Source organism: Poecile atricapillus, chromosome 27 (assembly GCF_030490865.1).
Source record: "Poecile atricapillus isolate bPoeAtr1 chromosome 27, bPoeAtr1.hap1, whole genome shotgun sequence".
Lineage (NCBI taxonomy): Eukaryota > Metazoa > Chordata > Aves > Passeriformes > Paridae > Poecile > Poecile atricapillus.
The window spans coordinates 6,076,670-6,147,892 of record NC_081275.1 but is presented as its reverse complement, the minus strand read 5'-3'; the positions used below and the strand labels follow the sequence as shown (position 1 = coordinate 6,147,892).

Below are 71,223 nucleotides of genomic sequence, written 5' to 3'. Positions count from 1 at the left end.
CAGAATACCAGCTCACATGCAAGACTGAACTTGGCTCATCCATAGAAAAATGCCAAGAATATAGATTCACTTTCTTACCACCTTATAGTGTTTGTTATTCCTGTGCTTGTCTTGCAAGGAGCACAACCAGTGCCTCAGTAAATACATGGAAAAACCATCCTGTGTTGTCCTGAGTAGGAACTAACCTCCCTCCCTCCAAAGAAGCAAAGTGAGTTACCCCCACATGCCAACTCCATTTATAAACAAGAATTGATACAGTAATTTCCACATCCCTCCATGACTGGAAACAAGGGATCTGGGATTGGTGGGCATTTTGCATCTTCCCTTGGCTTGTTTTACCCTGTGAAGGGCTAAGAGTTGTTAATAAAGGCAGGAGCTGCCCTGAGGATTAACCCTGGTGGTGCCAGGCCATCCTCTGAGACCTGACAAGGGCTTTCAGTGCTCAGCAGAATCCAGCTCTCCCATAAGCTGCTCCATATTTGTGAGCAATGCAGAGGGAGAAGCAGCATAAAAGTAGGGGCAGGAATAGGGGGACCTCCTGGAGAGCAGAACGAACAGTGTGAAAGAGCAGGCTGGGGGTGAAGGGAAGCACAGCTACTCTGTATTTTGGATATTATAATATCTGGGAGATGGGTCTGGGTGGTCTGGGGGAGCAGGGTTGAGGGGTCAGCAGGCTCACCCTAAAGACACCTGGAGAGGCTCAGGGCAGGATTTGCAGGATGATGGTGCCTGTATGGCAGGTGACACAGGGACATAAAGGAGGGAGGAAAATAGTGGTGCCTTTTCCAAAGGGAGGTGAATAGCAGAAAAAGGACAGCAGAGGGTAGCAAATGCCTGGATTCCTCTCCTGGTCTCTTGTTAGCCACAGGCTTGGCAGCGTGTGCAGCCTGGTGCAGATGCACAGCACACATCTGGGAAGGTTTTTTTAAAGATAAAAAGGGGAACAAGGCATTTTGATGAGATAGATATGTTCTCACCACAAAGGCTTGTTCAGAAAGACATTTCCTTTAGAAATTTACTGCCAAGATATCCCCAGTGACCCCACTACTTCCAGGGAGAAGTGAGGCAGAATGAGGCTTTGATTAGAATCAGAGAAGTTTTGACCAAATGAAAAGAAACTTCTCTGTGTGGGGATTTAATTTCCCAACAACAGCAGCAACATTGGTTACTATTTGGGCAGCTTCTTCCTAACTTAGCTTCTTTTTAAGGCCTGAGCTTTGCCCAGTTCTGCTGGGGTGTTGTGCCTATGGATTGCAAAGATGGAGATTCTCACCCTTGGGTACCCTGCACATGCCACACTGCTCTCACTTTTTCAGAGGGGAAGCAGGTTTACCTTGCAAACATACCCAGGTAGAAACTAAAAGCCCAGCATGGCTTTGCACTCATATTTTCAGACCTGAAGTCATCCCTGGGCCTGAATCCCTCTCACAACCCTGTCCCTGCATGCCAGCCCACCTGGTCCTGATGAGGTTTCCACTCTGACACGTCCAAGTTTCCTGCTTCTCTTTGCATGCCACATGTTCCCTGCTTAATGCAGGGGCTGGGGGATGATTATAGATGTTTCAAGTGTCATTACTAGCCCAGGGTTGATCTTGGGCAGCCTCCTTCTCTCTCTCCCTGCAGATGTAGATTATTCATGTCAGGCTCAGCGCTTGCCTTTGCCCCTAAAGCAGCTGGGAGATGGCCTCAGCTGCTGGCTCATGTCATCACATCAAATAGGATTATTCATCTTCATGAGAGAGCTGGCTGAGCAGGGTTGTGTGTGCCGGGCCATTCCCTGCCCTCTGGTTGGGGGTGGATTAGGATTTTTAGGTGGTGAAGGGCACAGAGCCCTGTCACGGAACAATTGCAGTGGTCAGTCCTGGGCTGGTGGCACCTGGGGTATCCCAGGGCAGAGATAAGTCTGGTCCCTGCTCTTCATTGAAAATATTTTCAATCCTCACTGAGTTCTTTTTATGACTGTAGGTGCCTCTGCCAAGCATGAAGAAATGGACCCTTCTCATTGAGGCATATTAGGTTTGATGAAATCAGTTTTCAGGATCATGTCATCTGCCAAAGAGGCTCTTGCAGAGACACAAGAGCAGCATCTTCTGTGTTCATAGGTGGCACTTCAAGTGATCCCCCCTGCTCATTTCTGTGATGAGTCTTGAGTACAGTAAATGGGTTACACATGGGACAGGAGCATCTGGAAGGAAGCCTCTCACATTTATACAGGACTCTGCTTAAATTCACAGGGCCTGGCATGTTAGACACAGAGCAGGAGAGAAATTACAAACCAGAGTGCAAATGGGACATGCATTTTTGGGCTTGTAGGGTCAATATTCCCCATTTAGTCTTGAGTCTTACTATCCTGTCCTCCTGGCATGGAAATCCACAGCCAAACATAATTCCCTGGCCATGGGATACTGGAAAAGTGGCAGCTTGAAACATCCTCCTGAATCCTTGACATGGCTGAGAGCAAACTTCCTTTCCAGTTAGTTTCCCTTGTGCTGATGGCTGAAGAAGCCATGGTTCCTCTAATTTAATCTGTAATTAGGGGTAATTTAGCCTCTCTCTAAAAGTGAGAGCAAACAAAAATGCAATGCTTGGCAAGCAGGGTGGGATGTTGGGTCTGTGAAATGGGTTATTTGATAAAGGATGAAAAGTGGGATTTTCCATGTCTGCTCTGCTTGAGATGATTTGGATGAATACATCTGAATCACTTTGCTGCATCTCACTGCCTCCTTCTACAGGAGAAAAAGATTCTGTCTTCTGCCGAAGTATCATGATTTGACTCCGGCCAAACTTCTGACAACCACAAAAAACTATTAATTCATTTTCCTCTGCCAAAGCTGAACAGAGGAGGCAGGAAAAAAAACTAAACGGCTCGTGAATTGAGATAAGGATTAGGAGAAAACATTCTAAGGGCAAAATAGGCTTAAACTTAAAGGTATAAAGTAAATTTATTATTAACAGAGTTAGAGGAGGATAATGAGGAATAAAATAAGCCTTTAAAACACTTTTTCACCCCCCAGCCCCTCCCTCCTTCCCATCAAGAGCATAGAGAGACAGGGCTTGGAGGTTTTGGTCAATTCTTGACTCAAAATCTTTTTCTACTTTGCTTAGGGAGAGGAGTCTCTTCTGCAATGCCATGGGGTCCTTCCCATGGGAGACAGTTCTCTGTGAACTTCTCCAATGTAGTTCTAATTTTCATGAGTAGTAGTCCTACCCAACTAGCTGTAACATGAGTCCTCCTATGGGCAAAACAGTCTTCCCAAAACTGCATGGTATGTGCAATTTTAGTCCATTGCATATAGTCTTTTAAGAATAAGCTGCTCTGGTTTGGAAGCAAGGGCCCTCTTCCTTTATCTCTGGAAGCAAAGGCCCTCTCTCTCTATTTCTTTGTTTGAATCTCCCACTAGATGACAGCTTTTTAGCATCCACTCCAGCATGAGCACCTTTTCTCACGGGCTGTGAGTGGATTTCTGCATCCCCTCATGGACTTCATGAATTACAGGGAGATAGCTTATTGTATTATATTTCTCAGCACGGCCCACAGAGAGATCTCGACTTGGACACTTGGAGCGCCTCCTCCCCCCCTTCCTTTCACTGACTGTGGTGTCACTATGTTGTCCCCCACCTCATGTCCTCACTTTCTCCTCTTTCTCTAAAGAAGGAAAAAACCCCTGCTGCTAGTAAGCACCATTGCCAACCAACTCCACCAGTGCAGGATTTTGCAGCGCTGATAAGTTGATCTCATCCAGGCTCCATGTTGGGGAATTGCTTGCCATGCGCCTTGCTGCCAGTCACATGGCCTCAGCTGCCATGGCGCCAGCACCACTCAACGCCTCTTTTCATGCAGGGTGCTGAAAAGAAGGCGCTGCCGCCACCCCTGCCCTTCTGCCCACAGCATGGCTCGCTAGAGGCAGCCAGGCAGGTAAAGTCTGCTGCTGGCCATGCTGAGATGGCAGCAGCTGCATGGCTGTGGAAGAACTCAGAAGAACTACTGATTCAGAAGAACCCCTCAGAAGACCTATTTGATTTCCTTCTTAAATACATTGTTACAAAGGCATTACCAACTTTTCTAATTGGGCCATTGTCCATCTTCAGAGCCACTGGAGATTGGCTCTATTGGACACAGTGGAAATTTCTAGCAGCTTTCGCAGAAGCCACCTCTGTGGCTTCCCGACCCCCCCCCCCCCAAAAAAAAACAAACCAGGCTGTGTTAAGCCAACACACAAAGCCAAGTACCACATCCTAGCCTTGGTGCTGGTACTCCATGCTACAGTCCCTAGGGAGTGTGGAGGGAGGAAGACTTTGGCCCCAGCAGACCAGAGCAGTCTGGAGGGGCCACACTAGGAGCAGCTGAGGGCACCTGACCTGTTCATGTGGAGCAGGGGGGGCTGAGGGCAGAGCTCACTGGGGCTGCAGCTCCTCCCCAGGGACAGCTCTGATCTCTGCTCCCTGGGACAGGGACAGGACCCAGGGAATGGCTGGAGCTGGGCCAGGGGAATTGGGATGGAGATCATGGAAAGGCTCTTCCCCCAGAGGTGCTGGCACTGCCTAGGCTCCCTAGGGAATGGTCCCGGCTGCCAGAGCTCCAGGAGAGCTTGGACAGCATTCCAGGGATGCACAGGGTGGGGTTGTTGGGGTGTCTGTGCAGGGCCAAGAGTGTGACTTGTTGAGTCTTTGGGTCCTTCCAGTTCAGGATTTTCTATAATCCCATGATCTCCCACACTACACCCAGAAAGCAGCACCCAAAATCCTGTCTCCTCTCACAGCAGCAATGTGACACAGCTGTCTTAGATAAAAAAGAGCAGCTGGAAGGTACAGAGAACATGGTGCCCCTCAGGGCCATCAACTTAGAGGTGGGTGGGAGTCACACCGAAGAGGCAGCAGGATGACATAGCACTGATGATGAGAGTCCACACAAACATCAATCCCACCTGTTTTGAAATGTCTAAAGGTGCCAAGCTGATCCCTTCCCAGGGCCAAATATCTGACATCTGGGTGTTCCCACATACCCAACAACTGATAAGGCCAACAGCTTCTGCTTTTCACAAAAGAGTGGATCCAGGAGCAGTCTGACATCTGTCTATCTCAGCAGTGGCAGTGAAGCTTTCTTCTTTCTTTGGCTTTTTCATGAAAGAATCTGGCAGCCCAGCAAAGGGCAGCTTCCCCTCCGCTGCTCACTGCAGACCCATCAGTTAGGAGCTAAGGTTCTGCTTTACCTCCCTTTGAAGGCATTTCCTCTACAAAGATTTTTCACATCTGGCGATGTCCAACCTTTGCCAGACTCCCTGCTGCCCACTTGTGATAGATTGGCATTTAAGGGGGGGAAAAAAAAAAAAAAGGAAATACCTAAGGAAGTTAACGCAGCTGGAGGCTGATGGGAGTTTTCTCTCCTGGCCAATAACTGGCCATTTCTGAGAATTGACAGTAGGTTTGACCATTGAAGAGTGAGATCAACCTGTGAACACCACCCTTTAAAATCTAAGCCCGGGAATTTCTCTTTTGTTTCTGGCTTTGAAGAGGTAACAGGGCTCCAGGTCAGCCTCCTCCCCCACCAGCCAGACAAGGCCGCAGGGGGAGCGGGGCTGGCAGGAGTTCTGCGGTTCCTGGTGGGTGATGGAGACTGTGGAGTGACAGGAGCCCCTTCCCAGAGGGGCTGAAGGGCTCGCTGAGCCTTGTGCAGTGGGGCTGCCAAGGCCAGGCTGCTTCCTGGCTCGGCTGCAGTTCCTGATGCTGCTGCCTTTCACCAGAGACTGCCGAGGAAGGGGAGGGAAAGCTCTTGAGCTGCAGCGTGCTGAGACAGTGGCCACACTCCTCCACAGCAGCTACGGAAAATCTCCTATTGCAGACAGCTTCAGTTGCTGCCCTGGCAGAGATCACGGCATCATCCACAAGGCCTGGGCAAGAGTTTAGCCCTTTTACTACCCAGATGAAACTTGCAGATTAATCCTTTTTCCAGGGAGAGGGGAAGAGAGAGTGATCAGCATGTAAAGAGACAACATAAACTATCAAAGACAGTGAAGAAAAGAATTAAACTTCAGATGGGGAGAGAAATAAGGAGATGCATTAAGCTGAAATATTCTTTTGTTAAAGTTATGGAGATGGACAATAATGTTCTGAAAAAACTCCTTTAATTCATGAAAGACTATTTTTGGGGGGATGGAGTATTTCAAAATGTGGACCTAAGCAAAGGTAGATAGAATTCTATCAAAGTTCATTGATAGAGCTGAGGAAATGGTGAAGTAGTTTGTGATCCTGTGAGATGCTGGAACAGAAAAAGAGAAGTGAAAGTTGTTGAAGATTTATGACCCTTAAGAGGCAAAGAGAAAACTTCTGTTTTCAGAGATGATCACAGAGACAGATGAAGAGAACTTTTGCCTTTGAATACCTCATCCTTAAAATGACACCCCTTAAATCATGGTCCACGAACACACCTCAGAGTGGTGTGAAATGGGAGGAAAGGACTGATAGCAGAGTTTTCTGGGCAGCTGGTATCAGAGAAATAGGAAGCCATGAGAAAATGGTTTTCTTGTGAAAAACTCTCCATAGATTGACAAAAGAGAACTTCTTTTTCTCTACAAAGACTGATGAAAAGACTATAGCAAAGTTGGGACTGTTTTAACCACCAGTTTTTTTTCCCTCTATGTTGTCAATTAAACATGGGAATGGTTGGGTGGTGGGGGAAAAATGGTATCTGGAGGTTTTATTCTGGTTTCTTATTCTTGTAGTTTTGTTAATAAACTTTCTTTATTCCTTTTAAGTTTTAAGCCTGTTTTGCCCTTCTCCTAATCCATATCTCACAGCAAGAAATGAGTAAGTTTTCTAGTGATTTTTTAGCTAATGCTTTAAAACCACAACATTTATTTGGTGCATTGGTCGGGAAACAAAATTGGCAAATGTAAACTACTACACCACTGCAGAACATGCTTCAGTCCTTGAGCTGCTCAGGGCAAACCTTTGGGATTATTTCCTGGCTCCTTTGGGAACCTCTGGCTTTTCTTTTCCTGTCCCTTTATATCCATTCCTCAATAACATAGGGGTGCCAGGACAAATGGTGACAAACATCTTCCCTTGGACTCAGGCAGTCGGTGTTGGAGCTGGCCATGGCAGTGGCAGTGCTGTGAAGGCTGTGCCCCAGGGACACAGGATGAGAGTTCATAGGCTATGCATCCAATTTCTCTCCATATAGAGCTCACACATCCTCTGGGAAACAGCCCCCACCTGCCTGGCAGGGCCTCTTGGGAGGGAGTTGTAGAACTTGCAGTTTTGATTAAGAGAAGATATTGTGGGACTGCTGGGGACAGGGATCTAATAATTTCTTTGCTGACACCTGCATTTATATGAGAAAATGTAAGGAAAATCAGAGTGGGGGAGGCTGGAGAGCTTTGGATCAGCTGGGAATTTACTTAGATGTTATTTGGTGTAATTCCGAGCATCCCAAATGACAGAGTTTCTTCCACTCTTCCACTTTTACAGGCTGACACTTTTTCTGGATGCTCATCCTACCTTTGCTTTCACACAGGCAGCTCAGCCATGCTCTCTTTGAACTCTTTCCCACTATAAAATATTTCCTTCCCTTCCTTGGCAGTGACATCCCTCGATACTTGGAGATTGACATTATCTCCCTGAAGCTGAGTCATCACAACTCCAGTTAGATCTGCCTGCCTGGAGCCTCGACGTGACTCCAGCACAGGGATTTTCCCTCCTCTCATTTTTAAGCACTGTGTCAGTAACCAACACACTCTCACAGTCTTGTGGCAGCATTGCTGGCTGTCCCATCCATTGCCCCAGGAGGAGTTACACCACCTACACTCATTCCTCCTCCATGTAACAATAGAGTAAGACACTGTAGATGTAGTGTAACCTTTGTGCATTACAGTAATGGGATTATTCCAAGGGTGGATGGAAAATAGTCAGCCAGTTTGAACATTAAAAGTGTTTTAATGCTTCAAATGGGAAGGGAAAAATTTCTCAAATGGAGGGAAAAAATCAGGCCAAACTGTTCAGTGATTCATGATGTTGTGTTTGCCTTGGACCATTTGCATCTAAATATTTATTTTATTTTATCAACATTGGTAATTAGAGCTAAAATATGTTTTGAATCAGAAAACTGGTTTTTCACCTCAAAGCAGCCAAAATCAAAATCTAGGATAATTTTAAAGCTTTGCCAAATCTTTCCTTGAGGTGAGGAATACATGGAAGAGTCATCAGATGCTGAGGAAAGCTTCAATTTATAGGGAGAAACATCCCTCTTGGGAAGAACAGAAAAGAACAGACACTGGAGCCAGTGTTCTGGCATGGTTCACATCCATCCTGGCAGGAAGGGCTGTGGCCATGAGCTGCTGTGGCTGGGCCATTTGGAGAGGTTTTTGCTGCAGCTTTGAGATTACACCACAAACACCCTTTAGCATCACAGGAAGAATACTCCAGATCTGGGGATCCATCCCAGTGAATTCTGAACCCTGTGTGGGTGGCATGGCATTTTTCTGGGATTCACTAGCTCTGAGCTCCTGGCAGAAGTGCTGCTAATTTTCCTTGCTCTTTCATTATGGATCAAAGGAGTGTTTATTATGGATCCCCATGAAGACACAGTGTGCAAAACTGCTGTTTGGAAAAGCCAGATGGTATTGTTCAGTGAGTCAAAGCAGAAAAGAGAGGAAAAACAAGCCAATGTACACCTTCCCAGACAGTGCAAGTGTCCCTGCCCATGGCAGGGGATTGGAACAAGATGAGTTTACCAGATGTCCATCCACATATCCAGGGTTTCCCCATCCCAGGTGGAGAATCCAGCTGTTTTCCTTGCTGAACTTCACACAGTTGGTGATGGCCCATTTCTCTGATTTGTTGAGGTCTCTCTGCAGGCCTCTCTGCCCTTGACGGAGTCAACAGTGTAGTTTCATTGGTGAACTTGTTTAGTATCCCTTCCAGTCTTGCATCCCAGTCATTTATGAAGATGTTGAAGACCATAGGACTGAGGATGGAACCCTGCTGGACCCCACTAGTGACTAGTGGCAGTCTGATGTGACCCCAGCCACTGTCACCCTTTGGGCCTGACCCTTTGAGCCCATTGCTCACCCACCACTGATGTGCTTAAGAGCCCAGCACCAGCACCCCCCCACTGCAGGTGACGTTTTTCACTTGGCATCACCTTCACTGAGATTTAAAGCACTTTCCTGCCACTGTGCAGCAGTTTCACAGCACAGCACAATGAGACATGGGAAATCTCCCTCAGTTTTATTTGAGGAGCTTTTATTTCAACCGGTGCAGTTCGTGAGCACCTGTCAGCCCCATCACCAGGGGTGACAGGGAGCAGGTTAATTGTACACAGGGTATTTTTAGCTTGTAGACATCCAAAGAATGGCAAAACTTGCAGCTGAGATGCTTCCAGTGAGATGGAGAGGCAAACTCCCTGAGGGATATTTTCTCCCTGGAGAGCAGTGGGAGAAAAAAATCCCCTTCTTGGAGGATTTGTTTCCTAAAAAAAAAATTTAAATAACATTCAGTTCAGAGTTTGCACTGAAAATCATATCTGCAAGCTGCAGTTGCTCGCATCCATCAGCCCCCTTTGCTCCTCAAGCTGTGGCTCACATCCAACCAGGAGCTGAAAATTTAGAAGCTTGGGGGAAAAAACAGCTGAAAACTTTCAGTGAAGTTTGTGCTTATTTTTTTTCTGCAGAACCAATAAAGGCAGAGAAAGACAGCCCTGTTACAGAAGAAAGCCTCACCTAATCTGAAGTAATTTTCAGTACATTTTTGTAACCTTTTCCAGTAAAAAATTGAATCCTTTTCAGTTTGGGACATAGGTAAAGGTTATCTTCAGGCAATCTGCTTGTGCTGCTGAACATCTGGATACATCCAGGTGATACTGGCAGTGGTGGGGAGGGCAGAGGTACATTCACACCATCCTTGCAAAACGCACTGAATGTGAATGTTGTAACACTACAACAGGAGCTGAGTCTGCCTTGAAGTCCCTTTTGGGGGTGGGTGAAAGATGGGGAGATGGGCAATGACAAAGGATGGATGGCTGGAATCAGCACCAGCTCATTGCCAGCCTCTAAGCCACCTCCAATAGGAACATGTGGCCTTTGGCTGCCTCACTGTGGTCAATTTCTGTCTTTAAGTCCAAGCCGAGCCATGACGAACAGGGCATGAGTCCAGATTCAGCCCCATGTAGGCCAACAGCAACAGGAAGTTGTTGCCACCTGTTGATGCCTTCTAACCTGCACAAAATGGGTTTGTTTGAGATTAGTGCCCTTTTGAATGAGTTCCTGGTCAGCACACAAAGAGCCATGGTAGCATTTGGCCTTGGACAACACTGGGTGACAGCTAGTGGGGGCGATCTGGGGTACCAGGGTGTGCCCCATGTGTTGGGTGCTCTGTGCTCAGACTTGCTCCACAACAGCTGGAAATCCATAGGCAATATCCCAATCCCGCTCTTGGCTCCAGAGCTGAGCAGAGACCAGGTCTCAGGCTGCTGCTCTCAGCCTCCCAGCCACACACACACTTGGTCTGTGATTCATGAGCCCCTCCTGCTGTCCTCCTCCCTGCTGCTTTGTCATCACCACCAAACTATTTCTGTGCATATTTGATTGATGTCAAAGGCAGGCTCAGGATCTTTCTGTTCCTGCTTTTCACTGTTTCCAGCAAGAGAAAAAAGATTAATCCTGTCTGTCTGAGTTATTACCCTGATGCCTGAAGGACTGTTTATACTGGGAGGAAGATGCTGCCCTCAGCCCTGAGTGTCTACATTGCTGTCAGAAATGCTCCTGCATCACCTCCATCCAGCAAACACAGGCTGTAGACTCTTGCAGCAACACAGCTCCTGCTTGGCCCTGGGATGGAGCTGAGCCACAAGCTCAGGTCCCCATATTGCAGTTGTAGTCCTGCCCAGTATTGGAGCATCCTCATGGGTTACAGTGGAACTTCTCACACTGCACATCATCAGTGGCCAAAACCAAGTGCTGGGGTAAGAGCAGAAGCACCCTGAGGTGTGTTCCTCACCTCCAGCTATTTGTGGCTTTGGTAATTGGTGAGGCTGAGGTGGTTTCTCTGTGCACTGGCTCTCTGAATTGGTTATCTGGTCTCCCTCATACTCCCACAGAAGCAGCTGGATCTCCTTGAACAATCTCCTGGGGACACCAAGCAGCTTCCTGACCTCCCCAAGACCAACAGACTGCACGACACAGATTTTATTAGATAAGACTGAGCTCAGCCTCTGTGTCAGCCTGGGCTTTGGCCCCAGGGGCACCAGTTTCCTTTTTGGGAATACTCAGATTTTCCATCAGAAGCAACAAGCAAAACTCTGGTCCCTCCTGGCTTCTCTGCTCCCACCCCTTGGCAGCAGCCAACCTGTATCCCTTTGCTGAACAGACAGCAGCAGGCTTTGGTCAATTAGCCTGTAAGGCAATAATAGCAGGTAGGATCTGGGTTATGCAAGGATTTAGCCAAGATTAGCTCTGTTAACAAAATCTTTAATTCAGCCCTGCAGCAGATTCACTACAGGTGTGATGGCCAGAGGTGTCCAGCCCGGCATGGAGCAGGAGAGTGGCCAGTTGTGCCCCATGCTGTTTTTTGGGCCTGCCTGGCACTTTGAGAGGCTTTTGAGCTGTTCTGGGATGACTTTCTGATGTTGAATTGTATCCCCATTCATCTGTTTAGCCCAGAAATACGTTTTGTGCCTTTAAAACTAGATCCAAGCATGAAGTGGGGGAGAAGGAAAAGCAGTGGAATTTTTTTGCAGCTATATTCAAAAACAGCAATAAGAGCTTCAGCTCTCTCTCAGTGTGTGTTGTCTGCAGCACGGATAGGGAGTGGGAGAGAGCTCTCCTTTGCTTTTAGTTAGTTTTTTTTTAGATAGCTGAGGCAGAGAAGTTCCCTGGACTGTGGTGTTTTCTTTTCCTAGAACTGTTCCAACATGGTCTGGACTGAAAACCCAGAAAAACCACCAGGAGCTCAATGCCTGTGGCCCACTGGGGGCCAGGATGCTGCATTCCAGCACCAGAGGGACTGAGGCAGCCAGTGAGCCAAGAAACACCCCCAGAGGAACCTCTCTGAACTACAGAAGGACTTTCTGAATTTGGTGTCTTTTCAGAACGGCGAGATGTTTTACTGTTTAATATTATTCATTTTTTAATGCTTGTGAATACTTTTCTTGTTAAATAAACAGTTTTTTTCCACTTTTCTCAAAAGAGGTTTATCTCCTAAACAGGTGGGCATAATGGCCGCTGAATTTTGCCCTTTAGGGAATCACCCCTTTGGAAGTTCTGTTACAAATTTGTCCCAAACCAGGACATAAGCAAAGGCACCTCTCCCTCCAGTGCTGCTTCCCGCGGCTAAAGTTGTTTTGGGAAAAGGAGAGCTGAACCATGGATTAAACCTTAAGCACGGTGGACTAAGTGGTCTCATATGGGGGGGTGCAGGTAAGAGGGTAACTGCCAGGGCTGGGAGGTGATACAGCCTTCCCACCACAGCTTCTGTGTGGATTTTAAATAATTTTTTTCTGAAGTTACACCAGTCCCACTTAAGGGCACAGGTAGCATGACTGGAGCTATGTCTTAAAGCAGCAGCTTCCTGTGGAGAATCACCATGGAAGAATGGTGATTAAATTGGGACAGTCCTGGACAATTTAATCTGGGAAGCATCACAGCTTTTAGAGACTGTCAGCATGGATGTTACCCATGTGCTATGAACTACTGGGCATTTACTGCTGCAGGATTCTGTGACAGAGGAATTCCTCAAGGAAAAGGGAAAAGGGGAGTAAAAAAAGGAACAGGAAGAAAAGAGGAGGAAGACAGGGAGAAGTTGTTGGATTTGATGATCTTATGTTTTTTTTCCAACCTAAATAATTCTATGATTCTGTTATTACACTTGTGGAATCAATTTAATCCAATTTGTGAGCAGCTGATGGACTCTTAGTGAAAAATAGGTAATAGGACAATAATTAGGTAGGAGAAGTTATTGTAATTAAACACATATAGTATAGCCAGGGAAGCATTCTCCTGGTAGAGAAGAAGATAAAGGTAAATTAAATCTCTGCAACCTGCTGCTACTGTTCACCTCTTGAAAAAGGCACTGCATTAAACATGTTTGGCATTTGTAGCAGATGCAGATTTTTTTCCTGGCTCTATAGCTGTCAACAAAGAATCAAAGGATAAAAAAAAATTTCATGTGGGAGTGTGTGTCAAAAAATGTACATGCTTGGGTCTAAATCCCATCCCTGGAAGTGTCCAATCCAGGTTGGATGGGGCTTGGAGCAACCTGGGATAGTGGAAGGTGTCCTGGCCCATGGCAGGGGGCTGGATCTGCATGGGCTTCAAGATGTCTTCCAACCTAAAGCATTCTGTGAATTGCTAATTCTAAATCATTTCTATCCCAGGCAGGAGAGGGGCAGCAGCCTTGGGAAGAGCATTCCTCTGGTGACGATGGGATGGCCCAGTGTTCTTGCCTCTTCTCCTTCCTGCACTACGATATCCCTGAACAGGCTGGTTCAGCATGTTTTAGAGATAAACTTCATCTGCAAGGAATGGAGACTACGGAACTGGAAATGAGCAGGGGTAGTAAGTTAATAAATTCAGTGATTACTAGAGGAAGCTAAAGATAGCAGTAAAATGTCCTTAGGATCATGCTATGCATGCTGAGTCTGGCTTTCTGCTCCAGCTCCTATTTATCACCCAGCTAAGAGGTGTTTAAATGCTCTGTCACGCTCACCCATATCTCTCTGCAGGCCAAGAAATCCTCCACTCATAAGACATAAATTCCCAAATGGCTTGATTTGCAAGATTCCTTCAATTTGTTGTATTTAATTTGCTGTTGAAGACCCTGTAGCATCACTGGCCTTCTCCTGCCTCAAGGAAGGGAAAAGCCAACACAAACCAGCCTGACAATAAACACTGTCCTGTCCCTGTGCAGACAGTCTCCAGCTACAGCAGCAATTCCTCTCAGCTGTCAGCGAAGTCGTCTCACTTGAGAGGGGGTATTGTCATGCTCTGCCCTGGGCTGGAGCAGCATCACCTCAAATCTGGAGGCAGTTTTGGGCACTACAATATTAAGAAAAGATTAAAAGTTACTAGAGAGTATCCAAAAGAGGGCCATGAAGATGATAAAGGGTCTGGAGGGGCCACACCAGGAGTGGCCAAGGTTACTTGGTCTGTTCAGCTGGAGCAGAGGGGGCTGAGGGCAGAGCTCACTGGGGCTGCAGCTCCTCCCCAGGGACAGCTCTGATCTCTGCTCCCTGGGACAGGGACAGGACCCAGGGAATGGCTGGAGCTGGGCCAGGGGGTGTTTGGGATGGAGATCAGGAAAGGTTCTTCCCCCAGAGGTGCTGGCACTGCCCAGGCTCCCCAGGGAATGGTCCCGGCCCCAAGGCTGCCAGAGCTCCAGGAGAGCTTGGACAGCGCTCCAGGCTGGGATTGTTGGGTCTGTGCAGGACCAGGGGTTGAACTTGATGATTCTTGGGAGACCCTTCCAGCTTAGGGTATTCTGTGATTCTATTCTGTGGTTGCTGTGTTTTGAAGCTTTTACTGGCAGAACAACAAGGTAATGTCTCCCTCTCCATGCTCACAGCCTGCATCCCAAGACATGCCCAGCATTCTGGGAAGGCAGGGTGATAAGGAAGGCTCAGTGTTTTGCACAGCCATGTTCAGCAGCTGCCTTGTTTGAACAGAGGGTTGAACACAGCACCTGTGGCAGCTCTGAGATGGGGGCATCACAGGGCTCTTCCCACAGCTTGCAGGGTTGCTGAGGCAGCTTCAGCCTGCAAGTACCAAACCTGCAACTACCAAACCACCTGTCCAAGCCCTGCTTTTTTTTTCTGGTGGAGATGCTCTCAAATAACCTTGACTTTTTCAAGTGACACCATGCTATGTGGCTGGGGTGGCAATGCTCCAGCTGCACTGCCCTGCCTAACTCAAGGGACCAGGCTGGGCTTCCTCAGAAGCACCATCCTCAGGGAGCCACCAGTGAGAGCAAACCAAGCAGCCAGAAGTGATGCTGCTGATGTGGAGGCTCTTGCACTGCACAGGGCTGGATGTGTGCGTGAACATCTGATGCCCTCCCCAGCAGTCAAAGTGCTGAATTAATGTGACGGCTCTAATTTTACAGGTCTGCAGGCAGGGCTCTCCCGGGAGCTTCCTGCCAAGCAGGAGTGACTTCATGGAGATCATCTTTGAATCTTAATGAAGATAGAAAACCTGATTATTCCACACAGAGTTAATGGACTACCTGGGATGCAGCAGGAGCTGTGTGAAACTGCAGCTGGTTGCAATCCTATGGGGAAATCCCATCTGATCTCACTCCAGCTCTCCACAAGTCTCCTTGACTCCTTTTCAGGCCCTCTGAAATGTATGTCATCTCTGTTATGTCTCTCTGTTCCCCCTGGCTTTCATGCTGCCCCTGCTAAGTTTCCGTCCCATTCCAGGCCTCTCTCTCCTTTGCTCTATGAGTCACCAAGGCACTCCCAAACATAGCATTGTGAGGAAGGATGCTCCACACAGAGCACAGCTGGCTCAGACAGCAATAAATACTCCATTCACTTCCATCAATTCACTTTCATCCTGCCCGTGTGATGGAATTGCAGTGAAAGTCTCCAGGACTGGGATTCTCCTTTATTCTGTGTCGTTCTCTCCCCAAAACAGTGAGAGGAGTTGTCTGAGCTGCCTAAACTCACTGAGAGGTGTCAATGTATCCACTGCTTTGATAAATGAGCAGGTGGCCTGGCTCCTTTGGCAGGAGCCCAGCTGTTGGTGTTTGACTGCTGCAGGTCAGCAGCCAGCCTGGCCTCGTTTCTCATTTTGAGCCCAACACCAGTTTTGTGTCTCTCAGAGGCAGCCCTGGGGATGAAAGTGTCACAGTGGAGGTTTTTTCCTGCGTATCCATCTCCCTGGAGCTGTCACAGCCAGGCGACCCTCCTGGCTACATAGGTACTTCCACCCAAGATAACCAGCTTTGCACTGGGTAGGTATTTTCTCCTATTTATTCCTTTATCCTCAAGCCTGTACTGGTGCACATCATCCCTGTATTATTCTGGCTGCTGCTCTTTCAGTGGGAGCTTGGTCTTGTAGCTGTGTCAAGGGAAGTTTCAGCTATCAGGAAAAGGATTTTCCCCCTGAGGGTGCTGGGGCACTGAACAGGCTCCCCAGGGGATGGTCACAAGCCCAAGGTTGCCAGAGCTCCTGGAGCATTTGGACCCAGGGAAGCTCAGCGTGGGATTGTTAGGATGTCTGTGCAGTGCAGGGCCAGGGGTTAGACTCAATGATCCTTGTGGGTTCCTTTGAACTCAGGATATTTCATGATTCCATGACTTCTAGTGATGCTTCAGGATCATCAAGAAGCTGCAGATTCTCCCCTCACCCCTTGCTGCAGGAGCTGCTGCAGAGTGACACAGGACACAGCAGAGCTGCCACCTCTCTCTTGGGAATCCCTCTTTTCAACAAGAGGTGCATTGGTGTGGCATAAAAATGCCCCAGAGAAGAACATGGCATGACTTGGGTCTCTTTCCAGCTTTTCCTCCATGAATGAGAGGCTTCACCAGCAATTTTCCTTCAAGTGAAAGGAGCAGAAGGGATTTTTCCAGATGAATTAAACCCCCTAATTTTGTAATAAATTTAGTGGAGGTGAAATTAATTTAATAAAGAAAAAGGGAAGTAGTTCACACCTCCATGACTTTCCCAGCATTTGATATCTGATGAGAAATTCCTTTCATGGAAAGCCACACAGTGAGAAGCCCCTTGCACATCAATTTCCTCAAGGATCCATGTGAGCAAAACTCACCTTGACTCTCCTTTTTAGTTTTGAGTAAATGAGGAGAAAATCTCTCCAGCTCTGAGGCACTGAGGTTCAGTCATTAATTTTCTGTTTGAAGGCAATCAAGGTTCTCACAGCTGCCGTGGCCCACTTCTCCATGCTGCACTGTCCATGCTATGCATGCCAAGCTTGATGCCAACAATGGTTTCTATCTTTTGCTTTCTTTTTGCAGGGGAAGGATTGGACGGATGGGGAGGATCAAGGGATGAGGGTACTTAGATCAAGTAATTCTTCACAGGGAAAACAGCAACTCCGCAGGTTAAGTCCACTCTTGGGCAGTGAATGAGTGAAAAAAGAGAGAAAGAGGATCCAGATGTGGCCAGGAGCATCCTGGACTTCGAAACATCCTCAGGAGCCATCAGGGAAAGGCAGGTCCAGCTGAGCTGCAGACACAAGACACTCCAGTCTCTGAATTTCTCTTTCCACTAATTTTTTTTTAAATTTTAATTTTTTTAATTTTTTTTTTTTTCCTAATTTTTAAATTGTTTTTCACTGCTGCTGTGGAGAGATGCCAAGTTAGGAAGCTTCCTCCACTTGTGCATTGCTGCAACCCAAAACAGATGCCTTGCCAATATGTCCCATCTTGAGATCCCTGCTTGGGCTTACGGAATGTGAAACCAGCTCCGAGCTTCAAATTAACTCCTACGTCACTGTGCAGGAGGAATTGGATTGGGGAGGAATGTACCAGGGATCCTCAGCTCTCACCCTGACACAGGCATGAGAACACATGACCTGTAGACAGAGGTGATGAATGCACAGCCCCCTCCCAGACTACCTCTGCTCTAGGACTTTTTAAAAATAAATCTTAACTGAAAATATTAAATACTAAGAAGAGTTTTGAGGTTTTAAAATGCTCCTTGGAAATATTTTCATTATTTTGGTTCCAGGCCAAAACATGTCAGGTTTTCAACAACTGAAAGCTGAACACTTTGCCAACAAAATATCGCTTGGGCTTTTGATCTCCCAGTGAGAAAGAAAAACAAGAAATAAATACTTTATTAAGGAAGAAAACAGCAATCAATCCCAAAATGCAAAAAAAATGTATATTCGACTGAGAGTTTTTTATGAGCCCTGACTGATTTTTTCCTTTTATTGTAGGAAAAAGATGATGGAGAAAAAAGAACACCAGCAAGCTGGCCATGGCATCAAAGGATATGATTGTATAATCTTATACTGTACATTAATATTATTGACCTGCTGAAAAAACTCCACTACCTTGGGTAAAGTGGTGCAGATGGTTTTTAAAGTGCATCCCTTTGGAAACAGGATTGGCTATTGAGCTATTGGAGCAGGGAGAGCCTGAGGAGCAGGGGGTATTAGGAACAGACACGGAGAATATCAGTTCAAATCCAAAGTCCACATTAATAAAAGCTCGTCCATAACTACAGATGACAAGTATTGATTTTCCTTTGCAAGCTGAGTGCTTTCCCCTGGCTAATGAAATGCAGCCCCTTCCTTAGAGAGAGGTCACCGTGTGTTATAGCCAAGAAGGTTTAATGGGGTGGGAAAATAAATAATGTTCCTCTGAGGGAAAATGCAGGTGATCTGCCCAGGTTTTACCCACTGAAAAACATCTGTCCCAGCCTGGAAATAAGAATTCAGACAAAAGCGTTCTGTGCTATGAGGAGTGCTGGCACACACTGAAGTGTGTAGGGCTTCTGGTGGAATTTGCCAGTCTTCCCTAAAATCCAGAATTATTTCTTTTTTTGTCCTTCAAGCTTGAAATATTTTGCTGTGATATTTCAAAATTGCATGATGTGGATCCTCAGTCTCAGAAGTCTCAGAAGACTGATTTGTGTGGAAATTTACTTTTGAAAAATTGAGAGAGAAGTGTCTTTACAAATGAAATGTGAGCCTGCTGGTAGATAAACCCAGATACTGAAAGGTGAAAGAAGCAATGGTTGGAACCTTAAACTCCTTAGGAATTCCACTAATTGACACAGGCTGTTGCTCACCCAAGGCCATGCTAAATTCCTGGAGTTAGAGAAAAATAACAGAGATATAAAGAAAAAGATGGATGGGTACACATTAGAAGGGGGTCTGTATCAGGTGATTTGGGAATTCTGTACCCCTCAAGTACCTCAGCCAATAGGGCAAGAGAGAGGGAAATGTGACTGGGAAGTTAGGATAAAAAGGAGGTTGCATCCTCTAGCAATTTGAGAGACTCCATGGAAAATGCCTCATGGCCTCTTCCTTTATTCAAATAAAGTTACAGAGTTCCTCTGTCTCCTTTTTGAACTTAAATCTCTGATGTTTGTGGATTAATTTTCCTGACATTTTCAAAGCCTTTTTTTAGGTTGGGTTTGTTTTGCATTTTCTTGGACTCTCATCTGCTCTCATCCACTGAGGAATTCCTAAGCCAAGAACAGAGTCAGTGATGGGGAAGGGGATAAAGAAACACTTTTACCTGACTAAGAAATTTAGTCTATTGCAAGGCATCTTGGTTTGAAAGACAGGTGTCTTCCAAGGAAGGCGGGAACTTCCCTTGGAATGGAGAATATTACCCCCCCTCCCTCTGAATTATTAAAACTTTGAAAGTATGGGGCTTTCAGGCAAAGATATGGGAAAAGGACTAACAGTTCTTTACTAGTCTGTGTAACAACTCAAACAAACAACACCCGGGCAGCAGCACCAAACAGAACCAGACACCAGGGCCAGCCTTGTCTCGGCCGCAGGCGCTTTCCCCTTGGCTGCAGTTCCGGGCACGGCCGGCAGGGGCGCTGGTGGCTCCCGGCCGGGCAGGGCGGGTGTGGTGATTCCCCCACGCCTGCAGAGGGCGCTGTGGCACGGGCTCGGGGAACATGCGGTGATGGTGGCCAAGAAGGGAAGGGATGGAAAAAGGGCTTGCTTTACAAATGTCTCGGGTTTGTGACAATTGTAGGAGGAAAATACTCTGGAATTATCTTCTCCTCTACAGAAGGTAGGTTTTGGCACTTCCTTCCCCACTGATACTAAAGGAATTTCTTGGAAGAAAGTGAAAAAACCTGTTTATTTAACAAACAGTGCCTGCAGTGCATGGGGGAAAAAAAAAAAATAATGTTAAACCTTTTTACTGCAGAGGAAGCTGGTGGATTCAGAGTTTTTTCTTTAGCTGGCTTCCCCTGAGGTCTGGAGCTGGGATGTGGTGTCCTGCAGTGCCCTGCCAGTCTGCAGAGTCAGGCTCCCACCGATGGACTGGAGCTAAATTGAACAGTTCCAGAAGAAGTCACAGAAGTCACTGGAGGATTGCAGTATGCAGTCCCAGGAAAATGTCTTGCCTCAGCTAACAAAAAGAAGCTAGCTGTCGTGGTTTTGAACCAGTAATTAACAAAAAGGGGAAAAAAGAATTATTTATTTCTTGCTGTGAGATATGGATTAAACTAAGAGCAAACCAGGCATAAAACTTAAAAGGAATAAAGAAAAGTTTATTGACAAACTACAAGAATAAGAACACCAGAATAAACTTTTAGAAAAACCTTTTCATTTCTCACTGCTCACTATTCTTTCGTTCACATGACAACAGAGACAAAAACTTTATAATTTTGATGGTTTAAACAGTTCTAATTTTCTTATAGTCTTTTCCTCAGTTTCTGTAGAGAAACAGAAGTTCCTTTCTGTTAATTTATGGAGTTTCTCACAAGAAAGCTATTTTGTTATAGTTTTCTGTCTCTTTGATATCAGCTGTTCAGAGCTGCTGCGATCAAAGTTCACTCCTCCCATTTCACATCACTCTGAAATGTGTTATGGGTCATAAGTTTGGGGATAGCATTTTTTTAAAGATAGGTTAGTCAAAGGCAAACAGTATTTTTTTATCTGTTTCTATGCGCTTCACTAGAAAACAGTTTTCTCATTGCTTCTCAAGGCTTCAAATCTCCCAGCACTTCACTATACCACAATTACTCTGCTTTTTACTCAAATTCACACTTTGAACACTCTAGTCCTCCCCATACTCTATTATGAATTAAAGGAGTTATTTTCAAGACTTCATTGTTCATCTCCATAGTTTTAACAGAAAGATATTTCAGCTTAATTAAAGCATCTTCTTAATTCTCTACCTTTCTTGAAGTCTCTTTTCTTTCTTGCCACTAGTAGTTTATAAAGTCTCTTCTCATGTTGATCACTCTCCTTTTTTCTCTCTGGATAAAAAGATTAATCCGCAAGTCTCATCTGGATAAGAAGGAGTTAAAATCCTGCCCAAGCTTTTGTAGATGGTTCGGTGATTTCTGCTGAACAGGAGCTGGAGCTGTCTGCAATGAAAAGTCCCTCATAGCTGCGTGGTCGGTGTCTCTGCTTGCTGCAGGCCTAGAGCTCCTTTCCTTCTTCACTCAGCAGTTTTCTAGTGAATGTAGTTACAGCAAAACCTCCAGCTGAACCAGAGATCGGGCCGGGCCCGGCCCAGCCCGACCTAGCCCAGGGCAAGCCTCATCTCCTGGCCGGGAGACGAGAGACGCGGCGGGCCTGGCCCGGCCCCCGCCCGGCCGCATGGCTTGGGCAGAGAACCGGAGGCCAGCCGGAGCTCCGCCACCCTTCACAGTCAGGAAACAAAGAACAACTACAGACTTCTGGGTGTACACTTTAAGGTGGGGTTCACAAGTTGATTCTACTTTTCAATGGCTAAAACTGCTGTCAATTCTCAGCAATGACCGATAATTGGTCAGGAGAAAAGACTCCCAGGAGACCCCAGCAACTTTAACTTTCTTAAAGGTAAAGGAACCCCATGACACTAGCTAAAAGCAAAGAGTGTAATTCCCTCTCTGCTGTAAGGCCATGTTATAAATAGATCACCACAATCGGGCTGGTCAATCAATAAGGCATTTTATTAATTCGTTGATAAGGGATGAGCAAGCAGTGCTGGGAATGCGAGGAGTCTCTGCTCCACCAACATGTCCACATTATCTCTGGTTTCCTCCTCTTTTATAGGCAGTTCCTTGCTGGGCTGTGCTTTCTGTGCTGGGGTACAAGTCTGGGCAAGCCTGAACATGTTGGCTATCTCCCCAGCAGCAGTGGCTGCAAGCCCCTCACCAGGTCTGGACAAAGCTCCAACATGTGGCCAGGTTACACTCCTAGCAAGCAGGTAACAGCAGTAACAAGTTTTTACATGTTCGCACAAAGCCCGCTGTTTCTATATACATAAAGAGTGGGTACAATTCATAATTAAAGCAATTACATAGTGGCAAAAACACATAACAGCAAAAGCTAGCAATTCACAGCAAAGGGATTTAAACAAAAATAATGAAATCATTATGTTTTCCTTTGTCTCATGTCCATGTTTTACTTTAAGATCAGTGTTCCTGTTTATATTGATCCCATGGTGTTGAGAGGAATGACGGGTTTGTCTTTACAAACAAGCTGTGAGTCTGCTGATAAGATTAAACTATCACTGAGAGATAACAGAAACAATGGGATGGATTCCACTGAAAGATGAAAGAGGCACCGGGGAAACACCGTAAGATTCCACAAGAGTTAAGAATTAAGAAGGGATTATGCATTGGGGGGGGAGGAGGTATCCCAGGTATTAGGCGTTCCAGGAAGTCTCAAGTACCTCAGCCTATGGGGAAAGAGAGAAGGGACAAGCGGCCGAGAATTAGGATAAAAGGGAGTCTGCGCCCTCCAAAAATTTGAGAGACCCCAGAGGAATGTCCCATGGCCTCTCCCTTTATTTGAATAAAGTAAAAGGACTCCTTTGTCTCCTTTTTGGACATAAACCTCTGGTGTTTGTGGATTAATTTTCCTGACAATTTTGGGGGCTCGGCCGGGATAGTTCCACCGTCCAGGGCGGCGGGCAGCGAGCGGAGCTGAAGGCGCGCCTCACCCAGTTTCGGTTATCAGCTCCCCTTGGTGGCCGCCGGCACCGGGCGATCAATTGGGTTCCTGAGACTGTCCAGGAGACAGACGAGTGGCGGACCAGGGCGGTCTGTGAAGAGTCCACAGGGAAGGACCACTGAAAATCTCACCGGTGAGTAAAATGGGATCTTTGGGGAGAAAACCTGGGAGGGCACCCATGGAGGGTAAAATAAGGCACCCATGGAGGGTTGCAAGGGTACAGCCAGAAAGGGGCCCCTGCAAAAGGGATGACGATCCCAAAATACCTCAGAAGAATCCCTTGGAAGAATGTGGACCTAGTTTACACATTCTCCCAGAGGTAATTAAAGATACAAATGCCCAAAGGGAGCAATAAAGGAAAAGTGAGAAGGGGTCTTGACACTCCATGCCCAGGATGGGCAATAAGCGGAGTTGAGAAGGAGTCTTGAGAATCCACACCCGCCCAGGAGGGGCAATAAAGGGAGTCAAGAAGGACTCTTGACAACAGGGGATGGACGAATCGTGTTGGAACAGAATTGGTTAAAGGGGAGTGTGGAGAGATATGGTATGTTGCTTTGGGGGCTGAGGCAAGGACCAGGAGTGGAGGTGCGGGACCAGGTCCATGAGCTGGGGTCCTGTGGGGCTGCTAGGATTCAGCGCTGGGCAGTGCCTGACCCCACCAGCCCCAGGCAGTGGCTGCCGGCCCCATGAGGCTGCGGGACACCCTGGCCACCTGTGGTGCTGCTGGCTGTGCCTGCCAGGAGCACCAGAATGGGGAGGAGCTGTTTGGACAATGTGGCAGGACAGAGACTGGCTCTGTTAGAGTTCAGGAACACATAATCACAGAATGATTATATGAAGGTGCTTTATTAAGAGCTCTGGGTGTCAGGGTACACATACCCAAAACTGACCTGCCTTGGTTTTGAGCTGAACATGTTTTTATACTCTATTGTTATATAACTTACATATTCATCATTAAACTTACATTGTTCTATTGTATACATTAATTTTACCCAAGCATGGATTTCTTTTGATCCCCCGTCAAACCCCTAACATTGTTCCTCATGTTCTTTAAACAATAATTAAATCTAATCACATCTAAGAATTGTATCATTTATCATATACTGATTACACAGGTGCAGTTTCACATGATCTTAGCAAGCACAAGGCCTAACATTTCCCAGGGCCTACTTTTAACACTTTTCCCAGGGCTTGCCAAGCCTAACTTTCTTTCTAACTCCCCGAATTTTCTATGATTTTAAAATCTTTTACTATCAACTCTGGTTTAGGGTGTGTGGTAAATAGAGTGAGCACAAGGAGGAAAGGCAAAGGTGATGGCAGAATTTTTCTGGCCCAAGAGGGAAAAACTGCAGGGCCCAAGAGGTCCCCCGGGACAGAAGGGACAAAGTTGACCACAAGGAGGTGGCAGAGGCTTTTCTCCCCAGCAGGGGAGACCCAACCCAAACAGTGGTTGAGAAAAATCAGTGTGCTACCTGCAAGGCAGAGGGACAATGAAAATGGCAATGTCTGCAAAAACAGCTGGACTCTCAAGAAAGTCCAGAAGATAAGAGAAATAGATTGTTAGGGGTTCCAAAGGCTCTCATTGTACCAGGAACCTACCAACATGGAGCCTTTGTTAACTTTTAAAGTGGGTCTGGATCAAGAGGAGGTGTGTGTCTTAGTAAAAACAAGGACCTCTCAATCCACCTTCATTTTTATCCCTGAGGGAGAAAAATTGTCTAAAGAATTTTTTTGATTGTTCAAAGGAGTTGTGAAAATTGTGGTTTCTTCTGTGGGCTCAAAAGTTTGAACACATCTTTCTCTGAAAGAATTGTAGAAATTGTAGTAAATTAATTTGGAGATTTAATTAATTTGTCTACGTGAAGTTTTGTGCAGAGCTGAAAGGCTCCTGTTTGGAGGGGACTACACCCCTCTGCTTTTTGCATGTTTTGTTGTAAAAAGCCAGAATTGGCAAGTTTCAGTTATGAAACCAATTCTACAACTCCTACCTTGTGGGGAAACCCCCCACCAGTCTGTGGTTTGTTGTGGAGAGTTAGAATTGGCAATTTTAATCCTAAAGCAAATTCTGCAGCTGCAGCCTTGTGGGAATAGTGTCCTATAGAAAGCCTAGGTATTTATCATACACTTCCTCTGTAGAGGCTATAAGAAAACTTTTAAATGAAAGTATTTTACTATCTTTCCTTAATAAAAGTTATAAATGTTAAAGGTTATAAAATGTTATAAATATTAAGGTTTCCTTAATAAAGGTTAATTTGTTAGTCACCTCCCTATGCCTAAGATGGACTTGATGCAAAAAAATTGGGATAGGGAGCATTTAGTTACTAAAAATAAAAAATATGACGTGATTAGCTTAGGGCAGTGGCATTGCTTGCTGCTGAACTAGCTCATGTTTATACAGAGTCACCTGTTTTGTTTGGGCAAACTTTGCAGGAAATATTAGGAGAGTTTACTCCATCCTCAAGAATTAAGTTGTTGCGGTATGTAGATAGTAAACAAAGTAATGCTAAAGGAATTTTGGTGAAAGAGCATAGAACACCAAGTCTGTTGCCTATCTTTCTAAACTGGTAAACCTGACAGCCAGAGGCTGCCCCATTGTCTGCAGAACTTCGCAGCCACAGCTCTGATGGTGGCTGAAGCCCGAAAGCTGACAAAGGGGGGTTATCTGATTGTTAAAGTTTCACATCAGATTAAAGCTTTGTTAACTGAGAAAACCTCTAAGTGGATGACCAGTGCTCAGTTATTACAGTATGAGTCTTGTTTAATGGAACAGGAGGATTTAGAATTTAAAAGCCAGGAAGGGTTTAACCAGCCTCTTGTTTTAATGGCCCTGAAGAGGGGACCCAGGGTGAATTCCAAGACTGCATTCAAGCAGTAGATCTGCAGACTAGGACAAGGAAAGACTTAAAAGACAATCCATGGCCTGAAGGAGAAAATGTGTTTATTGATAGGTCTTCAAAAGTGATAGAAGGAAGGCAATTTACAGAATACTCTGTTGTGAATGGAAAGCAATTAAAGGAAGGGGGGAGGTTACCACCCACCTGGCCAGCTCAGATAGCTGAGCTGCATGCTCCTGTAAGAGCCTGTGAATTATATTGAGAGAAGACAGTAAATGTTTGTACTGATTCTAAATATGCATGTAGGGTAATACATGCATATGAGAAACTATGGGAAGAAACAGGTTTATTAACCTGCAGAGGAAAGACATTGGCCCATGAAAACTTAATCTCCCGCCTATTGGAGGTGGTGAATTTACCAAAAATAGTAGCAATAATACACATCAAGGGACACCAGGCAGGGTGCTCGGAAGAGGCAATAAGAAACAGACTGGCTGATAGAGAAACTCAGAAGCTGCATTATTGCCAGAAATCTCTAAGATACTCCCCTTGTTCCCAATAACTGCACCCTTGCCAGAGACATTGTCTTTTCCACCAGAAGAACTTGAGATAGTTAAAAAGAGTGAAGCAGAGGAAAGAGGGGGGGGGGGTAATTGGTTTACCAGGGATGGTAAGCAGTGGATACCAAAAGTCTTATAGTTGTTTTTTAACAACTTCATGAAGGAAGTCATCGGGGCTCCCGAGGGATAGCAGAAGCCTTCCTCAAAATGTATGCTGCTGTGGGTCTTTTTACTCTGGCAAAAAGAGTTACTGAAAGTTGTTTGATTTGTGCCAAAACAAATAACAGAGTTACAAAGAAACTTGCCAGGGGAGGGAAGTCTTGGGCTGTACGTCTGTTCCAGAGATGCCAGGTAGATTTTACTGAAATGCACGGAGTGGAAAGATTTAAATATCTTTTGGTAATAGTATGTCAGTAAACAGGGTGGCCAGAAGTGTTCCCAGCTGTTTCAGCAACTACAGGGTCAGTTATTAAAGTATTTTTGAAACAAATAATTCCAGGATATAGGATTGTAGAAGCAATAGACTCAGATAGGGGAACTCATTTTACAGGAAAAATTCTTAAAGGAGTAATGACTGCTTTAGAAATACAATGGAACCTCCACACTCCCTGGCATCCCCAAAGCTCAGGCCGGGTTGAAAGGATGAATGAGGAAATAAAAAAACATCTTCTGAAGCTGGTGATAGAAACTGAGATGCCATGGGTACGGCTCTTTACACTGGCTTTAGCAAGAATAAGGGCCAGACCCAGGGAAGATATTCAACTATCTCCTTTTGAATTGATGTTTAGAATTCCTTATCCTTGCAGTTCTCAGCCTGGGGCGGGGGTAGAGATAAGTGATGTATATCTAAAACAGTATGTGGCTCAGATACTGTCTCTTGTGAAATCTCTTCAACAGGAAGCTCAGCTGACACAGTCCCTGCCTTTGGACTTCACTGTTCACAAAAGTGAAAACCACAAGATTGAGTCTTAATTAAAGAGTGAAAAGAAGCACCACTAGTGGTTAAGTAGCATAGACATTTCCAAGTGTCACTGACACAGAAACAGCCATCAGGACAGCTGAACATGAGTGGACCCATCACACTCAGACCAAGGTCTCTGAGGCCCCAGAAGTTTGGACATCTCAGCTGGAGGAGAAAGATAGGAAGCTGCGACTGACGCTCCGCAGGAGTGGACTGGAGCAGTAGCTGTGCATCGACATCGGGGGAAGCCCTGAGTGCCTACCCACAGACTGACTGCTGAAATAGTCTGTATGGGCATCCCTACTCTCAAATCTCCAGTCACTGTGAGCCAATCCATGCTGTCATTGCTTTCTTGATCCTAAGTTGTTTCTGTGCCTTCACTTGCCACTGGTAGTCTAGAAGACAACGTGAAATTGAAAATTAGATTAAGAAATTAGATTATAACACTATTAGAATGTTTCTATTAATTATTTCACCTTTATATTTTCAGTTAAGTTGGGGCCAAAAGTGAGAAAATAATTTTTTAACCTTAGGAGAAGAAGTAGCAAAAACCTTTGACCTTAGCAATTGTTGGGTCTGCAGAAGGCCAGGGAGATCTGAAAACTGGTCATGGGTGGCCAGGCCAGTTAAACCTAAATGGTGAGTTAGCACCCTGAGCAAAGTCCATAATGGAACAGGATTTTGGCACAAAGAAGGAAGTCCATAGCAGCTTTGTTCTTCTGAAAGAGATATATATTGTCTAAATAGAACAGGAAGCATATATGCGAGAAAAATTGTTTGTGACTGGACTTTATCTTTGGGTTTAGATTGCTGGACCCCCAACTGCCCTCCTTATGATTGTTCCAGATATTGAGGCAGATGGAATCAAACGCATGTTAAGCTCACTAAGCTGAAGAAGGTGCTCCTTCCGGAATTACTAAAAGGATTTTGAAAGCTGTAAAGCAGTGGGGAATGATAAGTTTTTTGACCCCTTATTTTTAAGCTGCTCCTAAGATAATTCCACAAGTAAGACACATGGTGTCTGAGACTATCAGTGGAAATGGCAACACCAGAATGGAACTCAAACCCTTTTCAGTAAGTTCTGGTCCAGATCTAATAAAACAGATCTGAGATGTGATTGCAAGTGGAAGCCTCATGTAGGAGCTTGGAAATGTAAATATTGTGATTCTTATGGCAAAGCAACTATTGTTGGGGGACCACTAGGCCCTGGAAGCAAACTGTATTTTGACCCACCAGCTGATGATGAAAATTGGAAAGGTCCCTTCGCTAATGGGACCTGGGCTCTAAAGGGGCATTACTGGATTTGTGGCCAAAATGCTTACCTCAGGCTACCTCCAAACTGGTCAGAGATATGTTATGTGGGGTATATTAGACCATTGTTCTTTCTGCTACCACAAGTTCAGGGAAATCAGTTAGGAGTCAAAGTATATAACAATCTAATTTAAAAAAAGCAGTCAATTAATGCATCCCTAGCTGGAGGGAGCGCCCAAAAGTGAGGCAAAGATGAATGGCCACCTGAACGAATCACACAACACTATGGACCAGCTACCTGGAACCCAAATGAATTAATATCAGGTGCTAGAGAACCCATTTATAATTTAAATCAGATAATTAGGTTGCAAGTGATATGTGGATAGAAAAACTATAACTTGCAGAGTAGTTATAAGAGTAGTTACGAATTTATTCAGCACTGAGGTGCATGGAGGATATCTCCTCCGAAAGCATGCACACTTTTGAGCTTTGTCTTTCTCTTTTTATCCTTTACAAACTAGGGTTGCACAATACACCTAATACATATTCATTTCTTAACCTCACCTGTCCTCGCTTCATATTACAATTAGCTCAGCACCCCTTTGCAGCTGCGCACTGCTTGTTTCTGGTCAGTCCTGTGATTGTCTGTGGGGGTCTTTGGGATGAGGTCAGCAATTTTCTCCTTGGCTGAACTTTTCACCTTGTCTTCTCACACATGCTCCTTTTAGGCCTTTTACCACCTTTTGGACTTTGATACCATTCCTTCCGGCTTAGGGGCCCAAAGAATCCCCTTATCTTGTGGTGCCTTTGTCCTTGCATCCTGTTTGTGTATTGTAGCTCTTTATCTTATCCTGCAGTCTCACTCTTTTCTTGCTCTTGTGGGAGCAGCATAGGTTTTTGTCAGCTCCCCCCCCTCTTCTGGTCAAGAATTTCTTTATGCTTAATTCCTAATTGTTAATTTCTCTGTTTCACAAGCTGTCTTTGAAATAATAATTAACCAGACAGCTACAGCTCTTGACCTTCTTGCTGACCAGGCCACTCAGATGAAAAATGTGATATTTCAACATGAGATGGTATTATACTATTTATTAGCAGAAGAAGAGGGAGTGTGTGGCAAATTAAATGACTCAAACTGTTGTTTGTAAGTAGAAGACAATGGAAAGGTGGTAAAGCAAATAATAAAAGGAGTAAGAAAGTTAGCTCATATACCAGTCCAAACATAGAAAGGATGAGAATGAGACATGTTTTCATGGTTACCTGGTGGCCTATGGGTCAAACAAATGCTTTTTTTCCTCTTATGTGTCGTAGCAACTCTAATATTTTTACCATGCATGATCCCTTGCTTAGTACAATTCAATCAACATGTGATCAAAAGGATGCAGGTAGTAGCTGTGCCTACTGACCTGGAAATGGCTACAAAAGAGGAGAAAATGAGGCCACTGCAAATAATTACAAAGCCAAAAAAGACCCAAGAACAAGAAATTAAGTCAATGATAACTAAAGTTTGTAAAGACAATTATTAAAAATTAAAAGATGAAGGGATTGAGAGGGATGACCGGTTTGTCTTTACAAACAAGCCGTGGGTCTGCGATAAGATGAAACTGAGAGATAACAGAAACAATGGGATGGATTCCACTGAAAGATGAAAGAGACACTGGGGAAACACCATGAAATTCCACAAGAGTTAAGAATTAAGAAGAGGATTAGGCATTGTGGGGGGTACCCCAGGTATCAGGCGTTCCGGGAAGCCTGTACCTCTCAAGTACCTCAGCCTATGGGGAAAGAGAGAAGGGACAAGCGGCCGGGAATTAGGATAAAAAGGAGGCTGCGCCCTCCCAAAATTTGAAAGACCCCAGAGGAATGCCCCATGGCCTCTCCCTTTATTTGAATAAAGTAAAAGGACTCCTTTGTCTCCTTTTTGGACATAAACCTCTGGTGTTTGTGGATTAATTTTCCTGATAGTGTGTTTCCATAATGACAGGAATCACCATGTACTCACAGCCGAGTATGAGAGAGTTTGAGAGCTTGAACACAAACTGCCAAATAATTCCCTCAGCTTCCTCCCTCTCCTGGACCTAGCTCAAAGCTACAAAACCCATTTCTGGGCATAAATCAGACGATAGGGGAATACAGTAGTATCATTAAATCACCCCAAGACAACAAACCTCCCAGGGGCAGCCGATCCTGGTGCCCCAGCAGGACCCTCGGAAAGCAGCAAGATGGAATGGCAGGACGCAGCAAACATCCTGGGGTGTTAGATAAGATACATCTATCTGCAGCTGTAGCTGGAACCACGGGGGGAGTGCCCCAGGGAGTGCGGGGCCAGAGTTCAGCAAAAAACCCGGAGCAGTGGCAAAGAAACGGAGGGGCTGGGCTGGGCAGTGGCAGCTCAGCTCCTGAACACGGCAGGGAGAAGCTCCTGTGGAGGAGGAAGGGGCTCGGGGTTCCTGGCGTTTCCCCTGTGGCACCCCAGCAGATGGCGAAGGGTCCCCTGTTTGGTGAGGTGTTGCTCTAACGAGCAGAGCTCCATTCACGGTGGAAGAAAGGCAGCAGGAGACAGAACCCCGCAGTGGTAATGAATTCTCCCTGCAGCAGCCGCAGACTCTCTCCCCTCCGAATGCCTAGGAGCTGTGCCTAGCCGCTTTTTCCCCAGCCCAGTTCTCAAGGTAACTCTGCCCCTCCAAGAGAAACCCCTCAGCCCCCACAGTAGAGCCAGCTGCACTCCTCCCCCTTCCCTGTAGTTACTTTTGTCTCTCTTAAGCACTGATCGTTATTGTTTCTTAGCAACAAAAATGGGAGAAAATTCCCTAAGAAAACAAAAAGAAGAAATCCTAAAGCCTAACACAAGGTGTCCCTTCCCATGGCAGGGGTATGGAACTGGGTGGTCCCTTCCAACCCAGTACCATTCTGGTATTCTAGGATTCTATGACTTCCTCCACCACCATTTGAATCCCAGGTATGTTCTTGACTTGTGCAGCTGGGCAACTCTAGACTGTGGCTTCTGTTGCCAAATTTGCCATATCAGTGTGATACTGCACCGTCTTGCAGTAAAAACTGGGAAAGTGGTGTAGTGGTCTCTCGTTTTCAGAAGCCCACGCCACTTGCTCATGCCCTGAGCATTGCACTGAGGAGAGCTGCTAACACTGCACCCACTGTGCCTTGAGAGCGGTGCCCCCGCCCCTTCCTGCAGTTCCAGCCCTGTGCTGCCTGTCAGGGACTGCTGAGGTGATAAACTCTGCCGCAGCTTCCTCCTGTGCCATGAAGATTCCTCTCACGCCGAGCAATTGCCCTCTCTGAGTGAGGGGAGAGCCCACCCGGGCTTTTCTCCGCAGCTGCTTTGTAGCTCTGCCTGCAGTGGCGCAGAGCTGCTGGCTCAGGCTCTGCCAGGAGAAGGTTGCAAAGAACAATGTGTGCTTCATTTCCAATGGCACAGATGATTATCTGCCTATTGCTCATGGTTTGTTATACATCCCAACCTTTATTGTGCCACATGCCCTGGGAAGAGTTTTGTCCAGTCCCTCTCTCAATGCACCTTTGCCTCTGGAAGATCTTAGCCTACCTGCTAAACAGGCCTTCCAAATTATCTGGAAAATGTTACCTCTAAATCCAGTTTTTCCCTCCTTCCCAGACACATTTTACTTTCTCGAAGACTTTGGCCCAGAACAGCGTCAGGGTCAGAGTTAAGGGTATTTCAAGGGCTGATCTGCTTTGATGGGATGTAACAAAAGACAGCCCCTAAGTGACCCGCCCCTTGTTAGTTCAGTGCCGTGGTTAGGGAAACAGGTTTAAACACATCCCAAATCCTGTGTTTAAAAATGACTGCAATATTTGCTTTCACATTTATATATTAATCTCTGCATTGATCATAAGTATTTAGATATAGTATCATATGTACCTTTATTTAGCTGTTTGTTAGTATAATGTAATCTACCAGTTTAAGTATGTACTGCATAGCCTATAGAAATAGTACTGTGATGAATATATGGTATTATAGGCCTTAACTAAACACTGGGTGTTAAAATATCTCTATGTAAGCAAAACAAATGGTGTTAGGCAATCACTTTACCCCTCTTCTCTGCTGACTGAATTCTCCAAATGATAAGATAGATAACTGACACAAACCAGAGCACCGGAGGACAATTAGAAAATACCATGTTAAATTTAAAGAAGAAATACTAAATCCTTATCAGAGGATGTAAAAAACAGGATGGCGACACAAGGAGGAACAAAATACATTAACACACAGGATGCCATGCAGATAAGCAAGACTGTGAAGAAACCAAACAGAAGAATTCTCATAATATCAGTTCACAAGAATGTTTGAATAATGTATGCACTCTATGAATAAGCATGTACCTCAGTAATGTAACAGTATAAAGAGAACAGTGTTGGAGACTACTGGTGTGTTCTCTGGCTGTTTGCCAAGAGCACCCCAGAGCTGGACTTTTGTCTCTTATTTTATTCCCTATTAAACTTTTAAAAATTCTGAAGTGTTACTCCATTTTACACACCTGCAAGGGTGTCTGAGCCACTTGAGGCTGGATTTTGAAGCCAGGACACCCAGCTGCATCCTGCTCCTATTCTGCTGTCCTCACTGTGCCACTGCTGCTGTAGTTTGTTACACAAGTAATTCAGGAAGCATTAATAACCCTCCAGCAAAGGGCAGAAGGCCACAGAGCCTGCATGGAAGGTACCTGCATGTCCTTCCTGCTTAGCACCAGGCTGTGATACTCCTTGGGAAGAGGAGCTGTTGTTGAGGCTGTGAGAAATTCTGGCTCAGTTTCCATGTGCCAGAGGCAGGGAGCTGGGGGGGCCTGAGGGATGGGAGTTAGCAAGTGTCTGTGAAGCCAAGGGAGCATAGGGCTGGCCATGAGAAATGGGAACACGGTGCAAAAACAGTCCATGCAGCACCTGAGCAGCCCCTGTACAGGGTCAGTGCCTTCCCAGCTCCTGCTTGCTCCTTCCAGGTGGGAATAACCCATTTCCTATCCTCTTGCCAGGCATACTGGATGTCCATAGGGTGGATGCACAGTCTCTGGTCATAGCCAGAGTGGCCCAGAAGGACAAGACCCCTCTGATGGACACTGGCAGATCCCTTCCCCAAGGGTTATCCGGATATACAGTGAGACACCTCTACCACCTGAACACATCACCCCACTATAAAAGATAACTTGCCTTGGAAAGAATCAGATGAATCTTGAAGGGGCTATTCCTGCTGAGGGTTAGAAGCAGCTATGGCCGAATGCCACTCTGTCCACCACCGCTCACTAGGGCTGTGGCTCAGGCACCGGGAGAGCCCTGGGGCTGCCAACGGGACACTCCTGAGAGCAGCAGGATGCTTGCAGGAAAGGCTGCTCTTCATAGGGATGGACAGCTCTGCATGGAGGACGGTGTCACTGTAGAGCAATTAGCTTCCATTTATATCTGTTAGGTGAGTGATTAGTGTCCCATTAATGCAATTAGCACGGCGGCATTAGCAAAAAGTATGTTATTGGCACCGATGCAGCTGCAGCTCAGCTGCTGAGTACCACACGGTCTGTTTTGGGGTTTATCTGAGCTCAGTGAAAGGGAACAGCTGTTAGTCTCTTCCCCAAGCACTGGGCAGGCTGGTTTCTATGTGCATCCCTGGCTGTGCATCTGCTCCTTGCTTACTGATTCAGCTGCAATAGAAAGCAATTTCCCACCCTCTGTTCTTGCTTCAAACTCACAGCAGTGTTTCAGGGAGCTGACGAGAGGTGTCCCAGCTGCTTTCCAGAGCTGCAGGATTCATAGCTGGGGTTTATCCTTTTAGGAGTTCAGAGTAGTAAATCTGACCTGGCTGGACAGAGGTCCTTTTCTAAGCCTTTTATTCTCCTTGTGACTGTCTATGTGGGTGCTGCCAGGGGGATGAGGGAGGATAAGAGAAGGAATCACATGTCTGTCTACTCTCATCCATACCCTGGACCCATTCCACCTTGGCAAGACATCAGCCCATGTCACAGCTTAGCTTTTGGAGTCTGACAAACTCCTCCTTACAACACCAGCACCGTTGGCCTTTCAGGATGTCAGGGAAAGAGAAGGGCTGTGTGGGATGGGAACAGGCTGTGGAGGGTCCACTTCCATCCAGCTCCACCAGAGATGTCACCTTCCCAACCACCAGTGTGAAATCCCCAGCCCTTTTTTAGAAAGACCAACAAGCCACTGGCCTCCTCTGACCAGTGCATTCATGGGTGAAGGCTGAGCAGAGGAAGCTGTGAAACAGCAAAGTTGCCTGCCAGCCCTTGCTCCAGTCAGGATGTTTGGCTTTAGGAGAGCTTCTGACAATCCCGATTAACAGCCCCTTCATCTATTCATGCTGGTGATAAACCGTAGGAGCTCTGGGCCATTGCAGCCCTATAATCAAAATGGTTTGAAAGAAGCAATTTTCTCCTCCTGCAGGCGGGTTAATTCTCTTTCAATTGCTTGCCGTTTTGCATAGATTTCCCTTGTTTGCCATGGCACTGCCTCCACACTTTCTCCTCTCCATCAGTGCTTGACTTGTTCCTTGTTTTGCCAGGTTGGGATTTGGGATGATTTGGGTTATGCCAGGACCTTCAAAGCTCCTCACACAATTTAGGTGTACCATGCCTGAGTTGCAACTTCTATAGGAGAAAATCTCTGAGGACTGGGCTAGGCTTTGTTCCTTGCTATCTGTCCTGGTTTAGGGCAAATTTGGGAGAAAACCTCTGAATGGCGTCCCTCCAGAAAGCAAATTCAAGCAGCCCCTCCCCAACTGGTTCAGGAAAAGATTTCCGGAGAGAAAAGTGGAAAAAACCTGTTTATTTAACAGAAATTGAATGAAATTAAACAATAAAACCTCTGGCTGTTTGATGAGATGGCAAAGCCAGACCAAGTCCTTTCCATGGGGTGTAGCTCAGCTCTCTCAGTCTCTCCTCAGTCCCTCCGGTGCTGGAAAGTGCCGAGGCCCAGGCCCCGGTGGGCCACAGGCCTGAGCTTCCGGGGTTTGGCTGTGTTTTCAGGCCAGAGCAGGTTTGAACAGATCCAAGGAAAAAGGGAAACACTCTGGGGAACTTCCCTGCCTCAGCTAGCTAAAAACTACCTAAGAGCCAGGGAGAGCTGTGTCCCGCTGTCTGTCCGTGCTGCAGACAGCACCATCCAGGAGCAGGATGTGGGGGACTGAGGGCTCTTTCTCAACACAAACTGCGGCTCCTTCTTCCCCCCTTTGCTCTCTGAGCCAGTCTGAAAGTGCAGAACTTAATATGGAACATAAACCAGGTGACTGGGGGTACAGGCATCACAAAGTCACCCCATGACACAACTACATTATGTGGGGGGGCACTGCTTTTGGAAAAAGAAATGGAAAAACATGGGAATTACACACAGGTGGGAAATTTAGCAGCAGGAAATGTATTTTCTTTAGAAAAAAATAAAACCAACTGTTATAAATGCAAAGGCAAATTCAGGATAAAAATAAAAAGAGAAATTTATTAATAAACAACAAAGAATAAACAACGAGAAAAAACCACAATAAAACGGTCAGCGCAGCGCTGGGTGGACAGGGTCTACACCAGAGGTATAGGATTCCCATATCCACGTTCGAGGGTTCTCAGGCCTGGGGTTTTATAGAGATTTTATGTCCTCAGGCTAGAATTCCAAGCAGGCTCCATTCACCAAGTGTCCTTGATTGTCTGGTGAATGGATTTCCTGGCATGGAAAAATAGAGCTAACAAGTGTCCGGACAGGATCTCCTCATATGTAAAGAGATTCTGTATGTATTTCAATTTGTGTCATCAAGGCAGAGTGGTGTGATCCCGGCCGGTGCCGGTGCCGATGGATATCTCGGCAGTGCCTTTCCCTTTGTTTCTTTTGATTGCTTCTCCAACACCGGTTTGACAGGTGGGGTGTTCAGGTCTGGCGATGACTACCTTCTCGGGGCTTGTCTTTTTGTCGACCTGATTGTTTCCCAACAGAGATTTGCAGGGCGTTGTTCAGGTCTGGAGATGGATATCTCCTCCGAGCCAGTTCTTTTGTCCTCCTGATGGCCCTCGTCCTGTCTATTTTCTGAGCTGATGTTCGTTATCTGGGTGTTGGTTGCAATCTGTTGCCTCTCGGAGGGAAATCCCTGCCAGACCCGGAGAAGGATTTTTTTACATTTTGGATTTTATATCATTACAACACATACATATTTTATTTATACTTTTTACGAATTTTTATTTACAGATTAATTTATTACACAACTAAGCAGAATTAATTGTTTAAGACTAAAGTTTTACCCAGGGTCAAAAGAGATGAATGAAGCCGTTGTAAGCTGATCTGAATTAACATGTGTGGGGTTTATCCATTTTAAGGCTAGGTTTGTTGTGCAAGCGCTAATAACAAGGAGAAAAGGAGTTAGAACCCTCCTGACCAAAGAAATAAGTAAGCTGATGAAAGTTTTGATAAGGAGCTGTGGACCAGCATCCAATTGGACTCAGTTGTGTTGGAAGCACCTGACCCTGAGTGGAAGCAGAGAGACTGCTCAAGAAATGGGTGAAATACACTTTGATCCAGTTTGTGATTTATATGTCAAATCTCAGTTCTGGCAGTGGGAAGCCATTCCCCCTTTTCCTGGTACTCCAGAACCTTGTCCAATGTTCCTCTCTTGGAACCTCTTTGGGCACCTGAAGGAGCTCTAAGGTCTCCCAGGAGCCTTCTCCAGCTGAACAATCCCAGCTCTCCTTAGATGTATCCAGAGTAGAGGAGCATCTCTATGGCCTCCTCTGGAATCACTGCAGAAGGTTCCATGTCCTTCCTTTTTTGGCTCTCCAGAGCTGGACACAGGACACAGGACACAGGACTCCCTGCATGGAAAGAACTCCCTGCATGCAAATGGGGCAGGACATACCCAAGATGATTAAAAAAAAAAAAAAAAAAAAAAAAGTCTCTGTGATTATTTATTGTTATTCAATGTGCAGCCTCTAAACACAACCACATTAATGCATTAAAATATAGCTCCCTTTAGCCACCCAAATAATTTTAATCAGAAACAGGAGCATTTCCATTACTCTGGCTTGGGTTAGTGATGGAGTGTCACTCAAACTCTAGTCAGGATGCAATTATTCTTGCCTATAATCCAAGACTTTTCCTGAATATCTCATCCTATTTTCATTTTGAACTAGCTGGCACAGTCATACTGATATTTTCTGACTTGTACTAAGATCCTGCTTCTGTGCTTGTGTGTTTCATTCTCAGGCTGCCGTTTCCCCTGTTTGTGTTTCTCCAGGTCTCTGGCTCCTGCTATGCCAATACTTGTTCCTCTGATATTGAGATTGCTGGATGTGTTTAACCCAGGGCTTCCCTTTTTGCCCCACATTTCACATCCCCACAGGCCTCTTCAGAGCCACCAGCTCCTTGGGACTCTTCAGCCATCCCACTGCAGGAATAGCCTTATCCACCCTCCAAGACCTCACTTGGCATGCCCAGAGCTGCAAGCACAGGTCAGGAGACCTACTGGTTTCAACATGACTGGATCGTCTGCTCTTCCAAAGGCTGGTTTTCATCCCAAGCAAAGCTGACATCCTACTGGAAGGAGAGGGATGTTAATAGTCCCTGGCAGTCAGAGAAAATCCTTTGGGACTGAGCCAGGGGCTCTGACACCTCATGGTTGCAGGTCAGCCACACTCAGCACACAAACCCCGAAGACTTTTTGCTGTCTGGGCTTTGACAGCTGTGTCACCATCACCACGTGCTGAGAAGGGCAGGCAGGGACAGGTCCTTGGTGATTTGCCTCTATGAAAAATGGGGAGGCAGAAAATGAAGCAGCCAAGAACCAGGAGAGGACATGGACATCTGAATCTCAATGCAGAGAATGCAGAATCTCAAGCATCTGCATTGGGCCCACTCAGTACTGGCCCCATGGGCACAGTGCTGAGGGAAGTTGTCACCCTTCTCCTTCTGCACCCAAAAATAGGGTCTGGCAGGGCACCTGGATACATTAGCCAGCTGACTGGAAGTGGAAGCTGCTCAAAACAGTCAGCAGCCATGTTTGGTGGGGTTGGCTGAGTCAGGGTGGGTTGCTGGGGTAATTTCCTTGGGGCAGAAGGAGGCTCTGGGCTGCTGAGGAGGGTGCCAAGCTCCCTTCACACTGATGTCTCCTGAAACAGTTCTCAGACCTGGATGGAGGATGGTCTGGGGCTGGAAGATGCTCTGCAGCAGAGGTCAAGATGGTGCTCAGCCAGCAGAGTCCACTGTTTCCCAAAATCCATAGCAAATCTGTTTCCACCCTAGCAGGAGGCTCAGCAACAGATTTCAGCAGCCTAAAGGCAACTTTGTCATGGAAAATTTTGCCTGACAGGGAGGAGGGCAAGGCCAGGGACCTCAGCCATGGTGCTTGCAGAGGCTCTCCTGGGAGCTGGTGGTTGGGGACTGCAACTATTTCCAAATAAACCTGGAAAACCCGGAAAACCTGGACAGTCCTTGGTGCACATCCCTCTGGATGAGGGGGGCAGCTGGGAGGATGTACTCAGCTGTGGGTGAGCACATGAATTCCTCGTTGTGGGATTAACCCATCCCTGGTCTGTGCAGGTGCCAATTCCAGCAGGCTGTGTGATCACACACCTCTGCTGCCTTCAGTATAGCCCGGGGGCTCCTCAAGGATTCTTTTCTCCATGGCTGAGCAGATGAGCTCTCCCATGGAATCACTTGTGCCTATGATCTTTAGTTTTCCACCAAACTGGGAAAATATGTCCCTTTGTAATTTTCATGAGGGTGGCAGAGCTGCCTGTCTCCCACCACCATGTGTGTCTGAGAGCCATTTAGCTGTGACTGTGGTGACAAATGTCAGCACGAGGCTTGTGCTGTACAGAGCAGTGAAGGAGGGGGCATTGGAATTAAAGGATGAAATATTTATTTGGGAGTTTATTAGTGTTTGACGGACAACACATCACAGATGAGAGGCATCTTGGGGCTGACAGTGCTGAAAGCCGCAACTGAACCTACTGGGCTGTAAAACTGCCACAAGATTTCCTCTCCCTCCTGATGTCACATCCTTTCCAGAGTCCTTATCTGCCTGGGAAGGTACAGCAGGGTTCAACATCCAGGAATGGCCCAAAGCTGTGGACCACCAGACAGATATGTGTTGTCTGAGGAAGGGGAATGATAACCCCACTTTGCTTTTAGTACCAGCCACAAACCCTCCGACTGACGTGCCATAGAGCTGGGAGGTCCTGGCTCTGGCAGTGGGGATATTTGTACAGGGCAGCCTGCTTGGAAGGTAGAATGAAGGCACAGAACTGCCACAGCAAATCAGGATCAGGAGCTTCCCTCTGCCTCCATTCAGACTCTGGAGGACAGGTTTTCTCCATTGCTGGCCCTTGGTTTGCTGGGGATGTATCTCAGGGCACCCAAACTTTGATCCCAGGTGGTGCGGCTGAGGGTGGGAAGTGACTCCAGGGCTGGTAAAAACCTCCATAGTGGGTTTAATGTATCAACCAAATAAAGAACCTAAATAAAAATCCATCTCAGTGTGATTGAGAAGCTTCTGTGTGTCATTCCACTGGGATATCCCATAGCTTGTGTGAGGTGCCTCTGCCCAGGGAGGCAAAGATTTAGTTTCAGATAAGCATTGTTAAAGTGAGAGGTGTGGCTTTAAAGCCCAGGAAGAGTAAATTCCACTCCTCTGCCTCAGAGGATGGGCCCTGTGAGCCCGGGAAGAGTTGCCCCACCCCGGACCCCTCGTGGCAGCCCAGGGTGTTGTGATTGGGTTTGAGCCCCTGGGGTTTCTCCCTTGCTGAGTCCCTATTAGATCCTGACCTTAAACTCCACCTGCCCCATAAAACGCACCACCCTGCCTCTGTTCTGGGTTCTCTGTCTCTGATTTAAGTTGAATAAGTGGTTTCCTGAGCTTAACCAAGCAGAGACCCATCTTGTTGAATTCTCATGCCAATCACCAGTAACTGTAGCCTCCCTGGACATGATCCTGCAGCCCTGGAATGCAATAAGCTTGGGTATCCCATAGCATGGATATCCCACTGTGGATCCCTGTGGCAGCGGCCTCAGGGAGACAAAGAGTTACATTGTCCCACCCCAAACCCCTTGTGAAGGGCGGCCCAGGAGTTCTGATTGGGTTTGAGTCCCTGGGGGGTTCTCCCTTGCTGTGTTTCTAATGGTCCCTGACCCTGAACTCCACCCTCAAAGGTGTAAACCCTCGGTTCTGTCCCTCAAAACCCCCTGCCGTGCCTCTGTTCAGAGCTCTCTGTTCTGGACCTGACTTTGTTCCCATGCTGAATAAATGGTTTCATGAACTGGGAGCCCATCTCGTTGGTGTTTCATGCTGGTCCCCAGAATCCTGCTGCTTCCCTGGATGAGATCCTGAGGTTGCGCACTGCAACAGATCCCATCTTTGGAGTCCTGTTTTTCTTTTCCCAGCCCTGAAAGGTACCAGGATAACATAAAGGGTTAACACAGATCCTAAAAGGCTTCAGCCTTATCAGAAACACAGTCATCAATCTCAGAGTTACTTGATAACTTTAAATACAATCATGTAATCAGCAGGAACCTGTAATTATTATTTATGTGCATGGTGCTTACTAAATTACAGTGCTCTCCAAGGTTCTGATGAACAAATTAATTTTGCATCAGAAGAGCTTGACCAGAAATCTGTTTGTGTCTGAATTACATTTATAAACATTGATATATGAAATGAAAGTCGAGTTTAATTGACCCTCCCTCCTGCTGCGAAACACATTACATTTTTATTCTGTATTAGCTCACCTGGCAAGGGGGAAAACCTGGAGGACATTTTCCAGCTTTGATGATACTTGTCTGGAAAACCTGTGTGGGATTTGCTTGGATGAGATGGTGTGGATACCTTTGTGGGGAGCCACCTCCATGCTCTGGACACATGGATTTGGGGTAAAAGGAGACAAAAAAGCGTGGACCAGTGGGATGCTGAGCCCACGGCAATGTGAGGATGCTCCCATGGAAACTGGGGATGGGACACGCCAGGGTTGTCTTTTCCAAAAGATAAACATGCCCCAGAAATCTTTGTAAGAGTAATTGAAGTATTTTTAATCAAACAAGACTGAGAATACACACTCCAGCTATGGAAAGCAAAGTCACATCAGTTGGAGCAGACCACCAAGAGGAGAAGGGAAAAACAGAGATGTGAACACAGATGCTTCTGTTTGGGTTTCTTTCTTTGGTTTTTCAATTTACAGCTTCTTTCCACCAAAATACCCTACTTTAGAAAAATCCAAATTTATCATGTAGCACATCATTTTTTGGCAACATCACTTGCAGGGATGATAAAAAAAAGTATCTCTGGGCATTTTCCCTTCTCCATTGCGAGAAAATCTTTATTAGCTCCTGCCAAAGTACCCAACAGAGAAACCAAGACACAGAAGACACAAGTCTACTCCTTGTAGGGCACCAGGAGAAAGTGTCCATAGAGCTGGGAACTGCCACTTCTCCCACTGCATAACTCCAGGGGTCTTTTTCACACCCATATTTTGAAGAAGGGGCAGTTTTTGGGACCAGTGGCAGTGGCTGAACTTGAACAAAGACAGAAACGTGCCCCATGTGCAGGTTATGGTCCTTGTTGTGGTCACTGTGTCATACTGGGAACTGTTGCTGTTCCCAACAGGCTATTGGGGTCAATGGAATATTTCTAGTTTCGCTGCACTGTAGACATGCAGGTAGAAAATCAAAATGGGAGGGAAGTGGGAGGACTTTGCTCCAAACTACTGAATTTCGCAAATGTTTGAAGAAAGAACCCAGAGGTTTTTCCATATGCTTCCCTTTAAATAAAAAAAATAAATGCAAGATTTTATTCCTTTCTGGTGATGTATTCTGAGGAAATCACAGAATACTGCAATTTCAAAGATGCTTATATGTCCCCAGGGCAGGAAACCTTTATGCCTGTTCTTTGTAGAGGGAAAACTGAGGCACAGAAGTGTGAAGGGGCTCACACCAGATCCTGTATGGCCCCAGTGGCAAAATCCCTGTGATGCAGAGGGCAGACAGCCCATAAACGTGCTGTAATCTGTCCCCTGCCTGGGCATCCCCAGACCTTGTATGGGACAAGGAAAGGGTGGCTCCAAAGAGGTGAAGGCAAATCCCTCCACTTGCATGGACCTCTCTGCTCAGCTGCTTTTGGTAACTACATGGAAGAGGGCAATGGGAGAGGGGGAACTGGGGACAATCTGGAGTCCCCGGAATGGGGAGAGAGATAGGAAGGGAGGGAAGGAGGCTGCTGCTCCTCCAAGGCACTTAACCCCAGTGTGGGGATGGTTTGGTCCCATCCCCTGCACAAGAGCAAGAAGCAGCTTTGGCATTGGGCCCACCTACCCAGGTAAAAGCAGGGCAAGGAGGAGGGGGCACAGCTGTCTCTGTGGTAGCTGCCTTTGGGGACCTCAGTCACTGTTCCACTGCAGGGCTCCCTCACCTTTCCACCCTCTGAGCACAGACATGGAGTCACCCTGAGGTCCAGGTCTTTGCAGAGACCTGTGGATCCATCTGGGATGGACCAGAGGATTAAACTAATTCCTGTGTTTCCCTCTAGATCAAGCCCACTCTGCATGGCTGTTCAGAGCCCCTGGGACCCATCCCTGTGGGAGGGGAATTCCCTCCCCTCTCCCATCCCATTGCTTTATCCCACCTTAGGTGTCAAGATGAGAAATGACCTGGTCAGACCAAGCAGCAGTTACAGGACATCTGGAGACCCAGCAAGAGACAGGGGAAAGACTCAACCCCAGTGCTACAAAAATCCAGCCACATGAAGCAATTTCTACAATCACTCCAGGGCTCCCCATCCATCCCCTTCCAACACATAGGACTTCGGCTCCTCTAGAGAGTTCCCTCCCCACCAGCAGCATTCCATCATGTGCTCACTGGAAGGCTGACCCAGCTTCCCAGGGAACTAGCCCCATAATCTGTCCCAGCAATGTCCTGGTGTCCTGTCACCTGAAAGCAGACGAACCCGATAAAGGCAGTGACATGAGACATCGTGCCTAGGATGGAGCTGGCAGAAAGCTACTGCAACATCTCCAGATCCTTCTGGCTTTTCATGGCTCTTTCTGCCATGCCAGCAGGTCACACAGCTGCCGGGGAGATGACAAAGCAGCATCTCAGCTGTCCTGTCCTCCAGGCCTTCCCAGCATATAGGGCAGAAGCTGTGCAGGTGTCTCATGACCGAGTGAGTTCACGGTCTCCTTGCGGGGCTGGGACCACAGGCAGGTCCTATGCTGGTCCCCACAGTGGGGACATCGGCTCCCAGTGCAACCTCTTGCTCCCAGCTCAGACAGCCGTGGATTGCTTGATGCTGTGGAAGCTGACACGGGTTGGGGAGGTGGGGATGGACATGGCCCTCGCTACGCGGGCACGGATGGAGTGCTTGTCCTGCCACCGGTGCCACCGCTTCCGTACGGCTGATCGCACCTGGGCAAGATGAATGAGGGACATTTGATCATCACACAAAGATTTTTCAGAGGCACCAGCCATCCTTCTCCTCAGTCCTCCAGTCAAAAATGGATTAATGGTATGTGATTTGGTACCAAAAGAGGTTCATGTGGGGTAAACTTTCCTGAGTTAGCAAAGATATTGGGAGCATTTGGAGGAGGCAGAGGAAAGAGCTGCCCAAATATTTGGCCCCAGGATTCACTTCTACTCTCATCTCCTGTGCTTTCTGCTGTTTGTGTCTTGGGTCAGAGCCTGGGAGATGCCCTCATCCATACACAATCCACATGTGTATGGGCTCCACCTGGGGAAGGATTTCCCTGGGATGGGGAGGACCCTTGGCTCTGCTGCACACAGGTGCACCCTGAGACCATTTGTTCTTGGGGTTGAATTTTCCTTCTCCAGAGGAGACAGACAGCAGCCATTCCTGTCTGGGCAAAATCTGGGGCTGCAGATGTACCTGGGGCTGAAGGTGAAGCACTAACTCTGGTCACCAAAGACCTTCAGGAATTAGGGACCAGCACTCTTCAAGCCCTGTGCACCAGTAGAGCCTCATGCTGATCTTGTCTGCTTGCAAGGAAGGGTCCAGACCCCCACAAAAAACTCCAGCCCCTTGTGCTCACCTCGCTGTTCAGGAAGCAGTAGAAGACAGAGACGAAGAAGCCCTGGAAGGAGACAAGTACAACCAACTCCCAAGCCAAGAGCTTTGGAACAGCTCTGGGGTTTGGGGATGTCTGGTTTTGGGAGGGGGCAGAAGCAGGATGAGGCATCAGCCAGGATGGGCTTCTCCACATCCCTTGGTGAGGGGACTGGGATGGAAGCCAGTGTGGAGGACCATTACCTGGAAAGATTCCAGAAGGGAGTTGAAGTAGATGAAGACTATCCTGGAGATCTCATCCTCCCCTGGGTTGACAAAGAACAGCATGTAGGTGATCCCCAGCAAGGGCAGCAGCACCAGTGTGGCCTTGACTGCTTTCCTAGGGAGAAAACAGGGACCTGAACTGATACAGCACAGCCCTGGGCACAAGGACTCTGCCCATCCCACTCCCAGCACCAGCGTGGCTTGGACTGGTCTGCTGGGACTTGAAAACCAGTGACCGGGGAAGGATGGAGCCAAGTTGGGCTGTTTTCCAGTGCAACTCCCAAGAGACTGGGCTGGTTTGAGCCCTTCTCTGCTTCTCCGCCCAGAAGAGGGCAGCAGAGAGCAGAGGACTGACCTTGAGCTGGCATAGAACGATCGCTTGGCTGATCCACAGCTCAATTAAAGAGAAATTAAGGAGGGTATAATAATTCACACCCTTCAACATGAGTTTGTGAAAACCTTATCTCAGGTAATTAATTTGAAATCTTGATGAGATTACAAGTGCAGTTTTTGAAAAGTCATAGTGCTGATACAGAGAATGTGGGAAGGATTTGGACTTGGCACATCATTCCTTTGGATCAGGGGACAAGAACAATGCCAAGTAATTCACTTTTTGCTTAAAGATCCTGTTAATGGACAGATTCCAACAGTAGATGGTCATCCCTGGAAGGTCTGAGCTGGGCAGGGAGGGGGTCTAGGACCGGTTTTGCTTATCTAACATTTGTGTCCCTGGCACAAATGGGCTGATGACATGGAGGATCTGGAGGGACCCAAGGACAGGAGCTGGAAAATTACAGTATGGCACATTCACTGGTGTAGCTTCTCCAGAGGAGCAGCCACGGCAGCAGGGGACACATCGGCATTTTATCACCTAAGGTGAGCAGGAGCCCTCCAGGGCTGTCCATTGCCTGGTTTAAGCAGAACTGCACAGTTCATAACATACCAAGTTCTCCAAGTTTTCCTGCCCCACAGAGTATTTCTGGGAAATGAAAATGTTCTGCCCAAAGCTGATAAACCCTCCCAAAATGAGGCAAATACTGGAAAATGAAAAGTCTCTCAAAATTGCTGACTGAGGCCAACCAACCTTTTCCCAGAACCTTTATTTTTGCTTACCCCAAGATGAACCCCTCATGCCAGTTCAATATTCTGTGATGAGGAAAGCTGGCATTTTCCAATAATAGAACCAGATTTTTTCCATTCTCAGCTGCAAAAGCCATCCTTCACCTCAAAACAGCTTCTCTTGACCCAGCACAGAAAGATTTCCCATTTCCTGCCCACAAAATGATCCAGACAGAGACAATGATGAATACTTCTATTCCAGGTACTTTGGGGAGCTGCTCTGACCATGCACCCCTTATGTTATCTGCAAAATATTCCCCAACAGGCAAAGACGGGTTAATTCTTCCTGCCTTGCACTGTGGGAGTCCTGTCTTCTTTACAAGGAGGTGTTGGAGTGGCATCGATTCATGATTCCTTCCTCAGCTTTTGCTTTTTTGTCAAGCAGTAATTTAATTCTCACCTCCATGGCAGGATTTGCAGCTCCCAGCCTGGAGAGCTCATCAGGTCCTACCAGAACAGACTTTTGCAAAGAGACTCAAATCCCAAGGATTCACTTCAAAGGCAGAAACAGCCATCCACACTCTACATCACAAGGCTCTCCCTGGCCAGATTTAATGACCATGTGCCTCCAAAGAGCATTTGAGGTGCTCTTAGCTGTCTCTCCATGCTCCCATCTCCTTGCTACCTGGCTAATGGGACCGTTTCCATCCCCACTAGTCATGAGAGAATCCAGTTCCTAGGTTGGCTTCCTGCAGGGTCACTCATGCTCTTATGAGTTAAGAAAATTAGGAAATTAAGATTTTAACTAGAATATGAGCAGTTTATGAGAAAATTCAAAGTAAAAGAAACGAAAAAGCATTTAAGGTAGAAGCGATGTAGGAGTAAGTGTGCTTAGTTAAAGGCAAGCCTATACAGGTCCTGCTTGTAAAGGGAATACAATGTAGCCAACAATTGCCAAGATTAAATGAATAGTCCAAGGATATTTGTCTTAAGTTGTATTTGTAGAAGGAGACAAGGAGGATGAACTATTGTGAAAAAGAAAGAACTGTGTCTACACCTGCAAGCAAGAGATCTGAACTGTGTCTAGGAGAAGCAGGAGAGCTGCCAACAAGACACAGTTGAAAAGTTTTAGCCTGAGGAAAAGAAAGATTTCATTAAAAGACCCCAGACCCATTTCAAAAAAGGACTGAGCATGCCCAGAGGGGCGTGGAGCTCATTACTGTATGAGATGTGAGCAGGCAGGGTCAGGTAATGAATATGTATAGGTGTACTTTGTAATCCTATGCATATGTAATACTTTGGGGAATAAATAGAGAATAAGGGGCAGAGGGGGACACGCATGACTTTGGGAGAGGACTGTGGTGTCCGGCTGTAATAAACATATCCTCCCTAACTTGAAATATTTAGAGAGTCCTTTGTCTGTAATTTTATTGCTTCACTTACCTGTACTGGATTGTCTCTGATGTAGTTGAAGCTCGGAGCTTCGTCATGAGGATCCGAACAATGTTGAATAGAAAGATGAAGTTGATCTAGGAGGAACAGGGTCACTGGTTAGTGTCTGCTCCCCCAGTATTTCCTCCCATTTCCACTACAATGTTGAGGGGGAAGATGGGGGAGCCAGGGGAAATGGGAATGTTTCCTCTTGAACCTGATTTACTGCCTTTCATGCACCATGAGAGGATGTCTGCCTTTTTTAAAAGCACTTGAACAATAAGATTTAGGAGTTTAGTCAAGGGATCAGGGCAGCAGGGCATGCCAGGAGATTGTCAAGGAAGAACAAAGCCTAGAGAAAGGGTTGAAGGTGAAAAAGTAGAGGGAGAGGAAGAATCGAAGGTGGAGAGTGGCTGCCATCACAGCCAGGATCTGCCTGGCAGCTCTCCTGGCTGCCGAATTGCTAACAAGGGAAGGGGAAGGTGTCTTTGGGGCTGAGCAAAATTGACAGGAATTAGTAGTGGCCTGACTGTCTGACAGGCTGGGAGATGGAAAGCAGGATCAATTATTCCATCATTCCACTGATTTTTACTCCCTTGAGTTTTCTCAGCATTAGGCAAGGAGAAAGGAGCAGTTTTGGGACTTTGTTCATGGCTTTCCTCCTGCAAACACAGGTTGGACCCCCAGCTTGTGACCTGCCACCTCTGCTCTTCTTTGTCCCTCCCCAAAAGACAAAGCCCCATCCATGTGACCCTTAGATCAAGCATTGCTGCTTGACTGGGGACCAGGAATAGAGAGGCGGAATCAGGATCAGGGAATGGAGTCAAGGATCTCAGGCTTCTGCAAATGTTTGGCAAAACATCCACCCACACCCAAACAGTGCCAGGGCAGGGATGGAGGAACCTACTGATGCATGTTGGAATCTGCTGATGGGACATCCCTGTCAGAATGAAGTTCCAGGCTCCTTCTGCAGCCCACCCCAAGCCCAAAATTGCTCAAGAGGCAGTTTGGGTGAGAGGCAGTGCTGCTGTGGGGCAGAAGAACCAGCCCAAGCAGAGTGAAGGAGGGGGCAGTACCCTGTACAGAAGCAGCTGTGTCCCACCTGCACACCGAAGGACTCTATATTTAGCACACAAGCTCACTTTGCTCTTACCAGAAGCACCAGGATCATGGGGCCTTGGTAAATGTAGTCAGTATAAACACCCGCTCGCTTCCCAAACCAGCACCTGCAAGGCAAGGACAAGCAGTGTCAGGGACAAGCCTGACATAGGAGTGACCTGGATAGACTCCTGTCCTTGCAGTCTCTGTAAGTCACTGTCTGTGAGGTGAAAGCACAAAAACTCAAACTGCTGCAGCCATTGTGCAGTAGCTTCCCTGGGAACTCAGGAGGTGCACGTGGGTTTGTGGGAGTGTTAATGTGCCCCATATGCATGTGGGAGCTATTTATTGCAGGACAAGCAGGGACACCCTCCTCGCAAAGGAGGTGAGTGCTCCCACTATTCTGCAGGGGGGCAGCCTCACCTCACATCCTGGAGGCAATTTTGGACACAAAAATATAAGAAAGATCTGAAGTCATTAGGAAGCATACAAAGGAGGGATATGAAGACCGGGAGCAGTCTGGAGGGGCAATATGAGAAGCAGCTAAGGGCACTTGGAATGTTGAGCTGGGGTAGAGGAGACTGAGTTTTAACTTCACCAGGGGCTGCAGCTCCTCCCCAGGGGCAGCCCCCATCTCTGCTCCCTGTGACCAGGGACAGGACTCAAGGAAATGGCCTGAGGTTGTGTCACAGGGGATTTTGGGATGGGTATCAGGAGAAGGTTCTTCCCCCAGAAGGTGCTTGGGCACTGTCCAGGCTCCCCAGGGAATGATTACAGCCCCAAGGCTCCAGAGCTCCAGGAGCTTCTGGGCCATGCTCTCAGGGATGCCCAGGGTGGGATTGTTGGGCTGTCTGTGCAGGGCCAGGAGTCAGAGCTGGTGATCCTTGTAGGTTCCTTCCAGCTCCGGATATTCCATGATTCTGCATAATCTCACACACACAGGTCTGGGTCAGCTCTGTCCTCAGCAAATTCTGTGGGAGCTCACTCCAGTGTATCCCTGTCCTGGGAGCACTTTGTCAGGGCTGTTCAGTCAGTGCCTGTGTGAGTAGCATGGGGCTTCTGAAGTCAGCAGGGAAAACTACCTCTGGAAAACAGATCAAGCTGACATTCATCTCAACAGGCTCCTTTCAGCTTCCCACTCTGGGATGAACTCTCAGTTGCCTATGAAAATGGCTCAGGTGGGGGTAATTTGGATCTCTTCTGGTTAAATCCCAGCTCCCTTTAGCAAACCTATTCCAGGAGATCTGGTTTAATTTCTTTTTCTCCTTAAAAATCACATTTGTCTTTTGAAGAGAAACCAAGCAGGGGCAGGGCTTATGCTGCAGAAAGCTGAAAGGTGGGATAAAAGAATGAATGGAAGAATATTTTCCTTTTTTTCCTTCCTGACAGAGTTCCTGACACAGCTGATCCCTGAGGATTTGGGATACAGAGAAGAATGGAGGATGAGAGCAATAGGCTCACTTCTCATTGTCGTAGTAGAGCTTCCCAATGGCCCAGGCAACGATGATGGGAAAGGGGATACCTGCAGGGGAACACACAGGTGAGTCTCAGAGGTGCAAGATCACCACAAAACCACATTGTAACAGGGGTTCTTTCACACACAAACCACCCAGTGAGATGACATGTCCATGCAAATCCCATCCTCCTGTTCCTGGCAACCTTTTTACAGCTCTTTGTGTGCAAGAAGAACTGGAGCAGGGGATGGAGGGGGCATCACCCATCACTAAACCCTGGGTACCACTGTGTGAGGGGAAGCCTGGCACTCACACCAGCCGATGCAGATGAACATCCACTTGCGGAGCTTGTCCGTGGAGTAGGTGAGCACGATGGCCGTGTGCAGGTAGCAACCCTCGCCAAACATCCAGAAAAAGTTGGTGACATGGAAGTAATTGTAAGCAGCAGTGACCAATCGACACCAAACCTGCCAGGAGATGTGGAGCCTGTTGAGCTCTGTGTCACAGTGGTGCAAACAATGCACGGAGCAGCATGGACCCCACCATCCTTTGAGCAATGAAACCCATGTTTCTCATACACATGGGGTGCCTGCCAGCCACCAGCCAGCACTATTTGTCCCCTGAAGTTGCTTTTCTAGCCACATCTTAGTGACTTCAAACTGAAAGAGAGTAGCTTTAGGGAAGAAATTCTTCCCTGGGAAGGTGGTGAGGCCTTGGCAGAGGTTGCACAGAGAAGCTGTGGCTGCTCCAACCCTGGAAGTGTCCAAGGCCAGGTTGGATGGGGCTTGGAGCAACCTGGGATAGTGAAGGTGTCCATGGCTAAGGGGTTGGAACTAAATGATCCTTAAGGTCCCTTCAGACCCAAATCACTTTGTGGTTCTGTGATCTCCAGGGTCCTCACACCCCCCAGCTGCTCAGGACTGGGCTCAGCCTGGCAGAGCTGCACCTACCACATTGCTCTCGTGCACCTCTGGGTTCATGGTGAGCTGCACCACGAACCATGTGGCATTGCGTAGGATGAAGGCTGTGATCAGGTTCCAGTGGATGATGTTTCTCAGGCACCGTATGCTCCTGGAGAAGAGAGGAACAAGGCCCAATCAGAGCAGGGGGACTGGGGATAGTGCTGTTTGTGGAGCTGAGTGTCTCTGTTGGGACCCCAAGGATGACCTACTGTGATCATGCCCTGGGTGAAGTGGGCAGGAAGAATACCAGGAGGTGGAAGGCACAAAGGAGGACTCTGCCTCCATAACCAGGTGCTTTAAAAAAGCAGCAGAAGAAAAACAGCCCTGAGATCAGCAGCATCCCTGCAGCCTGGAAGGCAGTGGCAGTAAGGGAGATGGCAAAGCACAGGAGCTGGGTCCATCTCTACCTGAGATGACCTCACAGGAACATGGCACCAGGTTTGTCACTCACCGCAGGCGCATGAAGAGGACAAATGCCACAAGGAGGGCCCCCAGCGAAACACAGTGGCCCAGGTAGTTGATGATGACAGCAATGTGGTAGTGCAGCTTGCTCTTCTTCTGGAAGTGGGGGAGATGGGCAGAGGGTCAGCAACAGCCCTGGTACTGGCACAAACCCACCTCTTCCACCACATCACCTTTGGCAGCTGCACCTCAAATTTTGGGCCCTTTTTCAGGAAGCAATTTGAGCCCACCCTGGGACAGGACAGAGGGAATGGAAGGAGATGGGGCTAATGTGGGAAGGAGAGGCACCAGCCTGGTTTCACATCCCACTTGTACCAGAGCAGCTCACGAGACAGCGCAATGCTGGGACATCCCAACCCATCCTCTGGGGAAACCCTGCTGGAACTCAGCTGAGCTCACTGGAATTTTATATCTCAGTTCACCCCCATTGCCCTGGGGGAAGCTGAGAGGCTGGGATGAATTTGGGCAGAGGGAGAGTATGAGTGATAAATGAATTAATTGATGACTCCTTATGTTAGGCACTCATCCAATTGGTGAATTAGCAACTAAGTAAGTGAGAAAACCACTCCTGGCAAGAGATATCAGCATCTTAAATACCAGAGTTGATATCAACTGCAAATGAAAAACTCATATCTCTTCTTCTCTGCTTCAAGGGAAACTGCTTCTTGACCTACTCAGGGACTTGTAATTCTTGATCCTCATTTTTTATCTCTTTCAGCTTCCCAAATAACTCCTTTATTTCATTGCCAGCAGGGAAGGACGGGGTTTTCATTGAGTGCTGTGTCAGGAGGAAGCTGCAGGAGAGTGACAGGGCTGATCTGCACCCAGAGGCCCTGGGGACCTCACACTGCCAATCCTCTTGGATTTTTAATGGAGATTGAAACAGGCATGGCTTCATTTCTGATGGGGAATAAAAATGCAAATCAAGAAGGGGTAATAATTGCCACATGTAACTTTATCATTGGGATGCTGTTGCATGCTCAGTCCTCAGCTCTGGGCCATTCCTGGCCTGGATGCTGTTGCCTTTCAAAACTCCATCATCTGTTTCTTGCCCTCCTGCCAAGAGCCCAGTGACTCCCAAGCTCCTACCTCTTCACTGAGGATCTCCTGGCACTGGGAGTAGTTGACACGTGCTGCCCAGCTCCCATTTGCGAGGCACTCCCTGTACCCATTATCTGAAAGACAGGATGACCATCCAAGAGTTAACAGAGCATGGGGATGAGCACAGGCGTGTGACGTGACTGTCACTAATGCAGGGCACTGGCATCAGGCCAGTGGCATCTTCTGCTTTGAAGGCAACTTCTAATTAACTACTGCCTTGGTCACAACTGCAGAACCAAACTCCTTGCAATATTTCAGACCTGCTCAAGAGCTTTGGGTCTGCACCAGGTCTGCCCTTGGCACAGGGGGACCCCAATGCTTCCTCACCATACACAAGGATGCAGCAGAAGCAGCACCAGTTAGATTCTTCTTCCCTTTCACTCTGCTGTTTGCTTGGGTGATCATGTGCTAGCCCATGATCTCTGCTGGGATGGCAGCACAAGTTTCCACTTATCTCCCTCAATGAGGAGTTTTTTGCCTCCCAGTGAGGACAGTAGGTGGCAAGGCTAATTGGGAAGGAATGGCACAGGCTCCCCAGAGAGTCTGGGACTGGTGTCACCAGTGGGGTGATGCCAGCACTGGGGTGAGACTGAGCTTCCATTAATGGGAGACTGTGAGCCTTGTCAGGGTGATGGGGTAGGAAGGGCTCAGAGACAGGGTCAAGTTGTGATTAATGCAGAGAGGCTCCTACAACAGCACACGAGGCACCACAAAGCAGGAGCTGTGTGTCTGTGCCATCCTCCATGGCTGCAAGAATGTGCAAGATGGAAAAATTTATGGTTTTTTTGTGAGAAGCAAGGTTTTTCTTTCATCAAAAACAGCTCTTGTGGTCAGAAACTCAAACTTATTCTAGGAACAACTTTGGGCACTTTCCATATGCTATCGCTTCATTCTCTACTCCCAGCATGTCACTGGCAGTAACAGTGCAGCCACCTGTTCCAGGAGGGGATGAGTTCAAAGTCCCCCAGTCTTTGCTCAGCTAGGGGTTTCAGACCCCTGTACCACCTCCAAGGCCAGGGCAAGATCACTTCTCTGCCTTTGTCCCCAAGACGGGGATATCAGCCCTCTCCTCCTCCCAGGAGGACCTGCTTATAAAGCTGCTTTTCTGAAACGACCCTCCCTGAAATCTGGGGTCTGAGGCACTGCTTTCTTTATGGTTGATGAGCTTTGTTCCCAGAGGTGTATTGTCGCTTGTGTCCCAGAGCCCTCGCTGGCCGTGTTCCCAGCAGTGCTGCCCCTCTTACTGGTGGTGTTGTACCGCACGCCATAGAAGTACTCAGGGCAGGGCCGAGCCACCAGCTGTCCCACCGCGCTCCGGGGCCAGCATGTGCCAATCAGGTCCACCGAGGCGTTGCACTGGGGACCTGCAAGGACCAAGTGCACAGGGTTAGTAGAGGTCTGTGGGTCACCATGGACCACTTCCAGGCTGTTGAAAGGTCAGGATTTGTCTGGAGAGCTGGGGCTGCTGGATGAGCTGATGGCTAACCACAAGCTCAGCCCCCAGAAAACCCTCATGCCAGACATCAAATAGGGGCTATGCAAAACTTGCAAGGGCTGGTTGAATCATCATGGCCATGACTACTACTCTGGTCCTGTCTTTACTACTGGGCTAAGCCCAGTTATAGCACAAACTTGACTTTAGACCTGACTTCCAAGTCCACTTGGAGTTGCTCGGCTCTGGTTTCCCAGCCCTGCTCCTTCCTTCAGCCGTGACTTTGGCATCTAGCCCTACAACAGGCAATAAGCCAGACTTGCTCTTCCTCAGTGGTGCATCCAGTCTAGTTCTAAGCCCCTCCAAATATCTCACACCTCCTGGCTGCAAAATCTCCTTCCCAGCCATTCCTGTTGGTCTCTTCCAGTCTTTCCTGGGTAGAAAACTCCAAAATTGCTGCTATTTCAGATTTCAAGGATTTGTGTGCTTTTCCCATCTACACAAGTGTGCTAACATAGGCATTAGGGAGGCCAGATTGCAGGCTCTTTTATGTATAATTTGTGTATATTTAGAACAACACGTACTGTAGCTAAATATGTCCCTGCTCCACCTCACAGTGAGGTTGGAAGCACAATGGCTGCAATATTCATATACTACAATCCAAGATAAGCAGAAAATGAGAGAGCAGGAGATGCTGGAAGGGGTAGAGTTCAGCCCAAACCACTCCTGGGTACCAGAGATGTTTGTGCTGTTGGCACAGAGACAGAAATTGCCATTACCTGAGACAAAACACCCCAATTCACAGCTCCTTGGGTGTGAGAACACAGCATTTCCTCTCCCCCTGGATTTGTAGTTGTTATTTGAATGCCTTTCCCAAAAATTCCTATGGATGGAGCTGGCTAAAGAGTGACTAAAGGAAAAAAAAGCATAATACTGTTGATGATGATGATGATATGAAGGTTTTTATGGAGGAATATTTCTTTTCATCAATTATCTGAAAAATCGGCTCCTTGTTATTTTGTGATGTTCTCAGAGAAAATTTTCAGGGCTTTCAGTGTCTTCAAATATCTTAGCAGGGGAAAACTGCTTCCAAGCATGTGAGCTGGGGAAGCATCAGAGCATGGTGAGTGTTACCTTCTGTCTCCCATATCTTGTAGGGAGAAATTAATTTTAACAATGACCTTTGCTTTTAGCTTTGCTAATGTGTAGGGTTGCTGTGGCAACCTTCCCTTTAAGTTAACTGTTTTAAGCCTGTATTTTGTAGGAAACAAGGTGCCTTTTATCATGTCTGTGCCTTTCTGCATCCATTTGAATTTACTGAGCTCCGTTGTTGTGACCCAAATTTGACAGAGAAATAGAGGGTCACCATTAAAATTTTTATGGTAATAAAATTTACATTTATCCATGTAGAGAGAAAACAACCAGTAATTACTTGAACTAAGGAAAATGTTAAATTGCTAGTGCTCTCCCTGTTAGCCACGGAGGTGAGAAGCTGTGAATGTCTGGAAAGGAAAAAGCTTCACTTGGAACAATGCAGCACAGGAAAATAGGGCTTGCACAGTACTGATGGCCATGGCAGCTCATGCAGCTATCACAACCCCTCCCGAGGACTGGTAGGGCTGAGCACAGACTCCATTTCCTTTGCATACCCTTTTGTCTCAGTTTCCCTCCTGCATTCCAGGGTCTGTTCTGGGGGATGGACAAAGATTGCTCAGGGAGAACAAACACGAAGAGTGAATAATTAAAAGTCAGCAGGGCCAGAGAGCAACAATGATGATACTCTCCACAAGTAAAACAAACCCACAGCAATGCCATTAATAACCAAACCCAAAAGAGACTCAGGGAAATGATGTAGCCAGACAGAGGTGCATCATTCTGTCATACATCTGCTCAAGGCTGGATTTAATAGGGTTTCTCCACCTTTCTCCAAGGCACTTGGTGGGGTGGTGCTTGTCACTCCTGTTAGAGCACGACAGGATTCCACTAGACACCAAACCCAGTGGGTCCCACCAGTCCCACCACAAGGAAGGTGCACCAGCATCACCAGGACCTCAGCCCTCCCTGTCCCATGGGTCATGGTGGTGCTGTAGGGTGACACTGGGGTCTGGGGCTGCAGTCAGATAAAGAGATGCTCAGCCAGGCTGTCAGATGCTCCTGGACCTCTCCCTGTGCTTCATCCCCATGCTGCCACTGGCAGCATTTGGAGCTCTGTCCCACCAGGTTTTCATCTAATGGGTGGCTGTAGTATTTCCCCCAGGCTCACACTGAGAAAGGCTTGATGAAGAGAAGCTGCAGAAAGCAGATGTTGCTCTTTCTGCTCTCTCCAGCATACAGAAAAGAGAAAAAAAGCCCCTCCTGATGGGGAAGTGATAAGTAAAACAGTGAGGACAGAGTGCCACAAGGGCTGAAACATCCCCTTTACCCAGCAGAATCTTCTGCTCCGGCTCCCCCTGAGTGGTACCTGGCTCCCAGCATTTAGAACACTGTTTAGGATGGAGATGATATGTGTCCCATGCTTCCCTGCCTGCTTGGTGGCCCATGTGTGTTTGCAGGGAGCTGTTCTCCAGGTTCTGAACATGAGTGCTCTGGCTTCTCAGCTTCATTGGCTGCACAGGTTTCGTCTTTGCAGATTTACAGTGAGAAAGGTCAGTGAATTTCCTACCTGCACTCAATCCCCCTAATTTGGCTTCTTCCCACACAGAAACACGGTGTTTGGAGGAGGAAGGAGCAGGCCCAACTTTGAGACAGGGAATGTGGCACAGGGGAAGTTGCTCCAATCCCTTCTCACCCTATTGCCTTTGGGTTGTGCTGCTCTGAAGCAATATAAAGCATTTACATTTTCCTGAAGAAAGAAGTGTCTGTCCAGGGATTTATACTGAGACAACTATGACAATAACTGTCTCTGGATAACTGTAACAATATCCCATCTGTTTCTAGAAAACATTCTTCTCCAGCCTGCTCCCACCACTCGCAGAGGCCTCCAAGGTGTCTCTGAGCTAAAGCCACGGAACTATGTGACACCTGGCAGGGTAAAGCTCTCCACTCCCAGCTAATCTGCCAAAAGATTTTGAGCAAATTTAGAGGATTGAGCATGTTTATCCTGGTCCAGCAGTACCAGATGCATGGCCACAGTGCTCTTGAGCTGGTGCCAGGAGGTCTGAAGTGTTATTATACCATCAAGCCATTGCTGGGATGCTCTGAAGAGGAGTAAAGCAAAGGTTGTACTGATACAGCTGCGCTGGTAAACACATCCTGCTTTATACTGGGCAGAGCTGTGCACCAGCACAACATCCCAGTTTGCTGCTGTGCACAGACACAACTATGAAGGGTGGAAGGGTGAAGCCTCTCTCCCCTTCTGCAGTGCAAAGAGGCCAGGAGAGATGATGGAAATCTGAACTATAGGCTCATTCGGAAATCTGAACTATAGGCTCATTCCCGTATCTTGGGAATAATATATATATAATATAAATAATCCCGTGATGGGGTTATTTATCTAAGGTGTCTCAAGAGCCTAATGACTGAAAGCTTTTAACTCATATCACTACCTGTCCTGAACTCTTCTTCAACCATAGTTATCTCTATCCAGCCCAAATGTCCTCTGTGACTGCATTGCTGCTGCTGCCTCGAGCCTCTGGCTCCCTGAGAGTGTCCCCTGTGTCTCTACTGCAACATTTGCATTTGAAAATCAGGACTTCATCTCCACATCTAATCAAAATACAACTCACTCTGATGTCTGATGCATCAACTGCAAAATTACACAAAAATCTCTTTGTCCCTCCCAGGCAGTTCCACCAGAGTGGTGAAGAAGAAAGACCCATTTCACACCTTATTGCTCCAAAACATGGGTCTTTGAGGGTGGCTTTTACTTCCAGGTGCCAGGGAGGGGTGGCTGGGTTGAGCTGTGGAGTCACGCAGATGTTAAATGCTTGAGTAGCACCTTGAGGCATTGAGTAAAATGGCACTGGGGGACAATTTATATTAACATCGGGTAGAAATTAGGGTGGTGGAGCTGTTTGCCTTCCCTCTGAACAGGGGTCGGTGCTCAGGATGGGAGCAGCTGTGGCTGCCTCAAAGTAGATCCTTGCTTACGCCCTACCTCCAGCACTGCTTTCGGTGGCATTGGGGGCTTCTATTTACCTTTGTAAGACTCCAGTCCTTAAAAAATCCCCAGCAGTCCTCCCAAGCATTCAAGTTCCATGATCCTCAATGTAAAATAATTACCCAGGCTAATTAAGCATTATGATAGCTATGGGTGTTTGTAATGAATTTTTGGCTTGTTGCTATTCCTGGTCACTGATTATCCCCTCAGGTCTTTGCTGCTGCTCTGGAGAAGAATAAATAAAAGGCACCAAACCTAGCTTGTGCTGTTGGTATCTGGTGTATCTGCTCAATGTTGTCACTTAAGATGATCCATGTACAGCTTTACAGCATATATATGTGTATATATATATATGTATATAATGTATCAAATGTAGTGGGTTGTGTTTGGGGCTTATCTTGTTCTCCTGACATGAACCACAGAGTGTTTGGAGTTGTGTAATAACCAAGCATGGCAGGAAGTTGTTTATTCCCTAGGGTTGGCTGGGATTTGGTGGTGCATGAATGAAGCATCAAAATCCCTCCCTGGCAGAGTTTTCCCAGTCGGGCCTCCTAGTTTGGCTACAACTGAACAGTCTCTGGCAGTGACTTCACTGCATCCAGTCCAAAGTACAGTTCAGCTGCTGTAAATGCTGCTCACGCTGGGACGTGCCAGGATAGTTTCCTACTGGAAAACTTAATTATCTTCCCTCCTCCACTACAATAAAATCTATGAATATCAGTGAATTGCTATTGACATCTCTGTTTCCCAGATGATGGAGTAGAATGGCCTTATCGACACCAGCATATATTTAAACCTCTAGGATTGTCCATATAGATGAGAGTTTTGTTTCCCAAAACTGCCCAATACCATGTCTCGCCCTCAAGTCCCTGCCTAGACTCATTGCTGCATCTTTAACCCTTGCTCAGTTCCTTTATTAATATTTCTTCCTTGGGAGAGATGCCAATGAGACTGAAGAGAGAAGAGTCACTGATGTTAATTTGACCTTTATGAATTTAATTTCCAGACTCATCCCAGGGGAGTCAGTGAGTGATTGAAAGAGTAGTGGCACGAGGGCTGCTGGAGCAGTGTCAGCACTTTGGAAGCTGAGCTGGAGTGGGTGGAAAGGCTCTTGGTCAAATTGTCACCTGCTGTGAAAGGTGTTACCAAACTTATCTGATAGTGCCTGTGAAGGATATGTTCTCATCACTCACTGCTTCGTAGCCACAGGATTTTGCTGTATCTGGAACAATTAGATTTGCCTTAATTAATGCAAAGCTACACTCCCTTTCCCCCTTGAAAAAAACTTCAGTTAAAAACCCACAGATATTTTTCTTTTCCTCTGCTTAGCTTTGGTGCCATTTTTCTTTGCTTTAGGTGAACTGGCACCGACCTGAAACATTTCTTTCCTGACAAGGAATTTTCTGTGCTCCTCTCTCTCTCCTGAGCACTTACATTGTGATAACAAGCTCAAAGGAGTGGATTGTGCAGCCAGGACCAGAGGGGGATGTGAGAAATTGTGTGGCAACTCCTTGGGATGATCCAGGAGCTATGAATGGCAAAACAACCCCTTGAAAGTGCTCATAGCTCGCTCTGTTCAAGTGCTTTCTGCTGAGCTGCTTTGGAAAAACATCATTATTAATTAGGAAGAGGCTTTCCCATCTTCTCAAATTCTCCCTTCCCTCTCCAGGGAAGCAGTCCTGCAGCTGCAGGGAATGAGTTGCCCCAGTGGATGAAATGACCTTATCCCTCATTGTTGTGGTTTTAAAGCATTACCTAAAATTCACTAGAAAACTTACTCATTTCTTGCTGTGAGATATGGATTAGGAGAAGGGTAAAACAGGCTTAAAACTTAAAAGGAATAAAGAAAGTTTATTAACAAAACTACAAGAATAAGAAACCAGAATAAAACCTCCAGATACCATTTTCCCCCACTACCCAACCATTCCCATGTTTAATTGACAACATAGAGACAAAGCCTGGTGGTTAAAACTGTCCCAACTTCGCTATAGTCTTTTCATCAGTCTTTGTAGAGAGAAGAAGTTCTCTTTTGTCAATCTATGGAGTTTTTCACAAGAAAACCATTTTCTCATGGCTTCCTATTTCTCTGATGCCAGCTGCCCAGAAAACTCTGCTACCAGTCCTTTCCTCCCATTTCACACCACTCTGAGGTGTGTTCGTGGACCATGATTTAAGGGGTGTCATTTTAAGGATGAGGTATTCAAAGGCAAAAGTTCTCTTCATCTGTCTCTGTGATCATCTCTGAAAACAGAAGTTTTCTCTTTGTCTCTTAAGGGCCACAATTCTTCAACAACTTTCACTTCTCTTTTTCTGTTCCAGCATCTCATAGGATCACAAACTACTTCACCATTTGCTCAGCTCTGTCAATGAATTACCTTTGCTTAGATCCACACTTTGAAATACTCCATTGCCCCCAAAATAGTCTTTCATTAATTAAAGGAGTTTTTTCAGAACATTGTCTGTCTCCATAGTTTTAACAAAATAATATTTCAGCTTATTAGTTCATCTTCTTATTCTCCTCCCATCTGAGGCTTAATTCCTTTCTTCACTGTTTTTGATAGTTTATGCTGTCTCTTTACATGTTGATCACTCTCTCTTCCCCTCTCCCTGGAAAAAGGATTAATCTGCAAGTCTCATCTGGGTAGTGAAAGGGTTAAAATCTGGCTCAAGCTGCAGCAGGTATTTATGGTGCTGGGTTTCAGCTCAGTGGTGCTCAGAGCTGGGCACCCCCCTGGGAAAAGCTTCAGCCACCCCGGAGGCTTTCGGGGAAGCTGCAGCAGAGCTCGGCCAGGCCTGGGCCCAGGAGAAGCCCCGCAGGCCCCATCTCCCAGCCGGGAGCCACGGCAGGCCCAGCCCAGCCCCTGCCTGGGCTGCATGGCCTGGGCAGGGGACGGGGGCCCAGCTGGAGCCCTGTTACCTTTCACAGCCAGGAAACAAAAAGAGAGAGAAATTCCTGGGCTTAGGTTTTAAAGGGTGGTGTTCACAGGTTGATCTCACTTTTCAATGGTCAAAACTACTGTCAGTTCTCAGAAATGGCCAGTTATTGGCCAGGAGAAAAAACTCTGATCATCCTCTAGCAGCCTTAACTTCCTTAGCGGTTTCCTACTTTTTTTCTTAAATGCCAATCTGTCACACTCCCAGATGGACTTCGTGACAGGGTGAGAAGCAGCTGCACACAGACCCCGGGGAGCTGAAATCATGAGCCAGAGAAATCCATAGTCTGAATCAGTCAGGCTGGGAGCCCTGGGGACAGCACCTATCCACCCTAGACAAGGGATGCTGATCCTCATTGTGTTCCTTTTGAAGCCTAATCTGAGACTTTCATGGCTTGCAGATGTTTAGGGGGGCAGCTGACCTGACTTTGTGAATGCACCACGTTGACCTCAAGTCCAGCCTGATATTCCTTCTTCACTGCTACTGTGGGAGGCAGCTTTCTGATGGAGCATCCAGCTGTGCCCCTATGTCCCAGACCCAGCCAAAATCAGGGGCTGACAGACTGGAATTTTTGATGGATACCTAAACTATCAACTTGGAGCGTGACAACAAGCCTGAATTCCCAGGGATATTAGCCCTGCACTGGGGGCTTGAAGGAAGATGGGTGAAACCATGGTGATAGGAGGGCAGGACAGGAGAGTTCTGTGAGGTCCAGGTGCTCCGTTTCCTGGGATGAGTTTGCATGACCTGCACCTTCTGAGCCTGGACAGCATCACCCCAGTGTGCCTCCACCCTCTATCCCACTGCTGTGGCACAGACTCTTTCAGCTCAGTGTGCATGTCTAGAGAGTGCTGACACTCTGCTGACATCACTGTCCAGGCAGACATCCTCCTTAAAACCAAGAGATTTAAGGGACTGGTGAGCCAGGAGAGCCCATGCTGGGCTGTGTTTCAGAGGAGGGATGGTGCACACAGGCACGAGGCAGTGCCTGTCCATGCATCCAGCAGATCCCCTGCCAAGCCACATGCTGGGGGTCCACTGGGCTCGTGTTATCAGCATGTGTCATTTCCCAAGGGTTGTGAAGACATTAACAAATTAAGTCTCAGGGCCCTGCTGAAATTCTCATTAGCATCATCCTAACAACTCTTCATGTTAAACAGCTCAAATAAAAATTTCCAGTTTAGTAAATATTCCTCCATAGGAATTGCTGTCTCCATCAGTCAGGGCCTAAAGGGACCCCAAGGACCAGGACTGGTGCTGAACTCCACTTCCCAAGCAGACATAAGACAATTAGTTTTACCTCTACCTCTTGTTCTAAGTCCCCTCCTCCAGCTAGAAGTTGCTCTCACATGTGCCAGCCCCATCCAAATTAATGAGTTGCTCAGGAATTGCAGGTTGGATGTGTTGAGACAATGGACAGTTTGCAAATCTGAAGCCTCACATTCTCCCCTCTGTCCTGGAGATGGACACTGAGGTGCACTAAATCCTGCTTGGAATCATGCTGATAAATCCCCACTGAGCAAAACCCAGTCCTTGCAGAAAGCAGTGATCAGTGCTTGAGGATGATGGTGGTTCCAGGGCAATCCATTAGCAAACCACAGCAGAAAATCTCCCTGCTTTCTGACCTTTCCCTGGGGCTTGGGAGGTTCCAGTAGTGGGTGGAAAAGGCCACAATTTGGGCATGAGGATTCTCTGGGACCTGCCTGCTGCCCTGGATCAGGATTTATCACAGCTTAACTTGGCCAAGGGCAGGCCCTCACTGAGCAGGGTGATGAAACCTTCAGGGAGCTAAGCACATGAGTGGTAACTGTGTTTCTTTGCTGACCAGACATCCAGGCATTGCCATTCCACAGGCAACTTTGCTGTCCCCTGGCTTTCTGCCTCCACCTTGTGGGCTTGGGAAGCTTCTTGCAGGGCAAGGTAGTCTGGGTTTGGCCAGACACTGGATCAGCCAGTGCCAAGACGGAATTTGTTAAAAAGGAGCTGTTAATGCTGCTTTTAATGGGTGGTGGGCAGCCATCCCTCAGCTCTTGGTCTCCATGGCCATTCCTCAGTGCCCAGTCCTGTGGCCAGCCATCACCCTGATGGAGAGTTCCTTGGTGCCCTGTCTGATTCTCATTCAGTCATGGAAAATCAACACTGCAGCATCCCAGAGCTCGGGAAGACTTTTCTCCTTGTCCTTGTGAGCTACACTCCTTCTCACACTTCTCCTCCCTCAAAACCAGTCACTGAACCAGACCTGTCTGAGGTGACAACCAAGTCACCTCCTGAATATAGGATAAAAGCCAATTTTGGCACAAGCTCTGACCTGATTGGATCAAACCCATGTACAGTGTTGATTAGGAGTGGGCTGTTCATGACCCTGCTGCTCCCACCCATCAGGGCTGAGCCAGCCCTGGCCCTAGCGATGTCCCCTGAAGCTCTTCGTGGCTGGTGGCCTCCCAAAGAGCTCAATGGCATCTGTGTAACAGTGCTGGGGGGTGAAAGGTGGCTGAGCCTGGAGCCACAGTGGCCACACTACACTGGTGACGTGGTCTCCACAAAAAGTCAAAACCTCCAATCATCGTCCCTGAGCAGGGGATGATACAGAGGGGTGGACATAGGGGCCAAAGTCCTGGTGTTTCTGGGCTTGGCACAGACGAGGCAGCCAGCCCTGATATCTCTTTGTCCATCTCCCCCTCTGCCCAACAGACATTTATTTTCTCTATTTTCATCTCCTGAGATCTGCACCTTCTACCTGCCTCCATTGTCACCCTTCAAGGAGGCTGCAGCAGGTGAGCCTAGAGACACCCCTGACACCCCCTACCAAGCACTGGATCCCCAGGGGGTGGCTTGAGTGGGCTGGGGGACACTCACCAGTGTGGTTGGTGACAGGTGGCAGGCTCTCACAGTACTGCTCCTGGATGGAGGCTGCAACTGGGCTGTCCCAGAGGAGAAATGCCTGCATGGGGAGAGAGCAGACAGGGTTGGGGTTATATGTGCAATATGCTGCTTCCCCATCCCCAGATGCCTCCTTGGGTCAGATCTGAGTTTGCCCATGTCTGGGTGGGTACCACCTGCAAAGCTGCACAATGGACATGTACCATTTTCAGGATGGTTTCCTAGGGAAACTGCTTATCCAGACCCAAGGCTGCGGGACTGCTCTGTTTTCCACCCAGTGATCCTGTCCTGCCTCAAATACCCCACTTAGCAAACTCTCCTGCAGCACCTACTGAATCGTGGAACCTCTGCTATTTTAATCAACATTTTAAAATCAACATTTTAATCAACACTTTTTGGTTTAGCATCTTTCAGTCTTGAGAGCAGACAGGGGAAACATGATGAGCCTGACACCACACTTAGATTTTCAATCCCTTACTGAAATCACAGCCTTGTAAGCTGTCAGTGGGAAGATGTTCATACACGTCCTTAAGGAGATCTGATCCACAGACAACCAGCTCTGGCTGAAGTCTTTTTTCCAGGAGAATTGTCAGCAGACACCAGCATTCCCATTGAGTCAGGAGGCACCAACCACGATCTACCCAGCTCTGCTAAAACTCTGCACAAGGAGCTATTTTTGAAAAATGATTATTGAATTATTGTGCCTTTGCAGGAGTTTGGGGAAACTAAAAATGAGAAAGGCAGTTGCCAGGATGAAGGGATTGCAAGGATGGCAGAGGGATGGTGCTGTTGGTCTCACAGCTCACCAGGGTGCCAGAGGAGGGAAGGAGGGGACCTGATATTTTGCAGAGCACAGATTTTTACACAAGTGGCTGTCCACTCTGTCCTCCAGCTCAGAGAAGAGTGACGCAGGCTCATCCCCTTTGCTCCACCAGCACTAATGGTGGATGAGGCTCAACTCCACTTCTTTCATATCAAACGACTGACCAAACCCCTTGGAGAAAAGTCACTGATTAAATGACAGAGCTGTGCCCCAAAACACATCACATACAGATCCCTTGGGAATCAGCCCTGAGTCTGAAAGCAGGAAGGGCTGCAGCTCCACTGCTTGCAGGCATACTCCCAGCTCCTTGGGGAAAACAACCTCCCCATCAGCCAGGCTGATTCCTAGTGCCTGACCCTTCCTGAGTGCCATTTACCTCCCAAACTGCTCTGAACGGAGCCATAGAAACACTGTCTGCTCTTGCTGGCACACCCAGCCATCCTCATGCCTTACCAAGGCATTTGTAGGATTTATTCAGACACAGAGACAAGTTCAGCACCCACTTACTCTTTTCCAATCAACTGTTTACTGCCTTAGGAAGCTGGATTTGACAGCAAGAGAGATGTCAGGCAGACGTATAAATGGAGCTGAGAATAGCTCCCTTGTGGTGACTGCTCCAGATGGCACAGGGGATCCAGCAGCTCAACCCTGCCCTGGCATGGGAGCTGCTAGGAGCTCCTGAGTGCTGGTCCTGCAGGAACCCAGCACCTCCTGAGTTTCCTTTCAGAAAGCTGAGACCACCCAAACTCTAGACAGGGAGGAATCAAGGTGCAGGGAGTTTGTTCCCCTCTGTGTTGATGCCCACAGCTGGTGCCCACTGCACCTTGTGGCGAGTGGCATGGGCAGCTGGGACAGAAGAGTTCTGCTCAAAAGATGGCTGAGATGGTTTGTCTACCTGAACAGGCTTTCAAGTGTTAATTGGATGTGTTTCTCCTAATGGCAGCCTGCTCCAGCCTGGCAGTGGCCATTCTCCTTCCAGACACAGGGAGAAGTCTTGGCGCTGAGCAGCACACAGACCAAGCCACAGCCAGAGAGGGGTGTGGATGGAGCAGTCACTGCTCTTTGCAGGCTTTGTAAATGAGCTGAAACAGCTACAGAAGGAAGAAAGAAAGGAAATAAAGGATCCCCAAAACAGAACTAAGAGCATTTTTACCAGGCTATGAGTCTTGTCAGAGACTTGGGCAGTGTGGCCAAAGCACTTGACAGAGGCAGAGGTTTTGTCCCACTCCTGTCAGCATTTTGAGGGGAATGAGCAGGGCTGGTGGCAGCCGCAGGGGGATTTGCCCCAGTGAAAAAAACAGTTCTTATCTGGCACTTGCTGGTTGCTGCCTTATCTGTTTTGCTATTTGTGGGTTACTGCAACCCCTCCCTACACTTTTACAGAGAGAACAGGTCAAAGCTCCCTCCTTGAAGAGCTTCTTGTGCCATAGCATCACTACTCTGTAAGATGCCACATGGTGCCCAGCAGGGCCCAGCCTGGCTGGGCTGGAGCCAAGCTCACCTCAAGAGCCCCGACACTGCAGTGGGTCATGCTCAGGCCAGAAAGGGGCCGTGTTCCTCCGCCTCCTGGCCCTGCCTTCACACAGCTATGGCAGATCTTGCTCTGCAGGCAGGAACACTTCTGTGACCTCTTTCAGCCTGCCAAAATCCTGGAGAGCCTCAGCTGAGCCCTCAGCTGTCCATGAAGGAAGGCAATCTGCTCCTCTGGAAGCAGTAGCTTTGCAGAGAGCTCCCAGTTAGCCCAGGGAGCTGCTCCCACAGGGATGGATGATTGTTCTGCTGGGAGCTTCATAGGCCCCGTGAGGGCCTGCACTAGCAGCAGCTTCTTCTCCATCAAGAGCCAGCATTGTCTCCACTGCTGTTGCCTCAGCATCTTCCCAGCTCCCTTCCAGGCTCTGTAACATCCCTGTTTTATACACATGGATGGTTCTGGTTTAACCTTGGACCTCATAGAGCACCAGCTCCTTCCTTTCTTCCTCACATTCTCTATAGCAGGACCAGCCCCCCCAGTCCTCACTGCACAGGTCAGACACCAAAACCTGACACTGCTCCCATGTTTCCTACATCCCACACATAGCAAACCTCTTCTGTGCTTGGCATCCCACCACCCACCATGCCAGGGCTGTTTCAGAGGGGAAACTGAGGCACTGAGGACCACCTGCCTCAGGTCACTCAGGCTGTGGGGCACCGTGTGGGGCAGATCTCTCCAATCTGGACACACCAACAATGTCCTGGTGCCACCGGGGCTCCAAGAAACCCAAAAAACCAGCTATTCCTGTGCCTGTGAGGGGACAGGGTGGCAGGTCTCCTGGGCCAGGAGATGTAGCACAGTGGACTAGGACAGTGTCAGCTCATCAGCACTGGGAGTCTGGCTGCTGCTGCGGGGTTGAGCAACACAACCACACATGGTGTCATGTCTCTGTGACCTGCCACTGACCTGGCAGAAAAAATCCATTAATAACAATTAGGAATTGTGGTCCCTTGTGATGCTTTCACTCTCCAAAGCAATCCACGGATACTAATTAATACATTCACATCCAACTGCAGCATCACCCCCTGCACTGTGCTCCCAGAGACAAACATGTGTCCCCCTCACAATAATGTCTCAAAAAAGAGGGGATCTGCAGGGCAGGAAGGGCTGACAGCTTTGAGCACGACATAGATGGCTTGTAGCCTAATTAGCAATCTAGGAGGTCCAATGCTGAGGGGCCGTAATTGGAGAGCAGAGCAACTAGTGGGATTGAAGCCTGGGATTGAAGCTATGGGAGACAGGGGTTTTGCATAGAGCTGGGGAGGGCAGTGGGAGCAGTGGACAGTGATGGCCACCATAACCTTCCTGGAAGGAGGGACAACACCAGCCACTCTGGAGTTGTCCTTGCTGTAGGGACCTCTCTGACCCATCAGCTCTGCTCCCTGGCTTGGCTGGGCTTGCTGCCCACTACAACACTGGGTGTGGAAGAGGAGAGACCTCCTGGAACACATGGGCAGGGAAGGGCTGAGCAGTTCCTGCCCTGGACCTTTGCTGAGGTTCCCTGGGCATTAGGCTGGGATGGAGCCTGTTCTTGACTCTGAACCTGCAGCAACAGGTGCCAGACTTTGTGTGTTAAATGCAGTGACTATGACAAGAGCTGGATGCCAAATTCAGATGGCAAAGCAGCATCAGTGGTGTAGGAAAGGAGCAGCACATCCTGCCAGGACTGCAGCTGGAGGTGGCCTGACTGAAAGAGATGAGCCTCAAATGTGCTTGGAGGTGCCTCCAAATTCCCATGTCTCCTGCCTTCACTACCAGAAGGAAGTGTCTTCTCTTTGTCTTTGTCTCCTCTGACTTCCAGACACTGTTTTCTGCAGCTGGGGAGCTTCTTACCTGTTCCACTTTGAGGGCTTTTGCTTGGAACAGTTTCATCCTCAACTGAATCCACAAATGAAACCCCCAGGCAGCATCTGGTCCATGAAGGACCCTCTTTACACCTCTGTCTTAGACCTGGCAGTAACCATGATCTCAGGGTTCCTCTAAGCCTCTTCTCCGCCCTGCCAAGCCCCTGTTGCTCCTTCATTGCTTTTCCAAAACCCCATACCAAACCCTGCCAGCATCAAGGCATCAGGGCAAAGCTCAGGCAATGGAACAAGGCTCAAAACAAGACCCATGGGGAGATTTTCCGTGGCTGATGTTACTCAGGCGGAGAGCAGGCAGAGAGAACATCTCCATCTGGCATTACAATCTGCGAGTTTATTAATTTATCTGTATTAGAGGGCCAGTCCCTGTGGTGTGTAGACAGGAGCTTTGGTGAGTGTTTATTCTGTTTGGAGTCTATCTCCAAGTGTGCTGGATGCAGATCCTAACAAAAGAATATCAATCAGGGCTAAATTAATAATACCCTGTAAAAACTGATTTATGAGCAATTAAAGGTTTTCCTGGATTAAGCTCTGGTCTCCCTTGCTTTCCATAAATAATTCTGACTTCATTTATCTGTCAAGAGAGACATGGATTTTTGGGGACAGGTGAAAAAATGACTAAAGGCATTTGGGTGTTGGATGCTAAAGGCATAAACAATCTGGGGAAGAGGACACAATCCATGCAGCTCCTATGGGATCTGGATTTTCAGGGGCAAAGGCTGCTGAGGAAGATTGGAGTGATGGACACAAGCCTGGGGGAGGGCTGTTTTTCTAAAGCAATTTTATTAAACTCTCCTTCAGAGACATTTCAGTTTGGGATTGGACATTTTTCCCTTCAGCTCTGTCCCAAAATCCACATCTTGACTGTTCCAAACCCCCTCCTTCACCCATCACCTTTTTAGGGCTGTGCCCTGGGATGAACATCCACAATTTAATTTCCGCGTAATTTTTTTTCCTGTTTGTTGACGTTCACAGCTCAGAAAAGCTTGGCCACACCAAAGCTGCATCTGACTCTGCCTTTCCAGGGTGGGTAAGGCAGATTTCAGGGTGGAAGAGGGATTGTAATCTGCAAAATGCCAACCCACTTTGCCACTGGCCATTGGAATGGAAGCGACTGTTCCTGGGAGGGTGACTGTGGATAAAGCAGAGAAGGAGGGTCTCTTCTATCAGCTCAGAATACAGTTAGGGAAAAAAGGAAAAACAACAGATGGCCCTGGGTATGTTATTCCATCTTCAGAAAGAGCCACCCTCTCCTGAGTGACAGCTCTGATGTGTTGGACAATGGCTCCTGGGCTCTGCTTGGTGAGGGAACCCCATGATTTGGGGGTTGATTTGTGTTTTCTCTGGGTTCTAAAATTGTTCTCACAGACAAAGCCATGGATGCAGCCTTTCTAAACACTGCAGACTAAACAATTGCAGCTTGAGCTTGTCACTCACAACTAACTTCTAGGCTAACCCTGTGCAGGATTTTGGGTAAGCAGAGCTGGATTTTAGGGCAGGGTTGAGCTGGTGGTGCAGGATATTCTCATTGTATTCCTATATATTCATCCTATCGTGACAAAGCAGCTTTTCTGGGAACAGGCTGTGTCTTTTCCATTCACTTCTTTGCTGGAGATGTAAAACCACAGGGATGATTTCATACACACTGAATCAACTCCAGAATTTAAGGAAAGTGAGGACTGGAAGAGATCCCCAGGGTCAGCATGTCCTGAAACTGCAGCTCTGCATCTTATGCAAGGATTGGAGCATGGAAGGGGTAGGGGCTGATTTTTTGGGCTTATTGCTGCTGGAGGTGGTCGAGTGAGAGGAGAGGGGAAGCTATCCCACCTTCAGCATCAATCTGATTTTTCAGAAAATGCTTTTGCAGTTTTACCAGCCCCAGAAATGTCATCAGCTCCTGACAGAGCTGCATGTGGACTGGTTTAGTTTGTTTAAATGACTTGCAGGGTGCCAGGGAGCACTTGGCAGCAAGTTTGCCTGCCTGTCTCCTAGTCTCTCTGTCCGACCCCATGAGGGATGTCTATCCAGTAAGGCAACATGGGTAAACCAATGCTAAAGTGGAAGTGCTAGCCAGGTGCATGGGGGACACCTAAACTGTGCCAACACACAGTATCTGCAGGGGAGGTTTGTCTGTGCTGAGCTCTGTGTTGGAGCTGGGCTGTGGCAGGTCTCTGCACTCACAGGCTGGATGCTGCTGCAGGTACACCTGGCTGCAGGATGCACTCACAGCTGGAGTTTCATGGTCCTTTAGCCCATGTTGTCCCCACGAAAGGGTTGGGACTGTTCTGGAAGAGCATCTAAGTTTTGAATGCATGTATTTATCAGGAAAGATAGACAGCTTGACTGCAAAGGGGGGTAGGGTTGTAGATTGGCTGTTTCTTTTTGGAGCTAACTGGGAGAGGCTTCTCTTTGCCTGGACTGGTTTTTGTGACCCCCCTCCCAGTCCCAGCCTCAGCACAGGGGTGGTTTTGTCACAAAACACTGGAAGATTTTTAAGGACTTGTTGCTCCAGCTTCACAAGGAGAATATCCTTGGGGAACACCTGGGGATGGTGAGGGACTCCCCTGAGCCCAAGGAACTTTGACAGAGCCTGGGAGCTGTGTCTCAGCAACTTTGGGCTTCTTTTGGACAACTTTTTGCTCACCGAAGTTATCAGGATCTGTCAGCTCACATGGCTGTCTCTGCCAGAACATGACCTTACTGCACTGGGTCTGTGCTGTCCCCACAGACTGGCCAAGAAAGATCTGGGCTGGGGGAAGAGATCCTGCCCTTCCTCACCTTTATTTCTTACATCAGAGCTGAACAAAACCTGAACCAGGGAATGTAACAGCAAAAGAGTTCCCATAAATCCTATCCATCAGGCTTAGTGGGTTGCAGTGACAGGAGAGAGCAGCTGCTCAGAAGAGGAGCTTTTAGAAGCAACACCAGCTGGGGGGGGTGGGGTGGGGTGTGTCTCCTGGTGCACATCAGCTCTTCTCATCACTTAGGTGAGAACTTTCCTGGCCCAGAGGTGCAGCTGATGCGTGAGGTGCACAGCCTGCGGCATACAAGGCTCTCCCTCCACTTTACCTGCTGTTTTAACTCTGCAGTCCCAGCTGGAGCACTGAGACACCATTTTGCAGCCAGCAAGGCAGATTTGCTCTTTTACCCCTCCTTGACACAGTTTTATCAAAAAACTGATCATCAAAAACTGCCACTACAGACTTGTTTAAATAAAATTCAAAATTTCACTGGAAGCCCCATCATCTCGTTTGCCTAGGGTTTGGGATTTAAACAGGCTTTGGGCTGTGAATGTTTCCCTCCTCAATGAGCCCTCAAGGAGGAGAAATATTGCTTCTGACAAAGCATTTGCATATTGTGCAGAGCTGCAAAATTAGCAGAGGCTACAGTTCCACAGCAAGCAAATTAGAAAGAAAAAGTCTTGTGCTTTGCAGGTGCAGGAGGGAAAAAGAAGAGGCTTCCTTAGAAAATTAATTACGGGAGGGGGTGGGTACAATTGAACTCTGCATTTGCACTGTCCACTTCCATCACATTCCCAGAGTGGCCACCCCCTCCCAGCAGCCTGGGAAACTGGTGGCAGATCGTTTCACTGGGAGATGCAAGGATGGGAATTGCTGGGTGTA

At 47.5% G+C, this 71,223-nt stretch overlaps 1 protein-coding gene across 1 annotated transcript; it reads right to left on the bottom strand.

The window, feature by feature from the left end:
- Nucleotides 1-41,204: 41,204 nt before the first annotated feature.
- On the bottom strand, nt 41,205-63,451 carry CRHR1 (corticotropin releasing hormone receptor 1). The gene is made up of 12 exons (XM_058858006.1): nt 63,361-63,451; nt 53,284-53,403; nt 52,028-52,113; nt 50,928-51,034; nt 50,465-50,585; nt 49,828-49,981; nt 49,522-49,582; nt 48,116-48,188; nt 46,975-47,060; nt 44,452-44,587; nt 44,234-44,275; nt 41,205-43,592 (listed from the first exon to the last, which is right to left on the bottom strand). Exons 1-12 carry the CDS (start codon nt 63,449-63,451, stop codon nt 43,452-43,454), a joined length of 1,218 nt encoding a protein of 405 aa, XP_058713989.1. The 3' UTR covers nt 41,205-43,451.
- Between the last annotated feature and the right edge of the window lie 7,772 nt (nt 63,452-71,223).

Coding starts and splice junctions, on each gene's coding strand:
- CRHR1 (XM_058858006.1), bottom strand. CDS start 63,451: ATGCAGGCATTTCTCCTCTGGGACAGCCCAGTTGCAGCCTCCATCCAG. Junction 50,586..50,927: donor GTCCTCTTCATGCGCCTGCG/GTGAGTGACAAA, acceptor TCTCTTCTCCAG/GAGCATACGGTGCCTGAGAA. Junction 44,276..44,451: donor CCCTTCTGGAATCTTTCCAG/GTAATGGTCCTC, acceptor GTCTCCTTCCAG/GGCTTCTTCGTCTCTGTCTT.